The following is a 72,089-nucleotide window of genomic DNA, read 5'->3' on the forward strand; positions in this document are numbered from 1 at the left end:
CTGAGCCCAGAGGAAGATGTAACTCTCTGATTGCTTACTTGGCTGAAGACTCTCATCGGCTGTGCCAAAACTTTATGAGACTAGCACAGATTTTTCCTACACATATTTCTTACTTCCTTCTTTCCTCCACAGGGACAGAAATGCATTGTGGTCTGATGATTCTACCATACTCTCCCAACCTCTCCCAGCTCCCTCTCCATTTTCCTTTATAGGTATGTTCTCCAGGAAATCTCTTGATGCCTATTTCTCAGAGGCCTAGAACTTATATACTCATGTGATTCTCTATCTCTGCTCAATGGAGTATGAGCCATATGAGAAAAGGGCCCAGTCCGTCTTACAGAAGTCACTACTGCAACTCCCATACCTAGCACAGTGCCTAGCACATAGTAGCCACCTACTAAAAATTTGTCAAGTGAAGGTCATTAAATGAGGGTTTGGATCCAGTATTCTTTTCAGTCTGATTCCAGAGCCCATTTTCTTTTCCCCTCTCCATGTTTCCTCCCTACCAGCTCTACTTTACACACACACACACACACACACACACTCTATGCTAGGCATGTTGTGATATTCAGATGTGTCAAGAACCATGGTCCTTACTCTCAAAAAAAAAGTAAATTGTATAGAAGCACTAAATGTGATTTGCAATGAGCCTTTGTGAGGAATGGGTGAGGAAGCAGGAGTAAGAGAAAAATATCCAGATATTTGATAATCATATACCCAACCATCAAGACTTTGTTCTATTTACTGCTGTACCCCTACTGCCTATAACAGTGATGATACATAGGAGCCAGTCAATAAATTTTTGCAAGATGCCTGGATGAATGAATTGAACCATTTATTTCTATGGCTCTTTCCCATTCTCTCCATGTATTTTTTAAATATATTTTTTTTATTTTTTGTTTATTTATTTAAGAGAGAGAGAATGAGAGAGAGCACATGAGAGGGGTTAGGGTCAGAGGGAGAAGCAGACTCCCCGCCGAGCAGGGAGCCCGATGTGGGACTCAGTCCCGGGACTCCAGGATCATGACCTGAGCCGAAGGCAGTCGCTCAACCAACTGAGCCACCCAGGCGCCCTGTATTTGATGCCTTTGATACAACTGGAACTAACACAACATGAATACAATGTGAGAGTCTAAATTTGACCTCTGTTTTCAATTTTGTTGGTAACATTTCATTCTGGAGTAAACACAGCACTTGACAAAATGTCTCTTAAGTCTTTGTAGTGTTGGAGAATTGGAATTTGATTCTTGAGATTCTAGGAGAAGTACTCAAGGAGTTTCTAGGTAAGAAATTAAGAAGTACAGCATTGCCAATTTGTCCTCAAGAAAATAAGAAATCTTGCCAAGCATTCCTAATCAAAATAATACAGCTAGAACACCATCATCTCACACAATATCCAAGGCCTGTGCTATGTACAGCAAGCACTGAAAAAAGGAATGAGATGTGGCTTGTCATTGATAACTTCAGTGTCACTGGAGAAGAGGAAATGCACGCAAACACCTGATGCCCACTTGTCCTCACAAATGCTCAAAGTCTCACCCATCTTTGAAGATGTGCTTCAGTTGTTATCACCTCCAGAAACTCTCCCCAGATCCCCAACTTTGGAACTAAACTCTCCTTCTTCTTTCTCTCTTTGCTTTGTTTCATTGTAGTCTATACTGATTTAGAGCTGGTTGGGCACATGCATATCTGTTGATTCCCACTCTTCATTTGAAAGGCATTTTTTAGTATATTCTATGTGACAGGTATGGGAATAACACCTTATAATCCTCAGCATGTTATGGTTTAAAAAAAAAAGTAATTCCAACACCTAATTTTATTCTTTTCTCAGCTCTGACAAAACTCCCTGAGGCAGGAAGACTGATATAGCAATATTCACTCTACAGATGAGAACCCAGAGACTTGAAAAGCTTGGAGTTAGCCCTAGATCTGAATTCCATCTCTGCTGTGAACTGTGTGGCCTTGAATGCTCCTTTTATTGCTCTGAGCCTCAGTTTCCTATAAAATGGGGAACAATGTTAACTTTTGCTTCTTATAGTTGTGAAGATCAAGTGTATTTTGTGACAGATATATGTAAATAATTTCTTAATAAACAGTAGCAATAAATGAATAAATAAGGTGTGTTGCATGGCTGATTAAAAGGACTATTTTGAACCCATATCTCAACTCCAAATCCAGAGCTCTTTTGAAGATACCCTGCATTAAACTCTCTTATGTCATAAGCTTCTTTATGCCAGAAGCTACTTTTAAGTCATCTTTTTTCTAAAGAAGGGCTTAGCAGAGTACTTTTCAATTAATAAAGACTCAAAGTTATAATTAAATAGAAATAATTATTTTGCTGAATTTCCAGTCATCTTTATTCACTCCTCTGATGTCCTAGAGTACCTCATATACACTATTGCAGTTTGTATTAGTTAGGATTGTGTTTGACCATGAGCAACAGAAAACATGGTAACAGTAGCTTACATATAAGAGATTATTCATCTCATGCAAGAAAAGAATGGGAATAAGTTGCAGTTGCCCAGGGCTTGTATAACTGCACAACAATGGCATAAGAGAACTAGTTTCCTTCCATCTTCTTTCTCCATCTTTTGTTTTCATTGTCTTAAAATGGCTGTTGAAACTTAAGCCAGTGTCCACAATAGCATGTCCATATTCCAGGCAGAAAGAAAAGTGCAGAGAGATGTATAAATAACCAAAGGGTAAGAGCTTATTACTGGCCACCAGTAGCTACAAATCCATCTATCCATGGATTATGAATAGATAGATGGATATAGATATAGATATAGATATAGATATAGATATAGATATAGATAGATAGATATAGATAGATATAGATATAAATAAGGTACCTAACCTCTGTTGTTATAAAGAAAACAAAGAAAAGAAATTCAGATAAGGAATGATCAGATAGGTATAGAGTGAGCCAATATATAGTAACTGCCTCAGAAACATGTGATGAACTTGTTCTATGTTAAGTTGCATAAAATATTAAATTATTATATTATATAATCTTTTATCAAGTTTATTTTAGATATGTCTTAAAACTTTCACTTGTGAGAGTCAGGAAAACTTAAAAATCAGCCACATTTTGAAGTCCCTCCTTAGAATCATTATATTTGTTGAAGTGTTGGGTAGGGATAGAAGTAGAGGTATATAATACCAAAAAAGAGAGGAAAGATCCATCCATATGGCTGCCATTAAATTGCTCAATGATTTATTCAACAGCATGATGAATCTTGAAGGCATTTGCTAAGTGAAAAAAAAAAAGCCAGACCCCAAAAGCTGCATATTGTGTAATTCCAATTCATATGACATTTCAGAAAAGTCAAGACTACATGGATGGAAAACAGATCAGAGGCAGTTAGGGAATGGTCTAGGTAGGAGTGGTTAAGTACAAAGAGGAATTGGGGATATGGAGGGATTGGATAGGTATAAAGTAAGCCAACATACAGTATCTGTCTCAGGAAGACTTAATTTTTTTCTATATTAAGTTACATACAGTATTAAATTACTGTATTCTATAGAGGAAATTTTAGGGAATCATTCTATTATTATACTGGAGTGATGAATGTATGACTCCATGCATTTGCCAAAACTCATAAAACTTTACAATCACAAAGAGTAAACATTAATGTATGCGAACAATAAAATGAAAAATAATCAACCAGAATGTTGAGGGATCCCAAGAAGAAATGCAGACTGTGACAACATGAATCTAACTATATTACAAATGTCTGATGTAACTGCAGTTAGGAGCTAGGGGGAAAAGGAGATGGCCTAAGTAACTTTGGAAAATTGTGTTCAGATTAGAGACTGTAAGGGCAAAGAAAACAGAAACTGTAGATAAACACAATAGTTGTTAAACTTGTTTGTCATGGGGACACAGATTAAGAATTCTGAAACTGTTTTATGTGTATACTGGGGTTGAACAAAGAAGTTAATGGATGGGAGATGGTAAGTGCCAGAAAGCTACATGTAAACAAGACTAGAAGGCTAAAATAACCTTGTGGTATTGGATTAGAGACATCAGCATGAATTCATGTTTCGTTTAATATGCATTTACAGATGGACAGATACAGAAACCACTGTAGGTAAGTGTGAATGTCTGGGTTAGTGTTTGTACATATACTAGCTGGCTCTGCTGGCTGAGAGGCCCTGGAAGCAATGTCACCCTGGTGGCAACCATCATTCCGAGTACCCAGACCTTGGTTTCAAAATCCCATCCTCCAATGAAATAAACCAAGCCTCCTTGGAAAAATGGCTGATTCTAGGACTGTGGCAGGGAAAATAAAAGTTAAGTGTGGCATATTTGGTAGTACCAGCAAGTTAGGAAGTGTTCGTAAAACAATGGGGGCATCTCAAAGGGACATGAGAGCTAAACCCATGGAAGTCCCAATGACCAAAGCCGGAACAATTTACACAATAAAATCAATAACAGGGTATCGGTTCCTAACATAAATTATAAACTAAATATACATGATGCCTTAGCCTGCTTGGGATGCTACAACAAAATGCCATTGACTGGGTAGCTTATAAACAACAGGAACTTATTTCTTGAACTTGGGGAGCCTGGAGGACTAAGATCAAGACAACAGCATAATCATGTTCTTATGAGGACTCCCTTTCTAGTTTATAGCCGGCACCTTCTTGCTGTATCTTCACATGGTAGAAGGGGCTGGGAATCTCCCTTGAGTCTCTTTTTTAGGTCATTCTCATGACCTAAGCACCTCCTGCCCCACTTCCTAATACTATCATTTTGGGGGGTTACAATCTCAACATATGAATTAGGGGAAATACAAACATTTAGATCATAGCACATAAATTCATACTGACATAAATAAATGATTGCTCAAATAAATAAATGGGAAAGAAGGGACAAATCTTCCTTATAGAATAATTCCAAATAAATGTAGAAATAATTCCTCCAGAAGGCAGTGCTTCATCTACCCCACCTTTTGAGCATGGACTGAACTTAGTGATGTCAGGGTTAATATCAATGATGTCATGCACATCTGATATGATGTAATAAGAAGAGCACTTCACCCCTGTAGTATCCTTCCCAAAAACCTAGAGCCCCTGTCTAATCATGAGAGAAAGATCAGGTAAACTCCATTTGAGGGATATTCTACAAAATAACAGGACTCATCCAATCTGCCAAGGTCATGAGGAATAAAGAAAGACTGTTAAACTATCACAGACTAGAGGAAACTAAGGACACATAACTAAATGTGGTATCCTGGATTGATTCCTGAAACAGAAGAAGGACATTACCGGAAAAGTTGGTGAAATCTAAATAAAGTTTACAGGTTAGTTAATAGTGTGCTACTGTTGGTTTCTTAGTTTTGACAAATGTACCAAGATAATATAAGATGATAACGTTAAGGAAAATTTAAACAGGTGATACATACTTAGGTGAGGGACTATGGGAACTCTCTGTACTCTTTTCGCAACTTTTCAGTATATCTAAAATCATTTCAAAATAAAGTTAATTTTTTTAAATGTCACACTCAAATGTCAAGGGGGGGACAAAAAATTCAAAATTGTCACATTTTAGAGTACCTCCCTGGCATCCTATATTTATAAAGGTGGTGATAGGAGGGGGGTACTTACATGTTCCCAGAAAAGTAGAGGAGAGATCTTGGGTCTTTAGTCCATTACAACTGCCATTACATTGCTCATTGTCCATGACTATCTGCTCTATGTGAAGATGGACCAGTGTTAAATGTGGGTGCATCGTGCAGTGTTTTTTTAGATAGCACCCACCCCACCCAGTCCACACCCTCTGCAGAGATCCGTCATTTCACCAGGTGCTATGAGAAAAGACACAATAGCACAATTTAGACACACATGGTTCCATTGCCCTATCAATTCATCCTAGGAAAGGCCAAACCTCCTTTCTTTGGGACAAGCCAGTCCCACTCTATGTCTGACAACTTTTACTTAGAGTCCTGAAAAACAAGTTTTTATCAAATCCTTGACAAGAAGAAGGGCAGACTCCAAGGCTTCTACGCATGTGGGAAGGGGACACATTATCCCTCCACCCCCTTACACACACATACACACACAAACACATATACACACACCCTCATTTTTTGTTTCTTGTAGCTGGAAGATCATAATAAGAGAATATTTCAATACATTGATTTGACATTCTTTTTTAAACCCATTATATTACTTGTTTATTTCTCCTCATAAACGCAGAACCCAGTACAGTGCCCAACAAATAATAAGTCATCAGTAAAAAATTGTCAAATATGTAAGTATGACCTTAGCAGCCCCAAGACCTCAGTCTTTCCAATTTGGCTTTATCAGCAGAGCCATATGTTAGAAACACTTGGCAAATTCTGGGGTTCACTGATCACCATTGAACTAAAAGCCAGCTGAATTTCTGCAGCTAACAGGGTACCAAAGTACTGGAGTGTCTCTTGTGTCTTCCTGATCAGCACTATCTTTATAACACCAGCAATGCTGACTAGGATCAGGATCCCAGAGGCAAATGTTCTTTGGTAGAGATGGTCATCATCCTCATGACTAGCACGATGCAAATATTCTTTCTAGGATATATTTATTGATGACTGCATGAGATTCACTCTGCTAACTCATGCCAAGAGTTCTCTCTGGAACCCTCAGAGAGCCAACTTGGAGTTGCCTGCAGAAAGTTATGCTGCATCTGATAAAACATCGGTGCTGTGGCTGAGGTTTTTCATTAGGCTGAGGGTGGAGTATGAGCAAAACTTTGCTAGGGCCTGCTAATCTCTCTGCAGCCAGCAGCTAAGATTTTCAAATTGAACACTAAGTTTAATGTAATTTAGTATATTTGCTCAGTGTGCCATTTTACCCCTGGGTTAACATGGGAAAATGAAGAAAGAGCTAATTGCACTATTATCACTTCAATATAATGGGCCAGTGCCCCAGAGCAGCTGCTGTTCTTATTACATGGTGTCACCAGGGGGAAATACTATTTTCTCTCTCCCAAGGTTTGACGTCTTTTGTTCAGTAACTGTGTTTACAGGACACACTTGTCTGGCTTGCCACTCTGCATCTGGTGACATAGTTAAACCCTCTCTTTAGCTTTCTTTCTCTCAAACTCTTGACATCAAGTTTGTATCTCTAAATTAACAACTTTGATTTTGAAGGTGATGCTTCTCTGGAAATCATTTAGAAGGGAGTGGAAAAAGAATACTTCCACAGGTTCTGAGCCCTACTCCTGCCAATTACTAACTGCAGGTCCCCAGGCAAGTTACAGAATCCTCCCTGAACCTGTTTCTTCACCTGTAAAATGGATAGTAGATGCTACCTCTGAAGGCTGTGAAGAACAAATGCAACAAGTGAGTTGCTTAGCCCTGTATATATGGTGAACACGCCATTGCTACATATAAGTATGATTATTAATTTTAAATACATTTTATATATCATGCAAAATGATTGAAAACAATGGCAAAAGGTGTTAAAGGAAAATTACAAAACATAAAGAAGGGGTGCCTTAGCAGCATTCTCTAAGTAAAGCAATAAAATGAGAAGTAGCAAAGAATATGGGTGATCTCTTTATTTCCCTTTTCATTTATATTATAGCAGATTACGTTTTTATTGTCTTTATGTGTGGGGTTGAGTGTAGCAACAAAGACAATCAAGAAAAACAAGAAGTTCTGGTGTAATAAAATAACTAATATTTACATAGTATAAGAGAGTTTTCAATTATTTCCTCAAGTAATTCACTGAGAGACAATGCATGAAGTATGAATAAAGGAACACAAGCTTTGGGGTTGGAAGACACGTCTTCAAGGCTCAGTTCCGCTCTTTATGAATTGTATAAACTGAGGCAAGAAACTCACCTTTTCTGAGTCTTTCCCAACATGAACACAGATATGATATGACTTTATTTACCCTCAAATGTTTTGAAAATGAAAATGAAAAAATTAATGTAGAAATGCTTCCAATCCTTAAGTGCCACACAAACACCTGCATGTGAGGGTTTACAGTGGCTTCGTTCATAATCTCAAAAAACTGGAATCAACCAACATGTCCTTTAATAAGTGAATGGGCAAAAAAAAAAAACAACAGTACAGATCTTGTTTTCTAATACCATTCTCCAATCAAAAGAAGGAGGGCTCACTGAAAAAATGCCAAAGTCTAGGACTGAGGCAGGAAATATACAAGAAAAGTGTGGAATATGATGTACTGCTACAAAGTAAGAAAATGCTAAAAGGAAGACACAAACAGACAAGTCCACCATGACTGGGTTATGCCAAAGGAACATAACAGCCAACCAATGACCAAAGCTGAAACAATTTGAGTATCAAAATAAAACAGTATTTGATTATAACTCAAAATATAAAATAAATATCCATGAGACCATACAAACATAAATAAATGATTGAATAAATAAATAAATGGGGAGAAGAGACAAACCTCCCATGCAGAAAAATTTCAAATGCTTTCTGTAAATATTCATAGACTCAAGTCTTCAAGGAGGTGGAACATAATTCCCTGCACCTTGAGTATGACCTGCGTATAATGACTTCCTTCCCATGAATACGGTAGGAAAAAAGAGGGTTTGTGTGCTTGGGGCGGGGGGTGGAGGGGAGCAGGTATCTCTATAGTGGAGAAACCTGACAAACACACCTCAGCCAGGTGATCAGGAGCAAAACCAACCATCATAAATCATGTTGCTGGTATGTAACCTGAACATGATGTGATAAAAATGCCATTTTATGTCTGTGACCTTCCTCCAAAAATCCCATAGCCGTTGCCTAATCATGAGAAAAGCAACAGGCAAATTCCAGTAGATGGGCATCCTATCATACATTTGACCAAGTACTCTTCAAAACTCTCAAGATTATAAAAAAACGTGGAAAGTCTGAGAAATGTTCACAGCCAAGAGGAGCCTGTGAACACATGACAACTAAATGTCATGTGACATCCTATATGGAATTTTGGAGCAGAAAAAAGACATTAGGTAAAACCTAAGAAAATGTGAATAAAGTACGAACTTTAGTTAACAATAGTCCACTAATATTGACTCATTAATTGTAACAAATCTACCATACTAAAAAACAAATGAATAAACAAACTAAAAACAGACCTTAGAGGTGCCTGGGTGGCACAGTCGGTTAAGTACCCAACTCTTGGTTTCAGCTCAGGTCATGATCTCAGGGTCATGAGATGGAGCCCCGAGTTGGCTCCATGGTCAGCGGGGAGTCTGCTTGAGATTCTCTCTCCCTCTCCCTCTGCCCTACCCCTGATCACGCTCGCTCACTTGCTCTCTCTCTCAAATAAATATATAAATATTTTTTAAAAATAAAGAAATAAAAACAGACCCTTCAATACAGAGAACAAACTGGCGGTTGCCAGAGAGGAGGTGGGTGGGGGATGGGTGAAATAGGTGAAGGGGATTAAGAGGACACATATCATGGTGAGCATTGATTGTTGAGTCATTGTATTGTATACCTGAAACTAATAGAACACTGTATGTTCATTATACTTCAAAAAATATATATGTAGTGTCTGAGTAAAGTCATTGTGGTATCTTTTCTCAACTCTTCCAGTCATCAAGATGAAAACTTACTTTCTTCTCTCCCCTTCCCAGACAGAAGAGGGAGAAGAGGTTGTGGTGGCTAAGGCACCAGCAGATATAGGATCTGCCTGACAAAATGTCACTGTATTTACCCATTGCTTTCTGCATCAAAAGGACTATATGTTTTCAGAGAATACAGCTGTAGAAAGTACCTTCTCTCTCAGACCATCTCACTTGCCAGCTTAAAATGCTCCTGTAGCTTCCTCATACTAACAAAACCCAACTTCATCAGCACCGCCTCTATGACCCTATAGGATTTGGTCCCTGTGTTCTTCTCTGAACTTCCTTTCTAACACTCCTTGGCTCACTCACCAGCTAAGTGTCCTCCTCCCTGTTTCTTGAATATGCTAAGCATATTCCTGCCTTATAGCCTTTGCACTTGACATTCTCTTCCTGAAATGCTCTTCCTCTGGATCTCAGCTCGGTTCTCTCCTCCTTTAACCGGCATTGTCTGACACAAACAAATTACCAAGTCCTCTCCTGAGTTAGCTCCTTGGTCTTCTAAGAAACAAGCCCCAGGAGATATAAGCCATGCATGGAATGTACCGGGAGGCATGCCTGTGGGGTGCTGGGGGAGCTGTCACTCTGTGATAGTAAGTCTGACCCCTGTAAAAGGAAAGGAAAGAAAAGAGGGTTGGCTAAGAATCATCTCCAACTGTGGTACAGTTCTGATAAAGTTTTGGCAAGGCTGATGCCAAGTACTCAAGCCAGAGTCACCACTGGAGGAATCCTGCACCCCACAGCAGTGAGCTGGCTCTAGTAGCCCCACAAGGCTGAGTCACTGGCTGGGAGCTGCCCTTGCTGAAGGTGATCTCAGCATGGGCATGGCATACAGTCCGGGGGCAAGAGGCCATCAGCCAACGATTTCCACAGTAGGAGATGTTCATGGCTGCCACCCCCCCCCCCCACTACAGTCATACTCCATCTCATCCCTTTGTTTGTTTCTTCATAGCACTATCAATATTTGATAGCATCCTATTAATGTGTTTATTGTCTCCTCCCCTCCTACATCACGACTGACAAGAGTACAGTTTTAGCTGTCTCATTCATCACTGGAACCTATTACCCAGAACACTTCCTGGCACATAGTAGGTGCTCAAAAAAGGTATGAAATGAATCTCTAGGTCTTTGGCAAGGGAAAAAGGAAAGGAGGGCTGTTCCATATTTCTTTTCTTTACTGGTACATTCTAATAGATGCGACTCTGCTGTAAAAACCAATCAACTTCATATACATTAAAAAAGAAACCTGCTGAACTATGGGTTTTTTCTTCCCTGATTCGTACTTAACTAGGCTATCCTTTATAACCATACCTTTTCCTGACCTTGTCTACATCTTCCTAGGAGGAGATATTCTATTTAATCCACATTCAAATGAGAAAAGTTATAATAATACACCTATTTCACAACTATAGTTGTATAGTATTTTATATTCTTAGTTTACAAAGCACATCCACATTCATCATCTCATTAAATTCTCTCAATGGTCCCACATGGTACTTGTTATTATCCTCATATTCGAGAGGGGAAAACTGAACATAAACACAAAGGAAACCAAAAGAAGCAAAGTGGACAGATTAGGATGCCCACATGAATTCTCTCAGTAGAAGGAAGTGGGACTACATCCAGTCCAGGCGGAATTGTTTGATTACTCCTCCAGAGGTCCAGTCTGAGTCAATGTAGCAATTCTCTGTAAGATCAGAAAATGAGTTTGAAAACAAAATCTGTTGTTTGACCCATTTCCCTTTGAAGTATTTTTGCTTTCCTGACTCTAGTTGTTGTTGTTGTTGTTTTTAATTGATGCACAATTTTAATTTCCTGGGCATCCATACTTCTGGGCTAAGAGATTCTTGCCCTGATCTGTAAATGGTATGTTGGCGAACAAGCAAACTCTTGATATCAGCATTTCCTGATGAGGCTTAGCAAAGTCCTCATTCATGTCTCTCTGTAAGGTTATTTTTCTCTTTTACAGACTACAGTATATGTTTTATATGTATGTATATGTGTATGTTTATATATGTATATGTATATATACACACATACATTATTTATTTCCTAAGATATAGCTAGTGATTCATCTACTGGTTGATCCAATTATTATTTATTGATGACCTACCATGGGTATATTTCCATGCGAGATGCCATGGGACCTATAAAGGAAAGCTAACTATGGTCTCTAAGAGATTCATGGAAAGGCTAAGACATGAACTAGATCATGAAAGAAAGAGATCAAGGAAAAGATTTCAAATATAAGAAAGAGGATGGGGTGCCTGGGTGATTCAGTCATTAAATGTCTGCCTTTGGCTTAGGTCATGATCCCAGGGTCCTGGGATCGAGTCCCACATCGGGCTCCCTGCTCAGCAGGAAGCCTGCTTCTCCCTCTGCCTGCCACTCCCCTGGTCCTGCTCTCTCTCTCTCTGTCAAATAAATAAATAAAATCTTAATATATATAAGAAAGAGGAGACAAGAAATCTTAGAATTAGAAAAGGAAGAAGACTCAAGCCAGGTGTTTAATTCTATCATGGTATACATGTTTCTCACAGATACAAATTTCAGCTAGGCTCTTTTTCACAGTTTTGGCCTGAGGACCTTCCAAATGCTCCAAAGACACACACAACAAACAAAATATCATAAGCTCTGTATCCAGCCCCACCAGTATACATTTATGCTCTCAAACAGGTGGGTGTCATGTTCAGGTCAGGCTGCTTGTGGGCCACATGCTGCCATCGGCCCACTCCCAGCTGCAAGCCAGGCATAGCTAACAGATCCCAGCTCTTACAGTTAGCTTTCTTCACATTGAACAGCCTCTATAATGGACTGGAATTGGTCCTACAGATGAAACCAAACTTCCAGTCCAGACCGGGCCCTGCTCAGGACAAGAAGACGCTTAAGTGAATTTTGTCACTCTCCTCTTTTTACATTGATTCAACCCCAACTGACCATCCCAATAATATTTCACAGTAAAAGTTAAAGTGACTTAAAGTCACATTCATTTGCAATCTCCTTGTACATAACTATCAAAATAATGTCACTAAGATAGCTCACAAGTGTACAAACCTCATTTGACTTTTATGAGAGCCATAAGATGTTCCTGGAGTAGATGACACATGAAAAAACTGAGGCCAGAAATGAGTTACAATGACACCTAAAAGGTTACACAGTGATTTTCTGCACATCTAGATCTCCTCGTTCCTACTTTAGTCCCTTGATTAGCTACCATATAACAAGCTTTTGAATACATGTGTTCTATGATTTGGGAAATAACAGATTTTCTAAATACTAATCCTGGAATGATTCATGCATGCAATTAGTTTTAGGTATTTTAGTTGTGTTCTGGGAAACACTGCTTTGGAAACACTGATCTCGTTCAGCTGCCTCCCATTTTATTGATGAGAAAGCTGAGACCCAAGAGGTTATGACTTCATTATGATGAAACATACAGAAAAGCAGAATCAGAATTAAAAGTCAGGTCTCTTCATAACTACCCTTCTTTTATACTTCACTTTTAGGCCTCCTAATAGTGTCTTAAAAAGCTGCATGGGGTCTATTAAGACAGCTGATGTAGGATACACTAAATGAAGGGTTAATAATATAGCCCTTGGGTAAAGTGATTATAAAATTGGATTCTCAATATAAGTAATGCTTTATCACAAATATGTATGAATTTGTTTATAAGCATGGCAGACTCTAGGCTAACAGAGCCTTCTTCAGAAACTGCAGTATCATTCTGCATCCCATTTTTACAGGTATGCAGCATAAATTGAAAATAAATTCCAAAGAAGCTCCAAGGGGAAGGCTGCAGTAATTTCAGCCTAGATGAGTTGGAAAAAAACCCACCTCTGAGCTAGACCATAAATCCCAACTATTTTATAGCTTCCCCTGTCCTATTCTTGTGCTTGTTCAAAAAAAAAAAAATTCAATTTCTTTAGTGAAACTGTATTTTAAAAAGTACAGACTGCAAAGTAGATCTTAAAGTCAGAACTTCTTTCAAGAGAATGCTATCTATATGGATAAAAACCCATATGGATATCTCTTGAGCTTTTAGATAACCTGCCTGGGAGTATCCCAGGTTGTCATGCGGCATAAAACTTGACCAAACCTTGAGGTCAGTACTTTCCTAAAGAAAGGCAGTGCTGGGTCAGGGGATGGTGGCCTCAGCCCAGGTATTTTGCTTACTGCCATCACATAAGGCATACCTCACATCAACCAAGCCAACAGCCTCTTGGGGGGGCAAGGAAATGATTTAACTAGGGTTCTGCTCCACCCCCTTAAGGTACAAAGAGATACAAGAGATCATCCCACTAGACAGTAACTGAGGGATTATAGAAATCTAGGCACGAGATGATACAAGTATAGATTTAATATTCACTTTAATATCCACATTATAGATTTAATATTCATGAGCAAACTAGATGTTTTAAATCTTATAGTACAGGTCTTGCATTTATATGAAACACTGGGCTCAGCTTCATTTTGCTTTTTTCCAGCTGCAGAGATTTTTCCTTTGTTCAGCCATGCGTCTAAATCTTCCTGCCTGAATCCCCATCCGGTTATTACACACACTCAACGTTACAGAATTTTCTTAAAAGGCCGCTGAGTCAAGCCTAAAGCAGACTACAAAATTTCCAGTCAGGTGGCCATTTGCCTTCATCCATTTGTCCTTAGACTATTTAGATGCTGCCAAGGACTATTGTAGAGGTGGTTTTCTAAAAAGATTTTTGAGCAAATAGAGGCAAAAACCAGGATAGTTTGGGTGCAAAAATACATTTTCTTAAAATTGTATTTATACAATGTCTTATGATGTATAAAGCACTTTTCCAAATTATTTAGTGGTTCTTACACCTAAATGCACATTAGAAGCACTTGGAAACATGCCAACTCTGATAACCCACTGCCAGAGATTCTGAATAGAAAGATCTGGAACAGTGCCCAGGAACCTGCATTTCTATCAAACACCTGCAGGGGAGCCTGATGCAGGTGGTCTACAGACCAAGCTTAGAAAAACTCTGGCTTATATAAGCTTGACCATAACTGGGTCAGCTAATTATTACATTTTGATCATTTTAGAGATACTAAAGATAAACTAATCCTCACAAAGATGTAGATATTTGCCTAAGATCTTACATATTATGTGAGAGCTAGATTTCAAAGACCACACGTTTGATCCCAAATCCAAAGACATTTACATTAAAAGCTCATTGTGCATGAATTATAACATGAGTATAAAAGAAAACATTGCTGTATTAGAGAAAGCAACTGTGTGTATGGGTGAAACCAAAAGGATAAAGAACCCATTTGTGAGAAAGAAGGATGAAAAGGAGGTTTTTTCCTTATCATCACAATTTCCAGTGGTCCCTCCCCAGACTTTTCCCAAGGGATCACAGTCTCTGTCCCTGCCCCTCTGGCTGTGACCTGGCCAGTCTAGAAATACTGGATCCTCACTGCCATCAGAATATAAACTGATCCTGGGTGAAGAGCAAATGCAGATTTTTACTTCATTTTAACTCTATACCTTCTCTTTCCATTGTTTTCTTCTCAACTTCCTGGCTCCTCTCTTTATTTCACTATAGGATTCCAACTGTAAACAAGAGAGAAAAAATCTTTATTCACCAATCTTTTGAATCATTCATAAACTGGAGTCAGGCAGAATGCTAACATTAAATCTAACCTCTATCACTAACTTAATGCGTAATCTTAGGCAAGTTACTTAACCTGCCTGGGCTTTGCAAAATAAAGTGGTCAGCCTAGATTTCCTCTAAGGGCACTTTCAACTCTGAAATGCTAAGATGCAAACTCTTTATAGTGAGCATTGAATATGTGTAAGGCTCTGTGCTGGACTCAGAGGATAATAATCGGTCATGGACCCTCAGCATAGAGCTCACCACTTAACCGGGCAGGATGTAATAGTTAGGGAATTTAATGAATTATAGGAATATTAATATGACAGGGGATTCATGAGAGAAAGTAAATATAAAGCTGAGGGACAGAGTATTTCTATCATCTCTTGCCTGTTAGCATAAAACCACGTACTCTTGTCCCTTCCAATTTACCTGTACATTGCAGTCTGAGTGATCTCAAAATGCAAATCTGATCACCATCCCAACATCAAACCTTTTAAAGTCTTTCGTTTGAACCTACAATCCAAATTCCTCCATGTGACCTAAAAGGCAGGGCCCATGCTCGTTTTGTTCAGTCTTGTATCTGCTCCCAGGGCCTAATACAGAGTAGGTAATACTTGTTGAAGAAATAAATGAGAGTGAATGAAAGGAGCGAAAACTATGACTTGGAACTTGGCTCTGGCCCTTAAAGGAAAACACAGCAGGCTGGAACAGGACTGAAAAGGGAGAGGGACGACACTGTTCCATGGATGACTCAGAGAAGCAGGATGAGGATTCATCCTCCCTGCAAGAGAGGGAACAGCAGACCAGGTTTGAATGCACAGAAAATCCTCCCTATTCCACTCTGAAAAGACAACTGAGATGCAGAGTGGGAGCCTGTAAACATGGGGTACATTTGTCCTCTCTTCAAGGGGATTCACATGCTCAGAGCTCTTAGTGTGGTTGACACCAAGAAGGCGCTGAATAGTTTAGTCGCTGACACTGATGGATAATCCTGCTGCTTTCAGAGTCAAGGGACTCGTGTGGAAGACCTAGAAATCAACTCTATTATCCTGCAGACAATTTTCACATCAGAAGCTCATCTCCCCTCATTAGATTCCACGCCTTGCTCCTTTTATGTATTTATTCCCTTTACTTTGTCAGTCTGACCACTTAGAGCTGGTATAAGCCTGGGTTTAGGGCTCATTTGAGCAAGAAAATGGATAAGCAGTGCTTCATGTTCACAATGCTTCTGTTATCTGATGAGCTCTCCTAGGAAAAGTGGGGCATGCAAATTCAGAGTTGTCACAAACCTGCATTAGCCAACTAGAGACACCTTGCATTGAGCGCCATGCTGAGGCTCCGTATATATCATCCACAGGCAATCACAGCCAGGTTGTCGAGAGTGTAGGCTGAAGTCAGACACGGAGCTTTCTCCCCTGCGTCTACCTACCAGCTAGGTGACACTGGGCGTGTTCATTAATCTCTATGTGCCTCTTTTACCTTGTTTGCAAAATAGAAATAATACCAGCACCTACCTCGTAGGTTGGATTAAATGAGTTTATATATGTAAAGTCCTTAGAAGAGCTCTTGGCTTATAATAAGTATATCACATAATTCTTAGATGCTGCTCTATTTCTCATTTGGTCCTCTTTAAAAAAAAAAAAAAAATGAAGCATGAGTCGGTATTTCTCAGAAAACCGAGAACTGGAAAGTTTAACTGACCAGCCCAAGGTTGCACAGCTAGTAAGTGGCAAAGTGTTATCGAACCTAAGCCAGGCCTAGAACCCCATGCCAATGCCATGGCCATAGTTTTCGTGATCCCAAACGCTGAGATGAGTGGAATCAGAATTGCAAAGGAAAACAGGAGCTACATGGATGGGTGGATGAATGAATGAATGAATGAATGAATGAAGTCACGGATGTCATCCAACTGGGCAGGTATCAGTTGAACCGCCTAGCCACAATTTTTTAATCTGCAAAATGAGGACAAGTGCAGTTCATAAACTAAATCAAGACAGTGAACACACATCTGAACCACCACTCTGAACCAACTGATAGTTAGAAAAAACATTGCCTAGAGGAATCACACAGCAAAATTCTTTCATTGCCAATTGCTAGAGGAGATAAAAGTTGAGAAAAAAAAGAATGAAAAATTCTACTAGACTAAGTTCCGTGAGGTGAGGGGTTGAATCCCTTGTTCACAAGTACAATGGTTGGTACCCAGGAGGTGATCCACAAAAGCTATGAATGGAAAGAATAGGCACAGTGCCCGAGATACAGATATGAACAGTACCAACAAGTTCTAGATTCTCTATCTTGTGGGAAATACGAACATTCAATATATTAGATAACTGTAAGCATATGCCATGTTAAAAAGAGAATTTAGGGTGCTGTGGATGCATAAAATAGGGGGGATCTGACCTTGCCTGGGCATCAGGGAAGGTCTTTTCAGGAAAGTGATGCTAAAACCCCAAGAATAGGTGGGAGTAGCCAGGTTAACGGACAGCAGCAAGACTGAAAAGCAGAGTCTGTGATTTGTAATGGTTGCTTCCAAAAGGTTACACGATAATAGTATGGAAAAAATGAGAACATTTGTTCTTTGCTGATCAAGAGAAAAGAACAAAACAAGGAAAAGTTGAGATTGAGATAAGGAAAAGACTTTGAAACAGAGGTGACCTGAAGCATGTCGGTTGTGATTTCATGTTCAACAAGGCGTTACAACAAAGGGGGAAGAAGGCCCAATGGCTCCTGTTGTTATAGAGAGGGCTCCTGCATCAAACAAGGGTTGAAGGCTACACTCCAAATTCTTTCCCGCCCTGAGCCTCTGTAATTCTAATTAAAATTAGGGTTGCCTTGTTTCCCAGCAGCAATCCCAGCATGAGCTCAAAACCAAAGCAGAAAAGGCAAATTAATCTCCATAACCAGCCCTCCTCAGCCCAGGGAAGTTGGTTTTTCAAGACTTTTCTCTCTTTTTTAATTGGCCACCCCTCCCACATGGCTGTGCTCTTCACGCTGTTCTAATTGCTCCTCTTGTGGGGGGAATGTTAGGAGAAACAAATGAATTCATATTTATGTAATAATGACTCTGTTCCAATTCTTCCAGGCATATCGGATGGTGACAGAATGGTAGAATGGTTAAGAGCATCATTCTAGAATGAGAGAGCTGGATTGAATCCCAGTCCCACCAGTTATAAGTTATGTGATTTTGGCCATCGCTCTGAGCTTCATTTTCCCATGTGTAACGTGGGAATAATTGTTGCACATATGCTGTGTGGACATACCTCATATGCTTGTCATGAGGGATAAGGGAGACGATGAGCGGAAAATGCTGTATATTTTGCCTGGCAGAGTATAATCCCTCGATCCTAGTACTTTGTATTGCAGTGATTTCTGGTCCAAAATGTGTTATTAATGCACTGATAGCCTGAAATCAAGGCACAGAGGGATTAAGTAATTTGCCCAAAGGCATTCAGTTAGAAAGTAATGGAGTTTTAATTTGAACATAGGCAATTCTGACATCAGAGTCCAGGCACTTAGGCAATTTCTATTAGTTCCAGCCACACCACCTGTAAAACAAAACCACTGGCTTCACAAAAGGCCATATCGTACAGCAGCTATGCGTGGAGTCGGACCTCCTGGTTCAAATTCTGTCTTCCACCCATGAGCTCTCAGAGCCATCTTCTGCAGTTTATTTAACCTTATTTCGCCCCGGTGTCCTCATCTGTAAAATGGGAGATGTCATAACTGTTCTTGCCTGCTTCATTTTCATGAGAATGAAATCACATTTTTAGCTGAAGGTCTAGCCCGTAATAACTGAAAATATTTAAAAGCTAGTAAGCTTTGAGAGCTAGGGAAACCTAAAAAAAACCATCTCTAGTTTCTCATTTTTTTTTTTTTTTTGATAAGATAAAGCTAGAGACCAAGAAGTAAAGAGACTTGCTCAAAGTCACTAAATCATTAGGAGTTGCTGCGCTAACTCCTACCGTGCTCCTTAGTGGCAGGAACTGACTCTAACACATCTTGCAATCTCTCAAGTGCCTAGTGCTCTAGGGGCGCAGGAGGGAATGAAGGAAAGGATGAATGGAGGGAGTAAAGGACGGAGAACCCAAGGCAAGAAGAGAGGCTACCCCAGAGGATTCCATAGTCTCCTCTGAGCAACCGCGATCACGTGGAAGGTCCAGATCTTGTTCTAACCTCCGCATTAATGATTTTCTCTGATAGCACTCTCCTCCAGGCCTAAGCCGATTTCTTTCCTACTCTTTTCTACTGTCTGCTGCTATCCAGCCTCCCGGCAAGAGTTTGGAGATGGGGAGAATCTGATGCAGGAAGCTTTAGTTGGGATTTAGCAAACAAGGGAAGTCTACAATTGCAGTTAAAACCTGCTGCATCGAACAGTCTACCTCCTTCACTTCACTGCCCTTCTTCAGCCTTTTGTCACTAAAAGAGCTTTGCACACAGATGCCCTATGTGCCATTAAGTGTGCCGGGAAAACACTGCCAATCGGTCCACGTGCCAAGAGGATGATTTGCATGGTGACATAAGGTCTGCTCTGGCTCTGTGCTCATTAAGAGGAACACTGATTTTCCATTATCCTTCAATTCCTTAAGCATTGAATGTTCTACGTGATGGCTTGAAAAGCATCACCATTGCACTATGGGTAATGTCTCTGACTACAAGCCCTTTACATATTTCATTTTCTTTAAATGATCAACCAAGTTAATACGTTTCCAAAGAATGAGTAATACTGTTTCAGTCACTTCTTTCTGTATCCAAATTTCTATCAGATCCTAAGTTTTGAGATAAGAATGAGCTAACAAAGAGAGAGTGAAAAAGACGATTATACGGTTGTACTTCTGTATGTTTCGATCTGTCACACACCACATCTCTCATGGCCTTCTCCCCCATGGCGGTCATTCTCACTACCCACCAGGGTCTCACAATATTCACTGCTACCTGGTCAGGAGCAAAATATGGCAGGGGTCAACACATCTCAATTAAATTGACATTTTAGCATTCAGACTGATGTTGCTTGTGGTCCAGCTTTTCTGTCTGCGTAATTATGACCCCAATTAAGCACAGTTAGTTGTCCTAAAGCAGAATCTTTTTCAGTTTGCTTTACTCGCCTGTGGTCTGGATGAGTTTTGACCATCTGAATTCCTGATTTGCCTCTTATCCTGGGGTTCCAAACTGTGTGTATTTTTGTCTCATCTGCTTGATCCTCTGAACTTCTGTCTCTTTTGGTGTGTGATAATGTAATCTATGCAAGAACATTTTTCCTCGGTGATCTAAGGATTGTCCAAGGCTCTGGATCAGTGCAGCTTTCCAGTGAGGATGAGTTAGTTGACCACGTTTGGCTAAAGTGGTTTTTATATCTGTATCAAACCACTTTAGTAAGCCAGAGTAATGGCAATGGCTAACATGTATTGAGCATCTTTATATGCCAAGCACTGTGCAGAGCATTTAACTTGGATTATCCCAATGAAACTTACAACAAACATATGGGGTAGATACTATTATTTGGCCCAGAAAGCTAAAACTAAGAAAGGTTGAGCAGACAGCAAGTGATAGAGGGGGATGTTTAAGCCTCATGACCGGGACTAGTGCTCTTATAAGAGAAACCCCACAGAGCTGCCTAGCCAGCAGTATGAAACTTGGAAGAGAGCCTTCACCAGAAACTAACCATACTATGATTTTGGACTTCCAGTCTTCAGAAATGTGAGAAATAAATTTCTGTTGTTTATAAGTCACCCAGTCTGTGGTATTTTATTGTAACAGCCTGAACAGACTTAGACAGTAGCTATCTAGAGAAAGCCTAGAGAACAAGGATCTAAAAATGGGCAAGAACCAAAATGCTCCCCCCCACCAAGGCATGGTCTTTTGGGGACACTGACACTGTCAAAAACCCCCACTGGGCACTTGCCAAATTATACTTATGTCTCTGCTTTACTCTTTCAAACTTTCTAAGTAGCAATCAGGAGCATTAAGCTAGCAATCCTAAATCATATGCCTATACTTAGGGAGTAGGGAGCATTCCCAATACCTTTAGGAAGAAATGGGTCCTACTTCTCACCAACAACCCCCAGTGGGGAATTCCCCCATAACATGAAGAGTAGTCAAAGGCTGAGTAGCATAAATGTATGCATAACTACATCAGTTGAGTGTCTGTGTCTCTGAGTGGATTATGAGACTCATGAGAACATGAGCTGGGGCTGTCTTGGTTCCTGAAGGGACCTAACTCCTAGCCTAAGGTTTGTCACACAAGTACCCTGTAAATGCATGTTTAATGAACAAATGAAAGAAATGTTTTGGGGGTAGTTCCTAGATAGGGGTATAATTATCTGGATAGGATAGGGGAAGGCCTTCTACATAGGGGGAATACCATGAACAGAGAGACAGGGAGGCATGTGACCTTACAGGGGAGAGGATGAAGAAAATGGTCTCAGTGGAGAAGGTTCAGTAATAGATGAGACTAGTCAATAAGATGGGGACAAATTATGAAAAGCCTTCTAGGCTTAGAGGCATAGGGAAGGCAATGAAGGTGGAAGCCACCATGTTCTTTTTTTGTTAACAGCTTATTTGTGGTATAATTGACATACACTAAATTCCACAGTTTAAAGTATAAATTGATAAGATTGACAAATGTATACACCTATGAAACCATTACTATGATCAACACAATCAAGATAATGAACATATACATTCCCCTGAAAATTTTCCCATGTCCCTTTGTAATTCCTCTTTTCTGCCTTTCCCCACTGTCTTTCCACCTGTCCCCAAGCAACCACTGATCTGCTTCTGGTCACTACAGTTCAGATTTTCTCAATTTTTATATAAATGAAATATACAGTAAGTGCTTTTTTGGTCTGGTTTGTTCATTCAGCATGATTATGTTGAGATGCATCTATATCGTTGTGTATAACAGTAATTAAATTGTTTTTGCTGCCGAGTAATGTTTCATGGTAGGAATACACCACAATTTGTCCATTTAACTGTTGATGGAAATTTGGGTTGTTTCCAGTGTTTGGTTGTTATAAATGAACATATGAACATCTTTATATAGAGCGCTATATGGACATATGCTTTATTTCTCTTGGGTAAACACCTAGGAGAAGCATGGTTGGGTCATGTGGTGGTACAGTATGTTTAGCTTTCTAAGAAACTTATGAGGTCGTGGTATATTTAACTTTTTAAGAAATTGTCAAATTCTTTTCTAAAATGGTTTTACAATTTTCCAATGACACCAGCAGTGCACAGGGAACTCCAGTTCTTCTACATGCTCACCAACATTGCCACGGTCATTAGTATTGGTGTGGATACTACAATTTTAGCCATTCTGATAGATGTAAAGTGATATCTCACTGTGGCTTTGACGTGCATTTCCCTAATGAATAATAATATTGAACATCTTTTCACATGCTTGTTTTCCATCAGCATACCTTACTTTATAAAGTGTGTGGTCTAATCTTTTGCCCGTTTTAATTGGGTTGTTTTGGTTTGTTTTTTTTAAAGATTTTATTTATTTATTTGACAGAGAGAGACACAGCGAGAGAGGGAACACAAGCAGGGGGAGTGGGAGAGGGAGAAGCAGGCTTCCTGAGGAGCAGGGAGCCCGATGCGAGGCTCGATCCCAGGACCCTGGGACCGTGACCTGAGCTGAAGGCAGACGCTCAACGACTGAGCCACCCAGGCGCCACTGTTGTTTGTTTTTTTACAGTCAAATTTAGAGTTCTTGATTCTGGATTCAAGCCCTTTATCCAGATGTTTATACAGTAGTAATAATAATAGCAACAACTAGCACTTACTCTGGGCTAACAGTGTGCTGCTTATTTCACACACCTTGTCTCAATACTTACAGCAATCCTATGAACAAGATACTATAATTATCCCAGTCCTACAGGTAAGAAACCTTACAGGTAAGGCTTACAGAGATTAAGTAGCTTGGTTAAGATCTCACTGCTGGTAAGAGGTGGAGCCAGAACTTTAACTGCAAAATCCATTCTTTTTTATGTCCTCTCCAGAGACCTAGGAAAATCAGTCCTCACTAAATAAAGCAAACCCTCCAAGAAATTTTTTTTACATAGAACTATTTTTACTGTCAGAGAATAAACTGTCTTTGTAAAAATATTTCCCCATATAGGAACTCACCTAAGAAGTCTTTGAAGAAGTTTTGACCTGAGTCCCATAATATATTTTGGAACAGCGAGTTCTGTCCCAGAACAAAATAAACGGGTAAGGTTAATCATAGCCTGGCCATGCGTAACGCTCTTCTCTTGGCTGACTGTACCAGCATGACTCCTCCATCAATCAACAGCAATGGGAAAGGTATAATCTCAAAAGGAAGACGATGTAAGGAACCGTGGTGAGGGCACTTTAAAATCTGTTAAGGGGACAAGAATTGACACCTTAATGTTTCCTTGTAAAAGCGACAGAATCATCATTAGAAAGTATTCATTCCAGGGCGCCTGGGTGGCTCAGTGGGTTGAGCGACTGCCTTCGGCTCAGGTCATGATCCTGGAGTCCCTGGATCGAGTCCCGCATCGGGCTCCCTGCTCGGCAGGGAGTCTGCTTCTCCCTCTGACCCTCCCGACCCTCCCCCATCTCATGCTCTCTCTCTCAAATAAATAAATAAAATCTTTAAAAAAAAAAAAAAGAATTCATTCCAGAGTCTGGAGATTACTTTCACTTTTCACTCACTGTGCCGTGGGGGCAGATGTTCAAATATTCCACCCACCTCGTTATATCAAACCTTTAATTCAGCAACTATTTCGTGTCCAGTTTTCTACTAGCTTGGTATAAAAATATGGAATAAATAATAATAAAACATAGTATTCAGTGTTTATATTAAAAATATTTAACCAGCAGCATGGCAGGGGCACCAATCAGAGGCCAAAATGTTATACTGATATATACCAAAGAAATGCCAGCCCTGTAATAAGTATTATATCATTGTATTGTTTTATAGTTTATAAGACATTTTTATATCAAGTATCTCATTTGAATTTCATAGCATTGGCAGCTAGGCATGATTATCCCCACTTCACATATAAAAATGATCAGAAAGGTAAATGATTTTTTCCACTGCTTCTGATAGCCAGTTAATCGCAGAAATGGGAATTAAAATTAGGTGTTATGACTCATGATCCAATAATGTTCCACCATTCCCCACAGTCTCTGGCTCCAGCGAGCAAATGATCCTGTTGGAATAATGCATGCACATCTATGAAACAAAGACAAGACACTTAGTGGAAATATATATTAAACACAGGTGCTTCAGATTCAGAGAAGGAACGAGGTATAAAAACTGATCTTCAAAATATGGTGGCAATGATTAAACATTCCTGGAACAAAGGAAGCTCCAGAGTTCCAAATATTCTACATCAAATGCATATTTGGCATCCCATCTCCAGGCTCCACTGTGACACTAGTCCAAGCTTTGCCCCTCAAAGTGTGATCCTTAAATCAGCAGTATCAGCATTACCTTGGAGCATTCTAGAAATGCAGAACCTCGGGGTGCCTGGGTGGCTGTTGGTTAAGGATCCAACTCTTGATCTCGGCTCAGGTCAGGATCTCATGGTCCTGGGATCGAGCTCCGCATTGGGCTCCATGCTCAGCGGGGAGTCTGCTTGAGGATTGTCTCTCCTCCTCTCGCTCCCCCCTCTACTCACTCACTCACTCTCTCTCTCTTTAAAATAAATAAATCTTTTAAAAAATTTTTAATTAAAAAAAATGCAGAACCTCCGCCTCAGCCCTATGCCCCTCCTCCCCACAAGACCTATTGAATCTGAATTTTCACAAGATCCCAAGGAGATTTGTGTGTATATTAAAGCTTGAGAAGTACTACTCTAGATCACCTATCATGACTCAGATGAGCTTTGTGCATTCTCTAATATGATTTCATAGCTGTTATTCACTACTACCACCCATCTCAGCTCTTCTGCTGGACACTCTAGAACTTACAGTCTATACCAGAAAAATCCTCTCTATCTTCAAACTTGGTTTTAGCTCCTCCATCACATGATGAGTTGTGTATTGATTATGAAACCTGCTTCCTTTGCAGGCCTCTCAAGTGAAGATCGTTTTTACCTTCCACGCCCGACATTGCAAAGAACGCGGAGGTAAAGCTAAGTGCCCTCCTTGATCCTTGCAATCACTTGTAGTCAACCATTTCTTCCTTCTTCCTTCCAAAATCCTGCTGTTTTTGAAACAGAGGCCATCAAGCTCTACCACCTGTTATCATGCCTTGTTGCAATCACCTGCTATTCTCCCTAGCTTCCGTAATCACTGAAGACTTAGTCTCAAAATCACTGTCGTACTCTTCACCCCTTCTACACTACCATCTTTTTTCCTCCTCTACTCTACACCTCTGTCAGCATTCCTGACCACTTCCACACCAATGCCATGGTCACCATCCAACCCTGTGTTTCTCAGCCCTTTACTGCTGCAATTTTCTCCTTCACCTCACTTCCGCCACCCACTACCATGGCCATACACTAGACCTTGCTATCGCTAATAACTGCATTCCTTGTGAAATATGTTCTCAAACATCTGCTCTTATTTTTGCAACTAAGTTAATTTTATAATCTCCCATACATTCCTGCACAATTTCTCTAACTACCATTAGGACCTCCAACGCACCAGGCCCATCACTTTTCATTGCCCATTACCTGTCTTACGCCCTCTGTTCCTCCCATATGCTTCTTAGATGCCATGGTCAACCTCTATATCCACTCCTTTCATTTACCCCCAAAACCCTGGATCCTCTTCCCTCCTTCAGTCCAGTTTGGCAAAACCCCAACTGTAGCTTAACTCAGTCATCCACCTATTTTGCAACTACACTCAAGCATCTGAGAGGGACTGGAGGAAAACTCACTATAGGTCTAACTTGTGTCTCTTTAAATCTGTTACCACCAAACTCAAGAGGGCTGCTAGTACTACCCAGTAATGTCACTCTATTCCCCAACTAATTCACTCTTCCATTTTCTGAGGTGAATGTTCACACACCTTCATCTCCTCTAAAATCCTCAACACTCTCTCCTTTCTCCTCACTCTCAGCTCTTGACTTACTTTTTATTTCACTGAGAAAATGACTTTGCTCTTATGACCAGCATCTCTTTCTCCTCTTTATCATTTTCTCCCTAAATATTGGACCATTCCCAACAGCTTACAAATACACTACAATTTCATCTATATTTTTAAAAGATCCCTCCAGTGGCCTCATGTCTCTCTCCAGCTATTTCGTTTATCTACTCACTTTCAGAAAAAAAAAAATCTGGGAAATATGAAGATTATTTTACTGTCTCATATTGCATTCTCTCTTTAACCCACTTTGGGCAGGTTTTTCTCTCCCCACCATGCAGAAGCCACTGTTAACCAGAGTTCTCTACTACAATCTGTACTCTGCACTTCTTCCCTCCATTTCTGGGTGGCCCTCTTGTGCCCCAGGCATTTTGCTAGGTCCTGTTCTAACTAAGAACCGCTTCTCAATTAATCCAGGAAGTATTTATTACTTCCAATTTAACATGCTCCTTATCCTAGAGAGATGCAAACTTAGTAAGAGGTTCTTATTGAAAAACAAAAAGAAATAATCAAAAAGCAGCGAGACTCTGAGGAATAAAATCCTGTAATGGGATTTCAGGTATTATGACAGAAAGCTTCGCCATTTATAAGCTGTGAAGTCATAAAGCAAGTCATGTCATCTCTCGGGACCTCAATCTCTCATCTGTAAAATGAGGAGGTTAGAGTTAGAAAAAGTCTAAGGTAGTTTAATTAGGTATGAGAGAGAAACTCTAGGCATCCTTAGAATGCAATATATTGTTGGTCAGTGGCTAAAGCCAGAACCAGTAATGCATGAAGATTAAAGAACTAGTTACATCATTGCTACAAGAGGAGGCACCGTAATTCTCTGATCTGTCAAATATGAGAAAATAGCAACCACCAATCTGACACTATATCAGGGCCCAGGAAAGCATGGTCCAATCACAGAACTTGATTTGAAATATGCCTCCTCCCTGCTTCTCAGAGCACGAAATTATTTAATAGGAGGAAACAAGAGCTTTCATTTTACAGTCAGAGATAAAAAATATAATTCAGGGATTCAGGAAAGGAGAGGGATGGGAAAGGAGAGCATAAGGAAAAGGTTAGGATGTCAGGAGAGACATTTCAGGAAAGATGAAGATTGGGAAGGTCTGGATTTCCTAAAAATGTTACCTACTGCACAGTTTTACTGTGCACCCACATTCTGGCTTGTATGTTCTAACTGACAAACTCATAGCTATTTTTAGAAATGTGGTGATTAATGCAAAAGAGTTCTTAGATGATTTAGAAAAACTAAAATGGCTATCGCTTATCCTCCCATAATGCCAAATTTACCTTATTCCTATTCACTGTAGTATTTCAGAGCAGCAAGTGATCTTAAAGATCATAGTCCAAATATCAACTTTTCAGATGATGACACAAAAGATCGACATATTGGACATAGGGAAAACAAATAGCACCTCCTGATCTAGGTTGGAATTCTCCAGTTTTTACTCAAGTAATAAAAGAAAGTAAAACAGCAAGTGATGCATACTGAGTCATTTCCATGAGCCAGGGATATGCTAAGTATTTATGTTATTATTTCATTTAACTCTGTCAACAGCTTATGAGTTTGCTACTATCACTATGCTTCTCTCATAGACAAGGAGACCCATCTTAGAATGATTAAGTCATTATTGCAAGTCATATTGAATTCAAATCCAGGTTTCTGGTTCCCTGGCTTAATCTCTTAATCAGAAGACTATACTCCTCTTTTGCTGTTGGACACAGGGTAGTGAATACTGAACATTGAATATATGTCAAACATTTCCAAAACTGGCTCTAAGTATGGATCTTCCTTGCCAGGGCCGCGATGTGTGTAATCTGGGATGAAATGGGAAATTTGAAGGAGTCATGCTGAGAAAATTCTGGCAGACCTACAAAATATGGCAGATGGAGAACCACATGAGGATATAACACTGTTCCCTTCTGTTTTGCCAGCACCCTTGGCTCCCAGTATACTGCAGCTAGCATGCATCAAGGGCATAGAACATTTTGTTCATTGGCAAGATGTTTTGAGAGTTGCTTTCTCCTCAGGGATTATAAATTTTATAGCATGAATATAAATTAATTAATGGACTTCTATTTTTAACCAATATACCCAAACATGAATCCAGATGACCATTGCTATTTTAAAAGCAATTACCGTATGAGGCTACCCAGGTTAATTGATGCAAGGGAAACAAACAATCTAAGTTAGATAATAGTCCAAGTGGAAAAGATCTCTTTGGCTCGTCTGTTCCAACCTCCTCATTGTAAACATAGCAGAAATTGAAGTCCAAACGTAGGCATCTAGCCAGCCCGAGATGATACTATGAGCAGAATCATATCTAAGTCTAGAATCAGATCTTCTGACTTCCAATCCAGTGTTCTCACCACTATATCTTTTAGTTTAGTAAATTCTATATATAGCTCCAGCAAGCAGAGAAAAAAATGTAAAAGAAAAAACAAAAGAGAAAAAACATGTCTAATGGAGACCAGGAAATGATTACCCCAAAAGGAAAGAGTCACATATCCTTTCATATTTGTGGTTTAAAGAATACGTAAAATAGGTACAGTTACAGCATATTTTCATTTATGATGAACTGGAGACTCAGAGAGTGACATATCTATTCATACATTTGTTCATGTAGCTAATGTTACTGAGTGTCTGCCAGGTGCTGGAAACACAGCCATAAGTGAAATAGATTTGGTCTTTACTTTCATGAAGCTTACATTCCAGAAGAGCAGACAAACCACATGAGATAAATCAAGTAATCACAATAGAACAAAGTAATTATTCATCAAGAGAATATTACAAGTTGGGATTGCTATGAAGGTAACAAACTAAAGACTGTAATAAAAAATAATGGAGTATACTTGCTTTAGTTAAGGTGTTCAGGAAAAGTCTCTGAGCAAGTGACATTTAAGCTGAGAACTGAAGTATCAGAAAGAAGCAGTTTTGTAAAGTCCCAGGAGAAAAACGTTACAGGCTGAAGTAGCTGCATAGGCAAAGCCTGAGGCAGGACAGGAAGTTAAGTCTAGGAACTGAATGAGGTCTTCTGTTGCTGAAATGCAGTGGGTAAGAGTCAGAATGGAAAAGGTTGAGGTGGAAGTGAGGACTGGCCAAACGGTGTGGGGCCTTGTAGAACAGAGTGAAGATGTTGGAACTTATTTGAACAGAAGAGGGAAGCTAATGGAGGATTTCAAGTTGGGGAATGACATGATCCTTTTTGCATTTTATGAAGATCACTTTCTCAAGATCAGATGGGCTCCATTAAAACCCAACAAGGACTAAAACTCAGGAATCCCAACTCTGTGCACGGTAATCTTGAACAAGTCAATTTTCTTTCCCATGCTCACCTCACATCATCAGTGGGGATGCCAAGGGAGTTGATAGATATAAAATCCCTCTGGGCGCGCCTGGGTGGCTCAGTTGGTTAAGTGTCTGCCTTCAGCTCAAGTCATGATCCCAGGATCATGGGATCAAGCCCCAAGTCAGACTCCCTGCTCGGCGGGGAGCCTGTTTCTCCCCTGCCTCTCCCCCTGCTCATGCTCTCTCTCGCCATCTCTGTCGCTATCTCTCTCTCTCTCTTAAATAAATAAAATCTTAAAATAAATAAAATAAAATCCATCTGAAGAAGCAAGCAGAGCCAAATTAACCCCAAGAGTAAGGAGTGTCCCAGCATATATAGGGTGCTCAGGAAAAGCTGGAGAAGATGACAGCTCTTGCCCAGTTCTCTTGCATTTTCTGCCCACTTCCTCACAACAATGCCAACAGGATATATTTCTCAGCCTGATTTGTATACAAAAGAACTGAAGCTGAGAGGGGTTAAAATAGTCCTTTGAATTTCTCCATCAATACAAGTCAGAATCTGTTTCTAAGACTCTTGGTGTCTAGCCCAAATCCCAATTAACTCTACTTCTTATTAAGTCTCTTCCCCAACAAGAAGACCCTTGTCAAAGACCTTCAGCCTTTGACAGTACCTAAAATAGCATACAAAGTTCCAAACCATCCCTTCTATTAAGAAAATTTATAGACATTTCTGCCAAGATTTGCCAATGTCTCCAGGCAATTTACAGCTAACTCAGTGTCACAATAATCCTCTGATATCATCCTATGATATGAAGTCACCAAGACCCATTGTAAATAGTACTTGAGCTCTAGGAAAGACAGAAATATATCAAATGATGCCTCATACTAATGGGTTTGGAAACTAAGAAAGCAAAGACAGGGTAAGATAAGAGGTCGTGCTAATAGCTAGACTGGACATGTGCTAAGAAGTCAGCTCTGAGCACTGATTCCGTTTATCTCCTCAAGGCTTCAGGTCCATTCATAATACCCCCCCAAAGTGAGCCAGGCTTTATTAGGAGGTTCAGGTCAGTGGTTTTAAATGACTAAGTCAAGTTTAATATTTGGGATGGGGCATCTTCTGGATTTATTTTCATTTCCATCAATTTCCTTCTGCTGAAGAAGATAAAGTTTGTTCTCTGAAAGCCTTTGGAAGCAGAATAGCGGAATAATGTATCAGACAAAGACATAGGAAAAAAGATGCTTCTCATTCCAGCTCCATCTACCTGCCTCTCGCTTACTGGGTCCCCAACAGATGTGAGGTGACGCATCTCTAGGCCCTGTTTCTTTATCTCTAAGTGGAAGAGTCAGCTTAGATTATTTCTAAGGGTTCTTTAGCTCTAATAATCCATAATTTTGTATACAAACACCCAAATTAACTGCTCTCAATAGGTCATGAATCTGAGTTTTTCTAGAGACAATAGAGGGTTTATAGGAAGACATGCATGTAGTTCCCAGTTGTCTGCACTAGCAGTGGTGTGTATCTGTACACGTGTGCACGCTCTACAGCCTATGACCGTGCAGAGAAAAAAGCAAACAAGACTGTCAGTTCTTCACCTGGGCTATGTCTTTGCTAACCTGGGAAGCTTCATGAATATGTTTACGAGAAACAATATAATTATGATCAAATAAAATACAGCTATGTGAGGACCTGCATCCATCCCATTTACTGCTCAGGGCTCATCTCCATGAACTCCAATACCCCTTCTGAAGAAACACATACATAAGGAAGAAAGGAGATGGGTTTATGACTCCTTCCTGCTCCAGTGCCTCTAACTTGGGGTAAGTTCATGTTGGTCTGTGTTCAGGCCTATATTCCAGCATCACCATGGCAACATTTTCCCATCAGTAAAAAATGCCATGGTAATGAAGACAGCTGCTGTATAATGAGCTGGGCCTAAACAAGGGCAGAGCCTCGGAAGGGTAGAGGGGAAGGAACAAGGGCTTGCATACTGGGCCTTATCAGAAGGGTTTCCCTGGGAGAGGTAAATGGATTATACACAGTTCTTATGTCAAGACTTGGAGTTGAACATTATAGACATTTTTGCTGATAATTTGTGACATTCTCATCAGGCTCAGCCCCTGTGATCTATAAATTGCATCTTGATTGTCCAAACGTGTGTTTCGCACTCACATGTTAAATGTTCCAGTGTGGGGGAGCTCATTTGATGGTTGCAGACCTCTGACTGTGGAGCTTCATTTTTCTGCAAGGTCCAAAGCTGTCTTTTCTTCATTCACAGCAACTAAGAAGGAATCAAAGAGCTGGAAGTCTTCAGTGTTGTGCGGAGATGGTATCATTTGGGGAAACCTAATGGTCTTACTTCATCTTTCTATTCCCACCATGAAGCACAAAGTCTTGCACTTGGTAGGAACTGGTGCCTGGATAGGAGCTTACATCACCCACCACCCTGTCACTAATAAGTAGGCTCCTCTTATTCACTACTGTATCTTGAGTGCCAGAACAAGGCCTGGCTCAATAAATGTATGTTGACTGACTTACTGGCCAGCCTAACGTGGGCCCTTATCACCTCCAGTAATCTTACAATTTTTTCTTATTAACTCAGTTTCCCACTTGCTGATAAGCCTAATTGAGTCATCGCCACTCTCTTCAAATTCCCAGCCCTACCTCTGACATTTGCTCCATCCCAACTCCCTCTCCCTGTCACCTCTTTGATGGCTCTCAGCAGAAACAATGGCCGTGTACTTTACAAAGAAACTGGAAGTCATCAGACAAAGGCCAGAGTCCCTCCATTTCCTGCTACAAAATCTAGAAACCATCTTCCCATCTCTCACAATAAAGGAGATTTCTCTTCCTCTTATCCAAGTCCAACTCTACCAGCTGAGATTTGTAGGCTCCCTTTCCCCCTTCTCAGGAATCTTACACACACAGTGTTCCCTCACTCTGTCATACGCACTCACATTCATCCCCATGACCTTCCTCTCTTCCCCCTTTCTCTCCCTCTCTCCCATATTTCTTCCCTCTTCCTCTCTCTTTCAGAGGGATCTTTTCTGCTCTTAAATGAGTCTCATAAAAAATCACAATTTTCCCCTCAATTCAAAATTACCTTCCAGTCACAATGTCTCTTCTTCCCCTTCTCAGCCAAACTTCTCAAAATAATCTCTACAATCCTATTAATAAATCCTCTATTTCCTCACTTCTTTCTAACTCCCCAGATCAGTGCAATCTGCACACCCCCATCATTTAATTATATACCTTTCATAAAATCATGAGTGATTTTGTCTTGACTTCTTAAAGAATGGGATCTTTTTGACCTTGTCTTGGTTTTAGTCTTCTTTTCTCATGCTCTTTGGGGAGGTTCTGTCTTGCTACTAAATGTTGGAATTTCTCAAGGTTCCAATCTGAATTTCTCATCTGTACTCTTTCCCCAGTCAACCTCACCCATGCCAACAGCTTTAATTATCTTCCATGAGCAAAGTCTCACACATTTCTATCACTAGTCAAGGTCTCCCTATGAGTTCTAGACACCTATATCCAACCTCCTCTGGAGTTTTACACATAGCCACCATAAAGGCATATCAAAGTCAGCACATGTCTAAAATTAAATTCACGATCTTTCCCCCTCAACTCAGGCCTATATTGATGCTTAAGTTAGTGTGAATAGACCTAGGTTTTGACTGGTACAATTGAATGTATGAACATCTATTCAATAAATGATTCAATGGGTGGGTAATCCATTTCATTATACCAGTTAAACCTAGGAATCATGGTCGTCACTTTCCTTTCCTACACTTTCTATATCCAACCCAACATCAAGTTTGTTTTACTTCTTTAAATAGATCTCAAATCCAGTTCTCTTCATCTCTACTCCATAACACCAATGTAAGCCACCCTCATTGTCTTATAGACTCCTACAGTTATTTCCTGATATACTTTACTTCTACCCTTAGCCCCTCAAATCTGTTCATACAGCAGCTGGAATACTGTTTCAAAATGTAAACCTGGTCATATCATCCCCATGCTTATGATTCAATAGCTTCATATCCCTGTTAGTGCATGCCAGAATACTTAAAATGACCCCTAAAGTCCGTAAGGGTGGCTGTACTGCCCTTTCCAGGTTCTTTTCATTAATGTCCATTTGCTCTCTGCACCCCGCCACATGGCCCTTCATTTGGTTTCTCAGATAAACCATGCTCCTGCTAGGCATGGACTCTTTTCATATTCATCTCATTGCCTAAATTCTATCCCTGAGCTCCCATCACCTGGTTAACTCCTATAGACCCTCCGTTATCACTACCAACTCAGACTTCTTTGCCCTTCCAGACAAGACCAAGTCTCCACACACACTCTCTAAGCACACACACTGTATTTCTCTTTCATCCCAATTACTCTAGTTGTACTCGTGTTCATTTGATCAACTTAAGTGTTTATTTGATTAAATGACTGTCTTGCTATTAGATTCTAAGTTCTATGGGGACAGAATTGAACCTAGTAGAGTATCTGATAGCTTAAATATTAATTAATGAATAAATAAATGAATAAAGTACCTGATAAATGGTGGTAGTGGTAATAATAGTAAGAGCAGAGCCATAACTCTTTCTCTGTAGACAAGCAAATCTAGGGAAAGAGAGTACTTTGAACCCAAGCCCAGCCATGTTCTTTTATGTAGCTAATCATGCTTCCATTTTTCTGAGTCCTAAATACACCTATGGCCTACTCTGGCAAACCCAGGAGAACCACTGATAAGGATATAAAGATGTTACCTTCACAGTTCAGGTAGTGAACCTCTGTTATTAACTGTCTGGTTTCCTCCTCCCTTATCCTAGTTGGAAATGGACCTCCTCTGTAATTCATAGCATTAGGCAAGAAATCTAAGCTAAGCCAATCTCATTCTTTCTTTGAGGAATTTGACTCTTTTTTTTTTTTTTTTTTTTTTTTTTTAGAGAGAGAGGGTAGCGGCAGAGGGAGAGGGAGAGAGAGAACCTTAAGCAGGCACCACGCCCAGCACAGAGCCCAACATGGGGCTTGATCTCACAACCCTGAGATCATGACCTGAGTGGAAATCAAGAGTTGCACGCTTAACTGACTGAGCCAGGCAGGTGCCCCGAGGAATTTGACTCTTAAATAGAGATCCAAAAGTACGGAATGTAGTTGGAATAAATCATCAGATGACAGTGACCTGAAGACACTGCTCATGAGCATCCTCTGTTTGGCTCTCCAGAGCTAATACAGTTCCTGTCCTGCTTGAAGCCAGGCTTTTATCTCATCCTTTAATTTTTTGAATTACCCAGTTTGTTACAACTAAGCAAGTTGTGTTTATTTATTTGTGTGCTTCTGTAGCATTATTAATGTTCTTCATCATAGAAACTTAACTGATATAGTCTGTAAGATGAAATTAACAAATACAGGTAAGACTGAATCTGATATCAAATATATATCTTCTTTTCCAGTTTTCATATAACATTTATAAAAATGAACCATAGATCAGAATAAAGAAAAAAATCTCAATAATTTCAAAGGCAAAAGTTGTACAGTCAACACTTTAAAACAAATGATAAAAAACCTAACATTTAATGATGTAAAAGATTAATCCCAAATTTAAAAATCACCTTCAACTAAAATGTGATTGAAGACAAAAATCAATATCGCATTTATGGATTCTACTTTACATCATTTATTGAATGCCCACCATGTGCCAGCATACCAGCCATTGATCAAAGCTTTTTATTAGATCAACCTCCTTAAACCCTTAGTGCAAGAAAATAGCATTTATTGAATGTTTACTGTATGCCAAACACTGTGCTAATCTGTTTACACCCATTTTGCCATGTAATCCTCACAACAATCCTATTGAATTAGAACGTATTAGTCCCACTTTGCTGAGAAAACTGGTGCTTAGACAGGCATGTCACTTGCCCAACTCCATACAGTTTCAAGTGGCAAAATTAAACTCAGGTCTGCCTGACCATGACCACAGAACTTTAGTTTTTCTCACTACACCATTAACCAGTTTAGTGCCATCACTAAAAAGCAAAACCTGTGAAAGAAACATCAATCCAGGTGACCAGAAAGAGACTGGGAAACCTGATGATCACAAATAAGACCAATGTCACACAAGCAGCAAACATGCTGCCTTTCCATTTTTCACCCCTCCTCCTTCTTTATTTCATGTATATATACCCACCCATTCAGCACAACTTGATTGAGTACTCTTCATGCTTCGTATGCAGCAGCACCGTGCTAGCCACACAAATGGAAGGGGGAATAAGTAAAACAGCACCCTGCCTGCCATAATTAATCTTAACATCTTTATTGGGAAGAGTGATGATTTAAACAAGAAACCACAAACATCTCCTGGAAACTACAAAGTATTATCAGAACTCAAAATACCCGGTAATTGATATCGGAATAATCCATATTTTTATGCATAAGCCTACTAAAGTATGGACATATAAAATAACTTGCTCAAGGACCCATCAGACCAAACATAGTTCTCTTAGATGGTAGAACTGGGACTTACATATACGTCTTCCGACCGCTGATGTTGGGTCTTCCATCCACTGCTCCTCTGTTCTCCCCCATTTTCTTCTCTGGCCTAAATCATGATGCTAGCCTTTTTATTGAAATAACCAATGGCAAACCTCAGCTGGAGAATCTGAGGAAGAAGTAATGAAGAGCATATATCACGCTGAAGAGTGTTGGCATTCTTCGTTTATACTCTTTTCAACTTCAACTGCTGTTTATGTTGCTCTTCATAGCCTGCTTTCCTACTCCTGGAAGAGTCCTTCGGAGATATTTCTCCCTCTCCTTGATTTTGGTATTTGGCCCCAAGGAAAGCTACCAGACTAATTTAAAAGCAGGCTGTTTAAATTAAGAAGTGCATACATGTGCACATGTGTGTGTATGTGCGTGTGTGTGTCCGAGGTGGCAAGGGGAGGAGGGGAGTGAGGAAGATAGCAAGCTAGGGAAAGAATAAACCTGGTTAGAAATTAAGGTATAAAGAAGTTATCGATTTTTATTGGGATAAGTCACTGCAATCAGTCCCTGCAATCAGGATCCCTGGGTTTCTTCTAGCTCAGAGAGTCAACAGCTCAAAATTCACTCTGTATGAAGCAATGCCTACTTCCAGTATCACCCCAGGTATTGCTGTGAACTTCTTGCAGGAATGGCTGGAGTGTTTGGAAAAACCCTAAAAGCCTTGCCAACCCATCCAGCATCTCCCCCCAGGGCCCTCATACCATGCCCAGTCCCCTCCACTTGCGATCACTTCTAGACTCGCAGGATCATACTGATTAAGAGAGAACTAGAGAGGACAGCTAGTCCAGTGATTTTCATACTTTAATGTACAAACAAATCTCCTGGGAGTCCTCTTAAAATGCACACTCTGATACAGGAGGCCTGGGCTCCAAATTCTGCATTTCTAATAAGTCCCACATGATACGGACACTGCTGGTCTATGGGGAACACTGAGTAGCGAGAAGTTCATTCATCTTTGTCTGACTTATAATCCTTTCCAGCAGCTCTGAAAGGTCTCCAGTCTCCCTAAATATCTTCCCTGCGAAGGGGTCCCTACCTCTCACAGAGCTTCCTTTATTTTTATTTGGAGAACTCAAGAACCATTAGGAATCCCATCCTTATTTTAACTCAATATTAACCTGTTTGTAGCATCTTTACTTGGCTCAAAGAAGCAACATGGGAAACATTTAATTCATCTTTCACATGACAGTCTCTTAGAAATGTGTAAACTGCTCTAATCCTTGCACCCTACTGAAGTGCTAGCTCCCCAAGGTCAATCTTTCTTGGGCCTTTGTGCTATCACTTTTATGATTTCTAATCTCCTTACTACTTGGTTGCCTTCATCTGACTCTTTGTAAAATTCCAACAATTTACTGGGGTGTCATCTTTTAGTGTCTGTTTCCGTGGTATTTGCAAAAACTAGTTTGCTGTTTATTACTTAATTAGGCAAATGGTGTGAAAAGGCATTTCAAAGAAAAAAAATAGAAAATGACCATTAAACATTAAAAAAAAAAAGTCGAACTTAAATCCAATTAAAATAATACTGTACCCTGAAAAGGAAACTTTGCTAATGTCTAGTGTTGGCAAGGTTTTGGAGGCATGTGCATGCTCAGTCACCACAGAGGAACTGTAAATTTAAGTAGCCTTTTTGGAAAACTAGAAAGTGAAAGATGAATTTAACTTTTTTTATGTCTCTAACACAGGCTTAAAAAGGGGAGTTACCAAAAAAAAAAAAAAAAAAGCATATTTAGGGTTCTTTTTAATCATACCTCTTTGACCCAGGACCTCTACTGATATGTATCTAGTTACTGGAAATATTTTCATCTTAGTCAATTCTCCCTTATCCTAAATTTGATAGCGCTGCCGTAACTACTATGAGGACTTCTTCCATGAGGAATACTAATAATAGCTACCACTTAGTGAGCACTTACCATATGCCGGGTACACAGGTGAACTCATAGATCCTTGAAGTAACTACTGCTATTGTTTCAATTTTTACAGAGGTGGAAGTGTTGACTCAGAAAGGTCCAGCATCTCCTCAAGGTCACATAGTCAGAAAGTGACAGACCTGGGCGCTCAGTAGTCCTGTTGACCATATCTCCTACCTCTATCTCCTCCAACCACCACCCTCTGCCACCATCTAAGCCCAAGTGACCATCACCTCTTACTTGGATTAATGAAATAGCCTGTATCCCCTCATCTTCTCCACCTCCAACCATTTCTTCACTGTAGCCAAAAAGGATCTTTCTGAGGATTTTGTCCTGCTTAGAATGTTTGTTTCATTGGCTTTTTTTAATTGCAGAAGGAACACACAAAGCCCTCAGTGTGGCCTATGGGTCCCTGCATGGGCCCCATCTCACAATATGTCCCCCACACCTCCTCCTGATGGGTACTAGACTCCCTCCACCCCACCACCGCAGGACATTTGCACATGTTCTTTGCTTTGCCTGGAATGCTCCTCTCCCAATCTCCATCCCTAAGACTTCATATTAGTTTCTTCTTATCTCTCAGATCTCAGAACTAAATCACATCTTGTAGCTTTATTTATAAAGTACCTCTTTCGTGCAACCCTGCTATGATTTTATATTATTTATGTTATTAGTTAATTGTCTCTCCAACTGGACCACAAAAAAACCTCTGATTATTTTTATTCAAATTACCTTCTATAGTGGCTAGCATGCTGAATGGTGTCATCTACAAGTAACCCTTTATATAAATAGCACTAATATGGCAAATTGCCGCTTACTTTATACCGTGAACTAATTTATACCAGAACAATATGTAAAAGCTATGTAAAAGCATTTTGACAGGTTCTATTAACTTGGGTGCATAAAATTTTTATTTTTTAACTTAAATAAGGAGTCCCTTAAAACATGATTCTCAGAATTGAGTGCATGCATGTCAGCTATGAACTGACCTTTGGGTGGATATACTGTGTCCACAGGAACACTCTATTTAAAAGTAGATATCCCTGAAATACAAGGCTCAGTAATTCATATGAGAATAAAATAGAATTGGTTACATGGTAATTCTGAGTCATGACTCAGGGCAAAGTCCTTGCACTCAGATAGCAAAGGGTCAAGTCTGCTTGGATCCAAACAGGATCGTTTGGATCTTGGAACTGATAATAATTAACTATGTGAGTTTGTGAGGCATCTAACCTTTCTAAATCCTGGATTTTCTTATCTGTAAAAGAGGAATAACAAAAATACATCCTCGGGGTGCCTGGGTGGCTCAGTTGGTTAAGCGACTGCCTTAGGCTCAGGTCATGATCCTGGAGTCCCTGGATCGAGTCCCACATTGGGCTCCCTGCTCAGCGGGGAGTCTGCTTCTCCCTCTCCCACTCCCCGTTTGTGTTCCCTCTCTCGCTGTGTCTTTCTCTGTCAAATAAATAAAATCTTTAAAAAAAAAAATACATCCTCAATGTGTTTTTTCAAGGATTGGATTAAAGAATTCAAATAAAGTGCTATTGGAAGAGGTTGTCAAGAGGATGTGACCACCAGTTGACCCATGAGCTGGACCCAGGCAATAAGAGGCTCCTTACCCCCTCTCTTGTCCTTGGAATATATGTTCTGCCCACCATCTCCACACTGACAGCTGTCCCAAGAACACAGCACAGAGCAAGGAAGGCATTGCTGAGACCACCTAGACAATATATGTGACTGAAGCCAGTGAAAGCCATCTATAAACTTTTAAGATTCTGGCTGCAGGTGCAGAAATCTACTTGTCTTATGGCCACCCACGACAAGTCTTGTACATACATGTTACCTACCAATCTGGAGTGATCTCCCTCATTCTTCAGTCTCTCCTCACTCTCCATATACGGAAACCAGTGTGCAAACCAACAAGCACTTGCACAGCTCCGGGCACAGAGTTAACACTCAATCATGGAAGTTGGCATGGCTGTCACCGCTAATGATGATGATGGTGATGATGATGATGATGATGATGATGATATTTTGCCCTCAGAAAGGAGAGGAGCTTAAAGGGGTAAGGTTTTAAACATTATTGGGGCAGGACTTTTTGACTTTTATCTCCCTTGAAAACATGCCATCTGTCAGGTGCTGACTTTCACTGAGTCACATTCTGATCTGCAAAGAAAATTGTCTATTCTGGATGCTGCTCAGGTACCTACTTTCATAAAGATGTAATTACTAAAAGTCTCCGTCTGTTGGTGGTTTAAGCACCCTTAGTCATTCTCTGTTTCCAGTCAATATAAGTCATCGAGACTGGAGTGGAAACTGATTTTATTTCCATCAAAGAGCTTTGAAAGAAATCAACAGCCGCCATGATTCTCTTCCTGGATACGTGACATCTCCTGCCACAGAAGTCCCCACTGACTTTCTGGGAAACTGTGAGTCCAGAGAGGTGTCTGTGAAAATTAGTCTAATCAAGGATCTCTTCTCTCTCTTTTATAAATCTGCCAAAGTGCACACCGCTGGGCTTTGTTCCCTCGCCTGTAACACAAAGATAAAAAGCGAACCTACCTCACAGGATTACTGTAAAGATTACATATGCTAATATGCGTAAGATGCATAAAGGAGTGCCTGGGAAGAATAACAGCTCAACAAATACCAGCTATTGTTTTTTTTTTTATTTTATAGATTTTAGTAGATGCTACTGGTACCCTCACACCACATCCCCTTAGCCCACCTGATTGACGCCACTGCTACAAAGAGTAGCCCTGTGCATGCTCAGACTTACCTCTGCTGATAGAGTTGCGCCATGAGTTCGTGCTACATTTCTATTTCTCTATCCCATAACCTTCTCTGACAACATGGAAGCTTGTTCAACCCACGAGCAAGAACAGTCTAGAGATGTAGGGGAGTTACTGCCCCCAGGAGCAACCTTTAAACAACGGGGGACAGGAACTGGTGGATAAAAACTTAAGCTTCTTTTCATTCAGGTAAACAATTCTAAGAGGTTTTCTGTTTGATTATGAGGAAATTCCAGGGGAACTGACTCCCTATTGTGGCTTCCTTGGGTTTTCTCCACATGAGCTTCCCCCTCTTGCCTTAGGTGTCATCCAGACATATTGTCAAACATTTGAAGGTGACCCTCATATTGCACTTCACTCTTCTGAGTCTTCTTTAGGCCAAACATTCCCAACCTGCATCAAATGTTGCCTTTGGGATACTGAACCCCTCCTCAGTCTCACTGCCCTCACATAGCTAGACAGTGCAGATCCAGACCCAGGTAACCTGGGGAATAGATGTGCATATAATTTCTTATCAGCGACCTTGACTTGCTCTCCTGTACTGATAGTTCATTAAAACTGAGAAGTCCTTTTCACATGAACACTCCCAAACACATCTCCCCGTTTTAAATCTTTCAAGTATTTTTGACCCCAATAAAAATACACTTCTATTAAATCGTTATTTTATTACATACCTTACTATTAAATCCTTATTTAAAATACTGTGCCATTTTATTTATTTTTTTATTATTATGTTATGTTAATCCCCATACATGACATCATTAGTTTTTGATGTAGCGTTCCATGATTCATTGTTTGCCTATAACACCCAGTGCTCCATGCAGGACATGCCCTCCTTAATTCCCATCACCGGGCTGTCTCAAACATTTCATCAGAAGCTATTTCACTCTACTAACAATCCTATCAGGCAGTACTATTTTACTCATTTTGCTGATGGGATAACTGAGACTCAAGGAGGTTAAATAAGATTCTTGTGGTTACACAGCGAGTAAGAGGCATGCCCAGGATGTGAACCCCAAGCCTGCACTAGAGTCCACACCTTTATCACTTCTACATCGTCTCCCTGCACCAAGCCTGTTCTCGCATCCCTTACTAGACACCGTTCTATTTGATTAAACCTCCCCTGTCACAAAAGAGATGCCTTTGAATCTTTAATTCGTTGTCCCAGTCTCGAGTTCACATCTGTTACTGTCCACCCTTATGATTTTAATGGCCCTGCATCTCGATGAGAGACTGCATCCCAATACTTACACTTGATCAGAAATATATATATTCAAGTTTGCTAATAGTGATTGCAACGTCAGAGCTCATCATGAATGAGAGGGCTCCAATTCTGCTTCTGCCATGACTTTCTATGTATGTCATTGTTAAGGCTGTTCAGCAAATTTTCCTGCTTCTCCATCTTCTGTGAATATGGTAAGAGAGCACTGCCTGCCCGTGTTGTGTTTGAATGGATACGCATGATTAGCCCTGGACAGAGAGCTGGGAGCTATGAGCAAAGGTGCCATGTATTACTCACTTCTGGGCTGGGGCTTATGATTACCTACTTGAGACCTTCCAGAGCTCACTTTTTATCGCAATGATCAGCAAAGTCCCAGAGAGTGACCACTCCACCAGCCTGGATCCTAGAGTGAGTACAGCACAGGACAGACCCTCCAGCTGACCAATGATAAATCCGTAGTGTGAGAAATAAATCTTTACTGTTTTAAACCACTGAGATATCATTTCTTACAGCAGCATAAACTGCCCCAACCCGACCAACAGATTATTCTTGGACTTGACCTCTTGACCTCTTTAGTCTCAGTTTTACCATTCAATTTAACAAATAAAAGGGAAAAATAATTAACATTTGGTGAGCATCTCTTAAGTATAAGGTGCTTTAACACAACTACTCTCATTTAAACTTCTCAACAATCATATAAGGTACCATCCCTTGCAAAAATATTCCCAAACTCAGATATCTCCCAAATCTACTGCTACCATAGTACTCCAAGCCATAATCCGAGGCATTACTATTTCTTAGAATACTGTATCAGCCTCCTGCCTACATCCTATTAAAACTTTACCCTTCTTAATTCTGCTCAAAACTTTCCAAAGATTTCTCTCTGCAGTCTGCTATATCATCCTAAAAAAATTTACATGATCTGGTCCCCACCAGTCGCTTCAAGCTAATCACTCATACTCTCCTGTCTACTCATTAAGTCCCATCTACATTTGTCTTCTTGATGTTTCTGAAATGCATCAGGCTTGTGACTGCCTCAGGACTTTTGCACTTGCTATTACTTTTGCTGGGAATGCACTTCCCTTAGCTCTTTTATGACTGACTTTTCATCATTCAGAACTCAGCCCAAATAACATCTCCTGAGATAAGTTTTCTTTGACTACCCTTGATAAGAGAACACCTCCAGCCTTTTGTTTGTATAATCCCATTTCCTTTTTCCTCAAAACACAAATTATTATCTTCAATCATATTATTAATTTGCTTGTATATTTTCAGAATTTCCTACTGTAAGAAAAGCTCCAGGGCGCCTGGGTGGCTCAGTTGGTTAAGCGACTGCCTTCGGCTCAGGTCATGATCCCGGAGTCCTGGGATCGAGTCCCGCATCGGGCTCCCTGCTCAGCAGGGAGCCTGCTTCTCCCTCTGACCCTTCCCCCATCTCATGTGCTCTCTGTCTCTCTCATTCTCTCTGTCTCAAATAAATAAATAAAATTAAAAAAAAAAAAAAACAACAATGTTTAAAAAAAAAAAAAAAAAAAAAAGAAAAGCTCCATATGACAGAAATTTTGTCTTGCTTGTTCACTGATGCTTCTACAAAGCCCAGAACATTGCCCAGTACATGGTGAATCCTCAAGAAGCATTTGTTGAATGAAATAGAGTGAATGAATCTACAATTTACAGATAAGGAAATGAGGCTGGCAGAATTTGAGTAACGTTCCCAATGTCTTACAGGATTTCTATGGATGTACCTGATTCTAAACCCCACTGCCTTTTGAGACAGGAAGGGCACTGCCAAAAGACACTGAAGTGACTGACAACAGGCAGGGCTAGGTGATGTGCAAGTGTTCTTACAGGCTTTGGATTCTATTGTGGATGCAATCAAACCAAAAAAGGCACATTGATCATGCTTTCCCCAGAAAGCCCTGAATTTCCAACAGAACAAGATAACTTGAGAAATCTATTGATCTCCCATTCTTGTCATGCTGAGCAGGTGACAAGGATCAATGGAAATTTGTACTCTCCTGACCAAGACCCTGCAACTTTAATTTGTATTTCCACCCGGATTCCCACAACTCTGCAAAATGCACTGCTCAAACAGTGTATTTAAGGTAGGGCATCACCGTTTGTGTCAGCTGTTTTCCCAGCTCCTTCCAATTCAGAGAAATGTCTCCCCCTCCTCTCCAGCTCCCTGCCTCAAAGCCAGCTCTCCGACCCAGCGGTCTTCTTGCTGAGCGTCTCACACACACTCATTGGGCCACAGACTGTGGAGGGGCGGGGCCTCTAGCTCTTCAAAAGGGATCTGGGTTTGAACAGCCAGCCCAACCTTGCTGAAATACTCACACTCTCCCACCCTCTTTCCCCTGAGTCTGTGCTTTCCTGCCTGCTTTCTCTTTCTTTTCTGGCTCAGCCTGGGACAAAGGCTCATATCAGAGGAGTCTCAGGTCTTGCATTTTAATGTCAGTGATGGAAAAACACAAGAATGATTCCTGGATCCACCAGCAGGAACTGCAAGATCCATCCGAGAAATACCTGAACAGCACTGAGGACTATCTGGCCTTCCTGTATGGACCTCCCCGCAGCCACTTCTTCTTCCCAGTGACTGCAGTGTATGCACTGATTTTTGTAGTGGGGGTCGTTGGTAACTTCCTGGTGTGCCTGGTGATTCTTCGGCACCAGACTATGAAGACACCCACCAACTACTACCTCTTCAGCTTGGCTGTCTCCGACCTCTTGGTCCTGCTCCTTGGGATGCCCCTGGAAGTCTACGAGATGTGGCGCAACTACCCCTTCCTGTTTGGGCTCGTGGGCTGCTACTTCAAGACGGCCCTCTTTGAGACGGTGTGCTTTGCCTCCATCCTCAGCGTCACCACGGTGAGCGTGGAGCGCTACGTGGCCATCCTCCACCCGTTCCGCGCCAAGCTGAAGTGTACCCGGCGGCGGGCTCTCAGGATCCTCGGCATCGTCTGGGGCTTCTCCGTTCTCTTCTCTCTGCCCAACACCAGCATTCACGGCATCAAGGTCCACTACTTCCCTAATGGGTCCCTGGTCCCAGGCTCTGCCACCTGTGCGGTCATCAAGCCCATATGGATCTACAATTTCATCATCCAGGTCACTTCCTTCCTCTTCTACATCCTCCCCATGATTGTCATCAGTGTCCTCTACTACGTTATGGGCCTTAAAGTGAGTATCCAAGCTCGCTGGCTTAGGGCAGCATCCCTTCTTCTCTCACTGACTCGAAGTTCAGAGGAAAAACTTAGAATTGGAGAAATTCAGAATTGGAAGGAAGTATAGAGAAAAACAGAATGAGCCTAAAGGGGAAACAGAAGTTAAAGGAGTAGCCTCAAAATTAGGCAAATACTAACCACAACTATAAACCATTTCCTTTAACTCACTTTCCATTATTCTTCCTCTGTGCCTGTGGCTTTCAAACCTAGGAGTTCTACAGATCACCTAGAAATCTTACTATGTGTATCAATGTGCAGGCCCCTGCCCCAGGGAAATTCTGATTGAGTAGGTCTGAGGTGGAGCCTTGTTTTAAACAGCGCAAGGTGGCCACCCCTGGAGGGACTGTTCCACATCCTGTTGTCTCCTGCCCCCATCTACTGCCTGCATCGAAATTTTCCTCTGGACCAACTTGGCCAGAGTATAACATAAGCTATCTCTGCCTATCTTCTACTCCAAGACAGACATACAATTTTAAAGTCAGACTGTCCCTTACGGTTGCTTTGACCCTTTGGTTGAAATACCAGGCTAAAATGCAAAAATATGGCTTGAGAGGGACCAACTTGGATTTCTCTTGATCAGGTGGAAATTGAGGGACAAGGACGTGAACAGAGCACATTAGATAGAGTAGAAGAAAGTGGGAATAAATGATAGCTGAGATGAATAAAAAACTGTCACTTAGTTTGCAACATACCTAATAATTAGAGGTTCCTATACTCATGGTGGTAAACTGATTTTTTCCCCTTTTTTAGGATCTAAATTAGCTGAAAGAAACTACTTTTGGTGAAGGTAGTAGTGAGTCTATATAATTCCTCTCCTGGTATATTCTGCATCCAAATTCATAGAGATGAAATCTAACTGTGACAGCTTTATGCCCATTTAAGGAGGCAGCTTGTGTAGGAAGCAGTCTTGGGACGATTTAGACTCCCAGGTCTAAAGCCCACATAAAACACACTTTTAGGCAAGCCACACAATTCTCTCCTGGAGTTAGTTTTCACATTTATAAAATGAAAAGGTCACATTAGATTATATCTAAGGCTCCTGATAGCTCTAACAGTTTGTGATAACTTTAAAAAAGGAGGAAAAAAAAAATCTGTGAGCAGGAGCAACGTGAATTATAAATGAAGGGAAAACAAATCATACATCACATTCACATCATCTGCTTCCAGACGGCTCTGCCACCACGTATTCTGTGACAATTAATATACTCCCATCTCAGTGCATCTCTGGGAAGGGGAATGTTAGAAACGAGTGCCCCGCAATGGTCCGTTTCCATATCTGCTGTGCCCAAGGTGAGCAGCAGAGTCCAAGTAGGAAGAACAAGTTCCAAGAACCACAGATGTCTGAACACAGGAGTGAATTTAATCAGGCAGAGAGTTTTGCCAATCTCCTCTTAGAGGGCTGGGCCCTCTACACCGAGAGACGCATGTCATCCCAGACTAGCTTGCAGTGTCTTAGGATGCCCTGTGTATATCACTGGAGGGAAAGGACTTCTGCATGATTCCAAATATCATAAGCCCTATGAGAAATCTCACCCCGAACTGACCAATACCATTTTGTCCAACACCAACCAATCATTTATCTTGGGTTAATTTGGAAGAAGTATTTAACTTTGAGTAGGAAGCACATACCCTCTACCCCCAACCAATTACCTTGTGTTTCACTTTGTTTTATTGTCATGAACCTATAGGCACCTTGTATCAGGAGCTAAGTGAGAGCTCAGACAACAGCTTAGCAACTACTAGTTTGGTTTGTGTGTATAGTGCAACTTATAACATTCCTATTCTCAGGAAGGATGAACTGTTACCCAGGGGACACCAGGGAAGGAAATATCTGCTTAGTAAGTCACTGCTAGAGGAATTTAAAGATCTGTAGACTAACAGTCAGAAGAAATAGGCCCTAGTCTATGGCATTGGCTTCACGGCCTTTGCAAATGCTGTACCTTTTGCTATATCATTGCCTGAAATATTCCTACTGTTGACCATCACAATCCCTTTTGCTTTTTAACTCTAACTTATCCTTTAAATCATACTTCACCCACACTTTCTCAGGGAAGTTCTCCCTGACTCTCTAGCTGCACCTGGTCCCTGTGTATGTGGTATGATTCCTGGTGATTTTCCTTCATTGCATTTATTACAATTTATAATCTATACTTGTGGGTTCCTTAATTTATTTCTCTCCAACTAGACTGTAATCTGAATGAATGAATGAATGAATGAATGAATGAATGAATGAATGAAGTTAAATTATTTTACTCATTGCTGGACTTTAGCTTTTCTACCTTCGAAAGCAAGAGAGTTGGAAACATTATTTTGAAGAGCTTTTTGACCTAAGAGATTTAAAAGAGACTAAGCAAATCTGATGATTATTAAGTTATTGACTCCCTTGGCAAATCTAAAGTTATGATTGACTTTGGCACTCACTGCCTTCAGAAGGCAAAAAAACCCTAAGACTGATGAAATCCCAGGACCAAGGAAGGAGGGGAGCCCATATGTGTGTTCAAAGCTGAGCATTCAGGGCTGCTGCATCATTCCAGCACATGAGTATCCACTAAGCTGCTCTCCAAGGTTAGAACATGTTAGAGAGGGAAAACAGACAATCCCAGGGCAAGTTTCTTTCTCTCTGAGAGGAAGTTCTTTTGGAGCTCTCACCTAGTACTTGTAATTCTGCATGCAGCATTAACACTTGAATCGAAGAAGATGGATTATGAATTGTAGCAGAATCCAGCCATGCCAAACAAAGTTGCACTAATTTTTTCAAATAAACAGATTTTGTTCAGATTGTAGAAATATTTACACAAAAGCTAGGATTATATTTTGGTATTCTGAAGCTTAGTCTCCACACACTAAACATCTGCTGGAATGATTATAATCATATAAACAACTGATCAGCATAATATATCAACCTAAGTCAGCCCCATTGACCTCCCCCCTCACCTTTTATCTTACACAGCTAAGGAGAGTGGGGTAGGAAGATCTCTGAGCTTCCAATACAGTAACCACAATTTTTCACTCTTTTTGTATCTTCACTTTTAAAATAAAAGTTCAGAAGTGGAGAGAATACTTAACAGTTGAATATCTACTTTGCTAAACATCTGAAGGGAAATAAAAGTATCCAAACATAAAGCAGTATTTAATATTGGCTAGACAAATTGTTTGGATTCTATTCTACTAGAATAGTAGAGGGCTTCAGATTCTGTTGAAATAATGTATACAATGCATAAATCAGTTTTTCACTCTCCCTCTCTTTGGCTAGTTGTATCACTAAAACCTACAGAAGCTGAAAAGTAAGCAATGATTAATACATTTATAATTTTCTTTTCATTGCAAACTACACTGTACAGAAAGCCTGTTCATGAAAGAACTGTATGGACTGTTTGCTTTATGTTTAAGGAAATTGTTCCTTGAAGTAGAGAAATTACCAAGGAAAACTGTTAAACCCACCCACAGAAGGGACTAAGAGATCCCAATAGTTTTTCATTGTTCTTAATTATGGACTGAAATCAAATACTGGGATAACTATCTTGTAACAATGACAAATTTTTAAAAATGGTATGAAACAATTAGAACCTTTAGTAGATTTAATTAATGATGAGCTAATAAGATTTGCAGTTTGATTTATTACTCTTACCTTAAATATAAAGGTTTTTTGTTTTGTTTTGTTTTGTTTTTGTCTCTGCATCTGGCTGCTTCTTTGTCTCAACAAAAGTGCTGCTTATGGGTGAGCAGTACCATGAGAAAGAGAATTTCTGAAAGGGACTCAGTAATCCACATGAGTGGGACCACAGATATAAATAAATAACAGTTTCCTCAAAATTCAGTTTTTATAATGTCTTTCGAGTAAAAGGAAGACAATAATCAGAATGACCATAGTTATATATAACTTACTGAGTATCACGTGCCGAGCACTGAGATGAATGCTCCACCTGAATTATTTTGTTTTACATTATGTTTATAACCTCTTATCTTCAGTTTCATCCCATCTATTCCTAATAACTGCACAGTATTTTCCCTTCTTTCTTTCCAAGTTCTAGGTGACCTCTGAAGAGTCAAATCTCACAGGAACTTTAATCCCTCACTTTGTGAAGACACAGGTGTATATAGAGAGCACCAGTATATTCAGAGACAGATGGTCAGGTTTGTTAATCATCCAAGTGGATGCTTCAGGACTGGTGTGGTCCCGAGAGCTACCTGACTTCTAGGAGCTAACATGTTTGTTAGACAGACAAGATATTCCTTTGTTGAACTTTGGAGGCAAGTTTTAATGACCTTCCCGTCCAAGTCTTATTTAATTTTAAATACCTTCTCTAAAGTATTCTGTAAAAATGCCATCCAGCCCAGGAAGCTGATTCTTAAAGCGGTTTGCTCTACTGTTGCACATAACCACATCAATCTCTTTTTTATCTTGAATTGGAATACATCTTCCATATATCTACCCAAAACTATATAGAGTAAGTTGAGCTTTCTTTCCACCTGATGCCTTTGATCAGTGTGTCAGAACTTTCTACGGTGCTAATGAAGGAACCCCAACTCAATCTGGCAAAATATGATGGGAAGTAGAGACCTGAGAAGTCAAGAGGTAGAGCTGGCTCTTGATGACGATTAATCCCATAAAACACACAGTGTTCTCAAAGACCTAGCTTTATTTCTGTTTCTTTGCTCTTCTTTTTATACTGTTGATTTTAACCTCAAGATCCTCACAGAAGGCCATTGGTGGTTCCAAGCACTTTCCTCATGGTGGGGAAAAAAAGTAGCTCTTGTATTCCAGAACTCACATGCAGAGAACAAGAAGGCTCCCAGTGAAAGAGAAATAAAACTTCCATTCCTAGAAGTACAAGCAAGTATCTGAAATCGCTTTGATTCCAATTATGCAGTCACTGTGATTGATGGATCGTAGCTACATTGTTCATGTTCTGAACCTGGAGCTGGAGATGGGATCATTCCCATCCAAATTAATGACTAGCAATGCAGAAGGACTAAAGTCCCTAAAGCAAAATCAGGGTACCACTGGTAGGAGAAGAAGAGAATCAATACTAGAGAATCAATCACAAATACATAATGTACTATCTTCTAGATGCTTGATGGTAGTTTATCATGAGTCCTTAAAGCTTTCTTCATCTGGTTGTATATCCTCCAAAACTAAAAATATGTGAATTAAAGAGAAGAAAATTCTACAGCTAGGTGAATGATGCAGATCTTCAGTGCTATGGGAGTTCAGAGGAAGGAGAAGAAAATGGGCTACAGTGGCCACCAGAGTCTTCAAGAGTAGATGGGACTTGAACAGGGTAGGGAAAATTGCATGCACATGTAGTGTTAATATTTGATATTTTTAGATACTTCTTCATGGATCACCACATCTTGCAACAGGATGAGTATATTTTAACATCTAAACTCAGAAACATAGGCACTCTTATCAGTAATACTAGTAACACAGATTTTTCCAAATTGTGCTCCTCAAGATATACTAGAGATTCCACTGAAAAGGGTTGGGTCAGAGGGGATATTGTTGAGTCAAAGAAGCACTATCTCCCTTGAGGTTGAGATGGGAGATGTGGGGTGTGGAAAGTGGGGATGGGGGAAGGATGATACACAAACCCCTAAGAAGATGTTCATAATGTCCATCAAGCACATTAAAGGCTCTGAGAAGACCCACAATAAAGACTATAAACTTTATGAAGCAGGAACAATATCCATTTTGTTTTCTAGTGCCTACCCACCCTATAGCAGAGGGATTCCATTCTAATAATTATTGAATGAATGAATGAATGAATGAATGAATGAATGAATGAATGAAAAAGCCTAACATTTTTTACTTTAGATTTCATACTTTTCATGGAATACCTATTAATATACTGCACAACTAGGGTTCTCTAGAATAGCATATGATACATAGAAGCTTTGCAAGGTAGCCACAACCATCAGTCCAGTTGAGTTAGGTGACTCAGATCCAACTTCACCTCCAATTTACTGTTAAACATTTGACAAAGTCTTACGTTTCTTTAACTCCCAGATTTTTGTCTGCAAAATGAGTGTTAGAGTTACACTTCTGGGATCTTGACAGAAGGAAACAATGTTTCCCTCCCTTAGTATCTTTTTCCACTTCCCTTGCAGCTAAAGAAAGACCAACTCCTTGGGGCGGATGAAGTGACTGCAAATATTCAAAGATCAGCCAGAAAATCAGTCACCAAAATGCTGTGTAAGTCCTCCACTTTGTTCAGGTTTGTTTGTTTGTTTGTTTGTGAAAGCAAAGGAGTTGCATCTAGTACTAAGAAAGTGCTGCTGGGATCAGAATAAAAATTCTCCTGAAACGTAACATCAAAACCTCGGTTTTTCCCAAGCTCCTAGGACCTGTTTTGTTTCTATTTTATAGTTTTCAACCCTCAAACAATGCACTAAATTGCATCCTTGCAATACACTCTGTGTGGTATTCCATAAATCTCACTCTGTAAATCTCACTCTCTGAGATTTTGAGCATTTCTTTTCCTCTCTAAAATGAGCAGGTGAGGGCGCCTGGGTGGCTCAGTTGGTTTAGTGTCTGATTCTTGGTTTCAGCTCAGGTCATGAGATGGAGCTCTGAGTCAGCTCCGTGTTCAGCAAGGAGTCTGCTTAAGAATCTCTCTTCCTCTCCCTCTGCTCCTCCCCCACCTCTCTCTCTAAAATAAATAAGTAAATCTTAAAAAATAAAATAAAATAAAATGAGTGGGTGACTTTTAACCTATTTTGAGTTATAAGTTTTTTAAAAAATATATGATGAAAGCTGTGGACTCTACACTCAGAAAATGTACAAATATACATACACAAAACATTTTATAATCCATTTCAGGGGATCATGCACCTCCTGACAACCATCCTTGGACTCCCTTTTAATTCCAGATTAAGAACATCTGGCCAAGAGTAAACAGTCATCCCGCCTATAATATTGTATCATTTTATATAAAAAAAGTACACTCTTTTGCATAGATAAAATATTTTAAAAATCCAGGCACTGATCTACACTCTCCCAAAAGAATGTTATAAAAATATATGATCCTACACTAGGGTATGAGAGATATTGATGAGAAAGGAGATTTATAATAAACTTCCCAAGTCAAAACCTAAGGTTTGGAAGAAACAAATCCTTCAGGCTAATATGCATATAAAGCACTCACTATAACTGTGTGGTATTTATGAACAAAAAAACTGTGAAGTCACTAAAGTTTGTCTAATAGTCATCTTCTTGGAAATTGTTTAGCTTCTGTTGGCATCTGACTTTCCCTATTAAGAAATCCCATGTCTTCATTATCTCCCTCTTCCCTTTCTCCTTGATCATAATCTGCTCGCAAAAGAGTACACTCACATTAAAGTCACGGTGATAAAATATACAATATTTATTTGTCTTTGGGGGGTAGAGTTCGATTTTAACAGTAACTACATTTTTTTAAAGATTTATTTATTTATGAGAGAGAGAGAGAGAAAGAGAGCACTGGGGGGAGGGGGAGGGGCAGAGAGAGAGAAAGAATCCAGAGCAGACTCCCTGCTGAGCAATGAGGGGCTCGACCTCCTGACCCTGAGATCATGACCTGACTTGAAATCAAGAGTTGGACACTTGACCTACTGAGCCCACCCAGGCAGCCCAACACTAATTAAATTTTTAACTAAAGGGAATAGTAGGCAATAGTGAGCAGATTAGGGACCTTTCTTTGGGGGGTAAACTCAGAAGAATCTTTCAGGTATTCTTGCAACCATAACAGACAGGCAGACCGCTTACTCCGAATATGTTTACTGCTAACAGCAACTATATGTACCATTTACTCTGGAAACTTCCAATGTGCTCACAAGTTCAGAGAATTGTAAAATAAACACCCATCACCCAGCTTCAAACATTATCAACTCATAGCTAATCTTGTTTCATCTATATTCCTATCTCTTCCTTAGCCCCTACAAGATTGTTCTGAGGCAAATCTCCAGCATCATGTCTTGGGAAATAAAAGTATTATATAACTTCAGAAGAGAAAAAATATATTTACATATTTATATTGGTGAAGATTGAATGCCCCGAAGAGAAACTATGGTAGCACTAATCTCTGTCTTGGGAGCTGAAAAAAAAAACAAAAAAAACCCAAAAAAACAAAAACTGGGCAATAGTATATTTCTGTGAATCTATAATTATTTCAAAATAAAAATTAAAAGTATTGGAAGGAAATCTGTAATCTAGAAAGTTATAATATAATAGACACATCCCCATCCCAATCAAAAGATGCTTGTAAAGCAATATTATGCTCCTGATTCTTCTCTTTCTTTATGTCCCTCCCACCGCTTACAGAATGACTGAATTCACAGAAGTTTCTAATTATTTCTAGAGTAACAAGATAAATTCATGCATTTATACTACATCCTATATTAATAGTTGTTATTAATCTATGACTTTAAAAAACACCAATTGCTTGAACCCAATCACTTTATTTCTATAACCAGTTTATGTGGTTCCAACAATCTTCTTGCAACATATTTTCCACAATAGAATGTTTTCAGAACTTTGAATAAAGTCAATACTATTTTAAGTGTTCCGAAGTAAACTTAAATTATACAAGAAATCTTGTACAATCGTATGGAAAGCTGATTCTAAATCCTATACAATTCATTCTCATGTGTAAATATTCGATGTAAAGGCTCATTACGATCTAGATGGTCCATTAAAATGATAGCTTAGGAAAGATGGGGGGGAGGAATGTTAGAAGGAATGGACGGACTCAGAGTGGGCATTGCATACCTATCCTTGCTTTGACTGTCTTTTGCTCTCTCATTCATCATCCTTTTCCAGTTGTCTTGGTCTTAGTGTTTGCTCTCTGTTGGGCCCCATTCCACATTGATCGGCTCTTCTTCAGCTTTGTGGAGGAGTGGACTGAATCCCTGGCTGCTGCGTTCAATCTCATCCATGTGGTGTCAGGTAAAATCTTGGCTGGTTTGGTTGCATCACACGTGTTCAGGTAATTGCAGCTGCATCATCTTGCTTAGAGCAATAGGTTCTATTGGATATACTATGATTATGGAGACCCACCATACAATAAAGAACACATTTGATTTTTATTTTATTCATATATCGATTAGGTATATTATGGGTCCAAAAGAAATATACCAGATCAGTGTTTTAGATGCTACTTTATTGAAGACCTCAACTCTAAGCATGATGATTACAGCAGGAAAATGGTCTAAGAGGTGATTCCTTTGTTTTACTTCCAATGACCACATGATTGAATTGGTTCTTATTAATTAAACATCCATGTTTAATCCCTGAAATCTCATATTATCTTCAGCAAGTGTTAGATCCTCATGAAAGCCAACCAAAGGTATCAAGGTCTTCTTTTAGGCTACTTTAATGCTGCTTGTGAAGGATACCATGGAATTCGGTGAAAAGAGTGGTGGAAAGGTCATTAAATCAGAGGACCTGGATTTGCATCTCACTCCCATCGTTAATATTCGGAGTGATCTGAAGAACGGGGCCTCTTTCATGTCAAAGTTTCCTCAACTGTAAAATGGCGATAATGCCTACTCTATACAACCCATAGGCTGATGGTAAGAAGTAAATGAAATAATAGCTTTTTAAGCTGCACAATACTACATACCTTTCTATAATCATCACAACAAGTAGATGTTATCATCACCATTTCACAGCTGAAAGAACAGTTCCACAAAAAAGAACTCACCTGCCCAAAGTCATTTGGCTGGCCAATGGTAAAAACAGCATTCCAACTCAAGTCACCCAACTTCAAGTTCAGGGCTTTTTACTCCAAAGTGGAACAAAGAATGGTCACCCAAGTCCTTCTTTCTTAGCTAGTGTGACTGTTAGACTTAGGTGCAGACCACCTTGTCCCCCTACTTCGGTGAGTCACTGGCTGGTTCTACAAGCTCTTTAGATGATCAGAGACATCACCAGAGAAGAAAGAGAAGAGCAACCTGTGTGCGGGAAGCTCGACGTGTGCATAAAGCAAAGACCACAATGTTCATAGGAGTATTGAACGCCATGTATATTATCTGTTTTCAATCACCCTCTCTTTTGTACTCAGCAGGGCTTGTGAACAGTTTATACCTGGACATTAGTACTTTCCTCCATGTTAAATTAATTATGAATTCTGGGTGAAATCTCAAAAATATTTATAGCTCTTAGCTTATCTTTGTGATTAAGCTGAGAAAAACGAAAGTGATAAAATAAATTGGAGAACAGCACAAGATCACATGAGACTTGACTAGTTGACTCTACATCTCCAGATGCATCAAGACAACCATTTTAAGATTTCCAAATTACAGCATTTATATTAACATTTTCCTGTTAAAATATCATCTCTCTCTTCCCCACATTGTCAACCAGCTGAAGTCTACACCTCTTAAATGCTACCAAAAAAAGGCCTCCAACTTGCCTTTTGATCAAGTTATGTATTTCCGTTCATAAGCCATGCATTTGTCAGACTGGTTAATTAGAGAGTTCTGCAGATTCTGCATTATTCCTGTCCAATGTAACTATTCCTGTCTCTGAACATTTGCACAGGCTATGCCTTCTACCAGCAGTGCTCTCTCCTCTCTTCCCCAGCTATCTCCTGCCTGCTTCAGGGGCTGGTTAATGTTCAATCACTCGCTACCATTAAATCCTTCATGATCATTATAGTCCTTGTGTTTATGCTATCTCCCATCCAAGTACTAACCAGGCCCGACCCTGCTTAGCTTCCGAGATCAGACGAGATCGGGCTCGTTCGTGTTTATGCTATCATGTGAATTTCCATAGGATGACTATTAGTATCACATATTTTGCTCTTAACAGATACAGTTTGGTATTGTTCCTCTGTCAACTGCTTAAGTTAGGCATAGATTATTTCTCTGTAATACTGTTCCCTATCCTTAGAGAACAAAGTCTAAATCTACTACCTACCAATGTGCCTCAAAGTTTCTGGCACAAAATAAGAATTTATTGAATGAATTAACAGTCCACAGAAATATTCTTCTTCTGTATTCCTCCCTGCCCAGTTCTGTGCGGAGGGCATATGCCACTCTGTATGCCCTGAACTATGTAAATGAGGACAATCATGAATATGTTATTGACAGTACCTATCACTTATTTTATATTCTTAGCCATTCTCAGTCCCTCTGTGGATAGCATCTCAACTTTATCCTCACAGTAATCCAGGGAGGTGGGTTAGGATGGTTTGCCCACTCCCATTTGGCAGAGAAAAGAATTGTAATGCCAGATCCATCTAAGGTCACAGAACAAGCAAGGGCCAAGATCATAAACGAAGTCCTCCAATTCTCAACCTTAGGCCCATCTTGGGCGTTGGGGAAATAAAATAGGATGTAGTAATAAGAGAAGTGTGTATACCAAAGAGGAAAATGGCAGTGTGCAAGGCATTTGGTGAAGAAAACAAATGGCAAAATACAATTATTTAATAAAGTTGGAAGGTGGGAAGAGCCATCAAGGGGAAAGGCTAGGTAGGAAAGGGACATTGGGGAATATTTTTTTGAAGAGATAGTTAGCATCATAAGAAATATCAGCAGGGACTATGCCTTAACTGATTTACCATTCCTCTATTACTTGCAGTTTCAAATTATAAGTTTAAGCAAAGCTCCAATGAGATAAAAACATCTCTCTTTCCTCTGATACTTAAGCATCTCTTGTTAATGCTATGAGAGCATGTTCTTTAATTAAAGAAGTGGGGATCAAAGGAAATTGCCAAGCATCTCAGAGAGATCCCATGCCAGCCTAAACTTTTTGCAAGACTCTTTAATCTTTCTGTGTTTGATTCCTAAATACACAGGCGGTAGATCCATTCAGAGCATTTTGTATTCTCAATTAGAGTCTTTTTTATATTATTACTTCCAAAAGAGGCAGTCGCAGGGATTCGAGGCCTTTGTTAAATATTTATGCTTCTCTCTATCATGCCTCTCACTCAATTTCTCCTCAGTGTGTCTGTTTTTTTAATCTCCTGTGTTCCAGGTGTCTTCTTCTACCTGAGCTCAGCCGTCAACCCCATTATCTATAACCTACTCTCTCACCGCTTCCGGGCAGCATTCTGGAATGTGATCTCTCCTTGCAAACAGGGGCACTCCCAGCACCACCCACAGGGGCCACCTGCCCAGCGGAACATCTTCCTGACAGAATGTCACCTTGTGGACCTGACTGAAGATGCAGGTCCCCAGTTTCCTTGTCAGTTGTCTATCCGCAGCTCTCACCTGCCCACAACCCTCTGTACTGGACAGGCACCATAAAAGGAATGCTCAGAGTTGACATTCCTTTATGCTGCCTTACTGTAGGGAAGGACACCCATAATTTATGGCTTCTGATATGAGAGTAGGGAGATAAAATGAGTCTTAGAACTTATATACCCATTTCTAATGTGTGTGGATTTCCTTTGTTAAACAAATTGCTACTAAAACTGGACCTAAAACCCAGAACTTACAATTTTTAGTTAGCTTTCCATTATCTTAACCGACTCATGCCCCTTCACTAGCTCATGGAATAAAAGAAAAATCATGACCAGTAAAGTATGATACCTATACCTTGAGTAATTTTCACTTTGAGAAATAATTTGTCCTGAGTCATCCACACTCTGAGATAGGCTATAACTCTCACAACAGATGGCCCCTGTGCGACATAAAAGGGAGACATGTAGATGATATGCTACTTTACCTGATTTGAGGGATCCATGTCAATGTCCTTCCACAGCAACGTATTTATCCTACTGCCTCATATTTTGTCATTATAATGTGATTCATTAGGGTTTTGAAGCCTGTTACTCAAAGAGTCCTCCTGATAATATGGGGATGCTTCTTAGAACTATTATTCCCACCTTCCTGATCCCCAACTCATTCTCAGTCATTCTTCACCAGAATGGGATCAGATCCAAGTTCTACTTAGAGAAGAATGGAAAGTGGGAGAAGGCTATGGTAGAGGGTCAAAAGAGGCATAAAATATTCCAAACACAAACTTAGCTGTTTTCATAGTTTGCTCTAGACATAGATTTCTAAATTCTTACTCCATAAACAAATAGACCATAAACATGGTCTACTATCTTGGGAAAAAAACCAAGTCAAATAGTAACTACTGGTCTCAAACCCATGACTTTTACTTACTAAATCTTTCATTACCTATATAACAGTCTTCACACATATGAGAAAAATCAACTTTCCAGACTCATCTTCTGTTATGTCATCACATGTAATGTATATTCTATTCAAAATGGATTACTTGCTCTTCTAATGAAAACATGCTCCAGTTGTCCCAGCAGCACATATTTACTTAGAAAATGCCCTCTTTGTCTCCAGGCTCCATCTGTTGTTCTCCTACCCATCCTTCAGTGTCCATCTGAGTGTGGTACCTCCATAAAACCCTGCTTGATTTATTCAAATAGATGTGGTATCTGACCTCTCTGTCAGTCTCTCTCTTAAGTTTCTTCCTCACTCTGCTTTGCAGTTCAGGGATTTATAGTCTTGTTTTGTCAGAATGTAAATTTGTCAAAGGCATGAAGTATCTTGTGTTCATTTTTGCTGTTGCTGGAACCCTGGCAATATATCTGTCACAATGGTAGATGTTCAATAAATATGTGGTGAGTGAGTTGACTTCACATTCCAATGTGCTGAGTCAAAGAACAGCTCCAAATGGAACATTAAGAGCCAAAAGACTAAGATTCTGTTTCTGATGGGGATATCTGACCTTCAGGTGGCCATTAACCAGTTGTGATCATAACAGCATGTCTGCAGTGCCTGCAGTACAAGAAGGCTCTTCCCAATCCCAGATTCTTACTGATGCTGAAACATACATTTTCCAGCTTTTAGTCTCTGAATTTTTCCTAAATTGAATGAACCATCCTATTGATAAATGGGGGTACTGGTCCCTGACATCATTATTTCCTAACTACATATATATTCCTAATATATATATTGAATCATCTTCAAAGTGATTCAATATATGTATTTTTAAATCTCTTTGCTAATTATAAGCCAACTTGAATGAATCAGAATCCTCCAGTGATGGTTTATGTTGATGAGCAGAATCCTAGGGTCATTTGAGGATTAGGTTGAAAAGACTCAGCAGGGGCTCCTGGGTGGCTCAGTCGTTAAGCGTCTGCCTTTGGCTCAGGTCATGATCCCAGAGTCCTGGGATCAAGCCCCGCCATCGGGCTCCCTGCTTGGTGGGAGGCCCGCTTCTCCCTCTCCCACTCCCCCTGCTTGTGTTCCCTCTCTCGCTGTGTCTCTCTCTGTCAAATAAATAAATAAAATCTTTAAAAAAAAAAAAAAGTAAAGACTCAGCAAAACAAAACCTCAGAAATGGAGGAGAAATGAATTTCCTTCTCACTTTTCAGAGGCATTCTCGAATGAAGATCTACTAAAGTCATCAGCCTTAACATCAACTCCTAGTGACCAGAACTAAATATGCTGCTGTTGTAGGAGGATGGAGAGGAAAAGAAACAACACTAAAATTGAAGCTAGTAATTTTGCTGCTTGATTATAACTTTGATCTCTTTTTTTGTTTTCTCCTTATTTACCTTTTTTCTCTTCAAAATGTATATAAAAGTTATCATTTACTCATTAATTATTTCTTTCAACAAATCACTTAGTACCCATTAGGTGATGTGCATTATGCCAGGTTATGAATTTTCTGGCCTTGAGAGTTTACATCTAATAGAAGAAATGTGTTTTTTTTGTTTTTTTGTTTTTTGTGAAGTGTGCTACAAAATAAAAATACAAGTGCTATAGGACTATATAAAAAAGGTGTTTGGTCAAGTCAGGGGCAATAGACTTAAAGCCTAGCATTTAAGAAGGGGGAAAAAAGAGTGTTGAGATCGGGTCTATATACATATCCATACACACAGGCATATATATATATATATGACTTATATTTCAAAATGAAGATTGAAATGTCCCAAGTCTTAGAGTTAGCTGATGTAATGGCTCACACACAATTAGTAGAATAAAGGGAAAAACTAAAACTAAATTGCTCAATGCTACTCAATAGTTGACCTCATCCTGTCCTTGTGATCTCTGCATTTTGGAATGACAGAAGAGGCCAGGTAGTAAACACAATTACTAAAATACTGGTAATTTAACTATTTTGCAATTAAACAATGACTTTTGAGCTCTCTGGTAATTCATAAATTTAGTAAACTGAAGGAATGATGTTCAGAATGTTGCTTGCCCAATTAATTGTCTAGCCCATAAAGAGAGCAGAGATTCTTTTTTTTTTTTAAGATTTTATTTATTTATTTGACAGAGAGACAGCGAGAGAGAGAACACAAGCAGGGGGAGTGGGAGGGGGAGAAGCAGGCTTCCCGCGGAGCAGGGAGCCCGATGCGGGGCTCGATCCCAAAACCCTGGGATCATGACCTGAGCCGAAGGCAGACGCTTAACGACTGAGCCACCCAGGCGCCCCTGTGTTCATAATTCTTAGTGTGTACTTTTTTGTAGAGAAGGTTTATAGCTTTGATTAGCTCCTCAAAGTAGTCTATGACTTAAATTATTATAATGACTATTGTAAAGTACCCTTAACAGTCTTACATAAAGACACTCTCTTAATGAATGAGTTATAGTTGAATGAAGGCATTGTAGGAGAATGTAAAAGTCTCATTATTCCAGCATAAAAATCTAGTGTTTGTAAGTATCAGCAGTCAGTGGTGTGCTTCTGCGAGCTCAGACTGGCTTACAAAAGTTTATTATTACCTATTTAGAAATTCTGAGAGCCTGGTGTTACATGATTGGTAACCTGAAATCAGCCACAGTGGGAATATTTATACCATAGAAATCGGCAAACATTTTACCTCGGGGCTCTTCCCCCCCGCCCCGAGAGAGCTATCTTATCAGCACACCACTAACCATCAATCTGCCATCTTTCTGTAATATACATGATTTGTTTATAGAATAGAAGCCCAATAACACCATTGTAATTACAGACCACTTAAAGTTGTGGTTAACTCGTTGAAAAAAAAATTGTCACTGGACCAGATTTTGACCCAGAGGTATGAGATAAAATAAGCTAAAGCATGCTAATTATGACATGAAAGCCTCATCAGCATTTTATAATTAACTTTAGAATGCAGGAATTATCCTTGGATGCTGTCCATTAATATCAGTGTAGAAAATAGGAACAGCTCTACATGTTATCTTCCCTATACATCTGTTTTTAAATATCCCACAGGATTCATTGTAAAAAGATGCAAGATTTCCACATTCTCTCTACTTGGCTGGAGACCTCTTTTTTTTTTTTTTTTAGAGAGAGAGCGTGCGAGTGAGTGAGACCGCATGATCTGGGGGGGTGGGGCAGAGGGAGAGGGAGAGAGAGAATCTTAAGCAGGCTCCACACTCAGCGCAAACCCCCATGTGGGGCTCAATCTCACAACCCTGAGATCACGACCTGAGCTGAAATCAAGAGTTGGATACTTAACCGACTGGGCCACCCAGGGGCCCTGACTTCATTTTTTTTAAATACGTAAAAGTGTACCATATAAACATTATAAGGAAGCTTGAGGTCATACTAACTTATGTAAGCCAAGCAAATCCTAACAATCTATTCCTTCCCCTTTTCTACCCCCTTTAAATCATTAAAGCACATTTGAGCTCTACATTAGACATATGTATATGTTACACTTTGGAAACATTTTCTAGGTAATGTCAATGTTTGGAAGTTTTAACTAATCTCTACATGGCCTAGAAATTGTTGCATATACCTAAATGATACCATTGCCAGTGAAATATATACATTGTGAAAAATATATACTGTGAATTTAGTAAGCTAGAATGGTTAGACTGAGCTGATAAACAAAATATTATTTAAAAAGAAAAGCAATTCATTATTTTCAAAGGCAAAAAATAGTGTATGTTAAGAACTATGTTAATGCATAGGTAAGAATGATTTGTAAGTATATAGATATTTTGAAATTAGGTCTTAACTAGGCTTGGGTAAAGCTTGTTTATTTGAATATTATACCAACAGAAGGAATATCTTTATCAAAATTCCATGTTTCTCTTTGTACATGTTAAAAATTTTAATATTGATCCTAACTATATTACCAATTCTTTAACAATGGAAACTCTAAGTTTTACCTCCTGTGCATTATTGTCTAAGTTCTCACAGCCTCACTAAGATGGAGTTATCATCCCCCCGCTTTACAGTTGACAAAATAAGTTTCGTCCTCTTTTACATTTGGGAAAATAGACAAGCAAGCACAAAGGCTGAGTGAGACCCCCAACAGTATTTACATCTTACTGGTGTATCTGCAGGTTAGCTGGGCAACTCCACTCCACGCAGGCTGGGGCACTCACAGGAAACACAGGGGTCACCTGCAGTGTGTGCTTCCCGTGCTAAGCAAGTCACATGGCCAATCCCAAAGCTGGGGGGCCTAGAAGTACACTCCACTCACCATGAGACCACGGTCTGACCAGGGGTGAGATGTATATTACGACCAGAGGTAATGAAGTATTGATACTAAAGACACACATCTAGTGAATGGTATAGCGAGTCTGAAGCTGGAACTATCTGAGTCCAAAGTCTGAGCTCCCGCATTTTACTACATGGATTCTACAATGGGACTCTATCTCATTGACATCACTAAAAAAGCCTTCCAGTTGAATGCCATCCCCCAATATTATCTCTTCACTTATTTCCCACTAAATCATTAATACAGATTGGAGAGCAAACACAGTAGTCAAAGTCAAGGACACTAGAGCCAGATGCCCAGGTTCAAATCTTGGCTAAACCACAATTAACTGTGTGACCTTGGAAAAGCTACCTAATCTCTCTGTAGTTCAGTTTTGCCATCCGTACAATGGACATAATGGTAATATGTATCTATATCACAGTGGTTATATGAGGATTAAATAAGTTATTATACCATTTGTAACACTCTAGGGAGTGAATAAGTGTTTGTGGGAAAATGATAAATACGAATGGAGGCATTTACTACTTCACGAAGAAAGATTTTTTGATACCATTTCACTTTGTTTACAGTTTTTAGAGAATGTTACTCTCTCTGGCAGCATTCAAATGTAAGATGATTTCAATGAGTTCTGTACGAGGAAGTGTGTCAGGAGTTTTTTGTAGTCATTTCCACCAGATAAACAAGCTGCCCAAGATTCCATTGCCAACTGGTAGGATTTCATTAATAATGAAGGCACGAATATGTATTAAAGATTGTTTTTCTGTTACGTGAAAGATTAATCAATATTATGATGGGGCAGTCAGCAAAGCCACAGGCTCCCAGGCTGCTAGGGACGACGACCAAGCATATTAATTGTTTTAAAAGGCCTTTGGCATCTCTTCATCTGGGGAATTAAATGTCTGATTTTTTGGCTCTCAGAATCAGAAGACAGAGGCTAAGGATCCAAGTAATGGGATCAGTCTAGCACAGACACCAAGCTTAAAGAGGAACAAGGAGACAAGCCTCAGGGGTACTGATGGTTACACTGTTTCCAGCACATGTAGAAATGATTGTTTAGCTATATCCTGTGCCTGAACCTCAATATCAAACTTAGATTATATATGGTTATTTATTAAACGCTTATATGAGGCAGACAGTGGGCCATGTGCTTGACATTTTCATCAAGTAAAGCTTGTAACAATTCCCATTTGACAAGATCATTGAAGCTTGAGGAGATAACTTGAGTTGCCATTTATACAAATAAATGAGAGGACTAGGGGTCAAGGCATGAAGTCTGGCCTGGAACCTGTTCTTAATTGCTCCACATGCTGCTATATTCTATCCATTCTCCCTTCCCAGTAACTACTATATATATATATACACACCAAGTGGCAGACATTGATCTAGATCTAAAAACACAGACAATAACAAGTATGTCCTTATTCTCCGTCTGTTGAATCCATGGGTATTCAGATTTACCAACTAAAAGGAAATTCATATTCATTCTTTCATTATCTATTCTTAACTCTGGCCCTGACTGAATGGAGATGTGCAGCCTATTTTGAACATCTATGTAACTTACAAAATTTATAGAAATTGAGAAAATGAAGAAGCCTTCAAGATCATCTAGCCCAATGTGCCTTTCAGCTAGCAATAATTATTGAGACTTTTCCAGCTACTGTACTAAGAGTTTTACATTTATCATCTGATTTAATCTTCCCAAGAACTTCCCAAGAGATGGGCCCTATTATAATCCCCATTCCATAGAAGAAAAATACATTGAAATAGAGAAGTTAAGTAACTTGCCCAAGGTCACACAGCTAAGAAATGTTGAAGATGAGGTTTAACTTAGTTCTAAGTTTAGACCTCCAGCTCTTAGCTACAAATCTATACCACCAGCCTAAAGCACAAAAAGGAAATGTGGCTTGTCCAAGATAAAACCATGAGTGGCAGGGTTGATATTTGGACTGATTTCTCCTGACTCTCATATTGCTTCCTATATCTCACTACACTTGAATGAATGAAGAGAACTGAAAATCTGGGTAATTCAGAAGATGAAGCATAATCTAAAAACAGCATAATTCTAAACATAATATTGGTCTTTGGGCCTCACTAAAGAGGATTTCATCAATAGGTTTATATCTACTTGATTAACTATAAAATTAATTTATATCCCCTACATACAGACCAATTCTTGACAGGAAGGTATAGCTTTAAAACAAAACCAAGGTTGGGGCACCTGGGTGGCTCAGTTGGTTAAGTGTCCAACTCTTGATTTTTGGCTCAGGTCATGATCTCAGGATCATGAGATCAAACCCCACATGATGCTCCATGCTCAGTGCACAGTCTGCTTGAGATCCTCTCCCTCTGCCCCTCCCCCCACTTGTGCTCTCTCTCGAAAATAAATAAAACCTTTAAAAAAAAAAAAAGTACCTAGGTAAGTGTTACATGGTTCGGCTGAGTAGAAAAAGAATTTTAAATCACACTTTACCTCAAATTGAGGAATGTCTAAGAATCTAGTCTTAATCTGTCCCCTATGATTTTTTTTTTAAAGATTTTATTTATTTATTTGAGAGAGAGAATGAGATAGAGAGCATGAGAGTGGGGAGGGTCAGAGAGAGAGGCAGACTCCCTGCTGAGCAGGGAGCCCGACGTGGAACTCGATCCCAGGACTCCAGGATCATGACCTGAGCCAAAGGCTGAGGTGCCCAGGTGCCCTCCCCTATGATTTTTATTCACTGAAGCTGTCATTGCATTGTGGTATAAAATAAAACACCACAGACACTAGTTAAAAATGGTGAGGAAGGCTATACTCAAGACCCTTGTAATGAGGGATAGAGTACTGCAATAGGGGAGGGAGATTGAACTCAACTCTAATATAACAGGACCCAGAGGGGATTTATGGCCAGTGGTCAGGGTGAGAGCGTGGATGCAAAATTACTGAGAGGAATCTGGTTGGGTATCAAGGGCCAGGGAGGGGAAGCAGAACTTGATTAGATAAAGGATAGAGGAAAATAACTTAATTGGTTATCAATAGGAAGAAGGATGCTCTATAAACTGGCTTGGCAGGATGCTCTGCTAAAACTGGACTCGAACAGGCCAAAAATGGGGGCCAAGGAGAGGTCTTATCACAAAAAAGGCTCAAAGGAGCCTGACTAAAGTTTGGTCAAGGAGAGACCCCTTGTCAACGGTGCTTAGGAGTCAAGGTTGGCATAGGAGGAACCTGTGGCAAAAAGAGAACTTCCCAAGTGTTACATAGTACTGGGGCCTGGCATATGATGCTTAGAAAAGTTGTGACTTGTCTGAAATTCTCCCTTCCATCGTCTTTTCAACTCTTTTCCCCAGAAGTCTTCCCCTGACCATCTTTTCTCTTATTATAAACTCCCCAGGACTTGTATGAGTCAAGATTCTCCAGAGAAATAGAACCAGTAAGATGGACACACACACAGAGAGAATGAGAGAGAGAGAGAGATTTAACATAAGGAATTGCTCATGTTATTATGAGGACTGAGAAGCTAAGGATCTGTGGTAAGCAAGCTAGAAACCCCAAGAGAGCTGGTATTGTAGTTCCAGTCTGAGTCCGAAGGCCTGAGAACAAGGAGAGGCAAGCCAATGGCATAATTTCCAGTCCAAAGGCTGAAGACCAGTGGCCCAGCTCAATCAGTCAAATAGGCAAAATTCCCTCTTACTCAGCCTTTTTGATCTATTCACGTCTTCAATCGATTGGATGAGGCCAACCCACATTAGAGAGGGCAACTTGCTTTCCTCACTCTGCTCATTCAAATGGATCCAAATGTTAATCTCATCCAGAAATACCCTCAGAGACATGCCCGGAATAATGTTTGGCCAAACGTTTGGGCACTGCATGGCGGGTCAAGTTGACACATAAAATTAGCCATCACAGGACTCATAAGTACTTTCACACAATCACCTCTGTGGTTCCTGGAAATTATTCTCTAGCAGTTTCATTTTTTCTGTAGAATAAGTATCATTCATGCTTTAGCATGAATAATGTCCTCCCCCTGTCCCCCACCCACCCTTTTACACAGTCACCAGAAACACCTTATCTCTAGGTCTTAAATTTCTACCTCAAAAGATCACTTTTCTTTTAAATTACAAATTCTTGTATGTTATTAACACCTGTATATTTGTTAATTTATATTTTTTTTTCCTTGAGGGAAAAAAATCAAGATATTACAGAAAAGGAAATAATTTTTGCATGTTAGATAAACTATAGCTCTGCTTAGATTTGTGGTTCTTAAAGTCAGAGACATTTTTTATTGTCACAAACAGGGGGCTGTTCCTGCCATCCAGGGAGTAGAGGCCAGGGGTCATGTTGAACATCCTAGAATGTCCAAGACTGCTTCCCCCCCAACAACAAAGAATTCTCAGACATAAGATGTCAAGACCGCTGAAGTTGAGAAGCTCTTGTCTAAAGAAAAGAGAGTTGGACCCCCTTAGAACAGAATTTGATCATTTGCTGGCCAAGAATGTCCAAACGAGAAGGGGTCTTAAAGGGTATACTCCAACTGCCTCTTTTTGTTGACAAGGAAACCACAGTTCAGGATTTAAATGCCTGAGATGCCACAGCTGGTCTGCACACAGGAAGGACTAGAACCACGTCTACTGACACCAGTGAAAGATAGATGCTGGCTACTCCACCCGAAAAATAGAAATCTGATTAACTACTGAATGCTGTTGAGTCACTTTCCAAAAGAGAAATAATTTAAAATGTGACATCTACCTCTGTGTTAGGCAGCCTATAAAATGGACCCCTACCATGATCCCTATCTTTTGGTACTCATGTCCCATGTATCCCACTCTCTTGGAGTGTGGGCTGGACTTTACTGACTTGTTTCTACCAAATAGAATATGACAGAAATGACCAGATGTCACTTCAAGAGGAGGTTACAAAAAGATTCTGGCTCCTCGGCTGAGCATGCTCTTCCTCTTTCTTTAGATAGCTTTCTCTGGAGGGGCGCCTGGGTGGCTCAGTCGTTAAGCGTCTGCCTTCGGCTCAGGTCATGATCCCAGGGTCCTGGAATCGAGCCCCGCATCGGGCTCCCTGCTTGGCGGGAAGCCTGCTTCTCCCTCTCCCACTCCCCCTGCTTGTGTTCTCTCTCTCGCTGTCTCTCTCTGTCAAAATAAATAAATCTTAAAAAAAAAAAAAATTTATAGATAGCTTTCTCTGGAGAAGCCAGCTGCCAGTGAGTTTGGAAGCACATTCTATCCCAGTCAAGCCTTGAAGGGACTGTAGGCCTGTGGACACCCTGACCACAGACAGCCTCATGAGAAATCCTGAGCCAGAGGTATCCAGCTGAGCTGTACCCCAGCTTCCTGACCCACAGAAACTAGGAGGTGATAAAGATGCATCATTTTAATCCACTAAGTTTTACAGAAAATTGTTATGTTACTGTTATTATAGTAAAAATCTTGAAATTGTTTAAGAAGAGGAGAATAATTCAAGTGTTAGAGTATCTTTATAACCCAGGAATTTTCAAACCTTGTTGGGACTATCTTATTGAAATGAATTGAATTGAATTGAACATAATGAAACCACCATTATAGAATTAATTCAAATGACATTCAGCCTCTGGGCATATTTGTTGCTGATAAAACAGTTTTAATCTGTATGTTTTTAACTCTCTGGGTATTACAGGAAAAAAGGAAACAAAATCTGTGCTTGCTCATAATTCCTATTGTATATGTTTATACAGAAGAAGACACTGTCATTTACAAAATAAAAGACATAAAACAACATCTAGTTGGTACTGTTTTCACTACCTCTAATGTATTTGCAGAGTAAATACTGAAGACTCCATAGAGATACTGAAAAAATACTTTACTACCCCCAAGTGGACACATACGTTATTTTTACAGAAATAAAATATAAAACTGCCATGTTTTCCAACAACAACAAAAAATGGCATTCAATGATATACATAAGACTCAGGATCTCAGAGTTGATGAAGGCTTTAAAATTTAGAAGTTTAAAACCCTAGAACTGCTGAGATATTTGAATTCCCTCCACAACCTATCTTACACTTGTAAATGTAGTTATGTAAGTTTGCTGCCTGCCAAGGCAGCTCATTCTCTTTGCAGATAGCTCCATTTTTGTTGTTCTAGTAATTCTTCATTTCTCTTGTCAACAGTCTGCAAACCAAGAGAGCTCTCTCATGTTGTCTACGCTATTCATAATTTTCTTAATAATTTCCAGAAAAGGAGATGCTATAACTTTCCAGAACGCATATTCAAAGAACCCAGAGAACTGAATTTTAGACTTTCTGAGGTCGTATGCTCAAAACTCCTCCAAATATTGTGGGGGGGGGGGTTGTTGTTGTTGTTTTGTTTTGTTTTATGAAAATGACTCAACTGTTCCTAACATACAGAGAACCACTATAGCCTTTAAGACTTTCAAATTTTCCTAGGTCCAATATGTTTATCATATCTCTGAGAGTTCAGTTTGCCCAATTTTCAAACTATAAGTCTAGACCAACTGCCTACCTGTGTAAGAGGTTTCCCAAGAAGATATTTGATTGTGGAGTAAAATTCAAGCTTACTCCCCAAGCCTGGAGTTTTACTCTCTGCTAAGTTGGGCAGGACTACATGTCAGCTTAAGGACTCTCCTTTTGCACTCATTAAGAAAAGTAAAAAAGAAATATAACTGAGGGGTGCCTGGGTGGCTCAGTCCTAATCCCAGGGTCCTGGGATAGAGCCCCATATCGAGCTCTCTGCTTTGTGGGGAGTCTGCTTCTCCCTCTCCCTCTGTCTGCTGATAACCCCTGCTTGGGTGTGCATGCTCACTCTCTCTCTGTCAGATAAATAAATAAAATCTTTTTAAAAAAGGAAATATAATTGATAAGCTTTAAAAAAAAGACAAAATGGATCATATAAAATGCTCAATTAAAATCACAAAAGGAAAAAAAAAAGAATGGAAGTCAAAACAGGAATAAAGAACAAGAAATAGAAAACAGTAGGAATATGGTAGATATTAACCCAAATGTATCAATAATCACATTAAATGTCAATGGTCTAAATGCAATTAAAAGACAGAGATTGTCAGAGTGGATCAAAAAACATGACCCCACTGTATGTTGTCTACAAGAAACCCATGCTAAATGTAAAGACACATGTAAATTAAAAGTAAATGGATGGAGAAAAATATACCATGCTAACACCAATCAAAAGAAAGCAAAAATAACTATATTAATTTCAGACAGAACAGACTTCAAAGTAAGGAAAGTTATCAGGGATAAAGGAGTGTGAAAGTGTACTTGGGTTAATTGTAAATTATATTGCAAACTCTAGGGAAACCACTTAAAAAACAATAAAGTTAAAAAAAAAAAAAAGGATTCTTTTGCTTCTCCAGCCAATGTCAAGACAGTGGTTCCTCAAAATATGGAAGGAAAAATAAAATAAGATAAAAACAGAGAGGGAGGCAAACCATAAGAGACTTTTTTTTCTTTCTCAAACTTTGATTTTTCTTGTTTTTTTACTTTGTTTTTTTTTTAACTTAAATTCAATTAATTAACATATAATGTATTATTGGTTTCAGAGGTAGAGGCCAGTGATTCATCAGTCTTATATAATACCCAATGCTCATTATATCACGTGATCTCCTTAATGTCCAGCACCCAGTTAACCATGCCCCCAACCCCCTCCTCTCAATCAACCCTCAGTTTGTTCTCTATAGTTAAGAGTTTCTTATGTAAAGACTCTTAATCATAGGAAACAAACTGAGGGTTGCTGGAGGGGAGGGGAGTGGGGGGGGTGGGCTAAATGGGTGATGGGTATTAGGAGCGATTTGTTAGGATGAGCACTGGGGGTTATATGTAAATGATGAATCACTAAATTCTACTCCTGAAAGTAATATTACATTATATGTTAACTAAGTTGAATTTAAATAAAATCCTGGAAAAAAATATATATGACCAGCAGACTACCTTATTTGGAAACACATGGGGAGTTTCTAAGACAATGCAGGTTCCTAAACCTACTAAAATGGAACTTCTGAGGTGGAATACAGGAATATGAATTATTATTAAGAATCTCCAAGAATTCTTATACCTACTAAAGTCTGAGGACCACTGGCTCAGGCCAACTTTCCTAGAACAGTGGTCTCACTATGAATTCTGTAAAATACAAAAAATATGAAAGAAAAAGGGAAAATCAACAAATTACAGAGAGAGGACACACTACGGCATCCTCTCACCATGCCAAGACACTTTTCATTGTCCCCACCAACAGCAAAGAAGGAGGAGTTACATGTAGGAAGCAGTTACATATCAAATGGTTCAGAGTTTTGGAATCTTGACTGGACCATTGTTAAACACTGCGCCTTGAAAGCATAAACGTACAAACAAGATTCCACTCCTTCTCCTACCCTTCCATTTAAAAACTGCAGCTTCTGTGCAGGCATGGCTGTGATCATACTCTCTTCTTTCCACCTCCGCCAAGCACGTAAGTTCGGCTAGGTGCTGATCTGCCATATTGCTCCCCATCAGACCCCTTCAATGCCCTTTATCCATGAGCCTGACATGAGATGGTAATATCCCAAGATTTAAATCAGGGGGAGGAGAGGAAGCACTTTATGTACCTTAAGCTCTAAATTGTGTGTTTCAACATGACCATTACAGGAGTGCCCTGCATTGAAGTTGGACACTTGAGCAGCTATTTTTCTTTGTAGATATTACAAAGAAGTCACTCCATTTTTCCTTGTAGATATTACTTGTCCAGGGACCATATGTAAACTAGACTGTCTTTCAGGCCAGAATTTGGGCATTTTTAGAAATCAAAACCATTATACCGTCTTAATTCTCTAAGATTTTATTCTTAGACCTGCAAAGCACATTTTATCCTTTAGAGACTCACATTCATAGTGAAATATTAAAGGCTCTATAAAGTCCTGCAGTGAAGAAATTAACTTAATGTTGTTCAATTCAGAGTTACCATGCCTGTATGTTCATTGTATCCCACTGAGGTAATGTCACTGAAGGCACATTCTGGGAAATGTTAGTATAGACCTGGGGATGAGCAATCTTCTTCTGAAAGAAAGGGCCACATAGTAAATATTTTAGGCTTTTGAACTAAAAAAAATAGTTTAAACTAACTTTCTCACAACTCCCCAACACTGTCATTGTAGCATTAATGCAATCATTGACAATATGTAAACGGATTAGCATGGCTGTGGGCCAATAAAACTTTATTTACAAAAACAATAAGCCAGATTTGGCCCATGAGTTATTGTTTGCTGACCCCTGGTAAAGTCCAAAAACAGTCAAAGGATTTTTTTTTTTTTTTTGCATCTTCTCCTAGGTCCACAACCTGATACTGTTTTTTTAAAGTCTTATTTCTTCGCTGAGGAAAAATATTGCAGGGGAAAAAAACAAAAAAAACAAAAAGAACTGATTCCTCATTTTAAATTAAATCAATTAGAGTTGGTTTGTTTTTTTAATCTTTTTTTTAGATTTTTTTTTTTTTTTTTTTAAAGAGAGAGAGATAGCAAGA

The 72,089-nt window shown here is 39.7% G+C and overlaps 1 protein-coding gene across 1 annotated transcript; it reads left to right on the forward strand.

Annotated features, from left to right (window-relative positions):
- Positions 1-44,443: 44,443 nt before the first annotated feature.
- Positions 44,444-57,460, forward strand: NMUR2 (neuromedin U receptor 2). Its single transcript, XM_045887756.1, has 4 exons — positions 44,444-45,169; positions 51,322-51,406; positions 54,011-54,136; positions 57,170-57,460. The coding sequence occupies exons 1-4, from the start codon at positions 44,444-44,446 to the stop codon at positions 57,439-57,441; spliced, it is 1,209 nt and encodes a 402-aa protein (XP_045743712.1). The 3' UTR covers positions 57,442-57,460.
- Positions 57,461-72,089: the final 14,629 nt, after the last annotated feature.

The sequence above is a fragment of the Mirounga angustirostris genome, unplaced genomic scaffold (assembly GCF_029215605.1).
Source record: "Mirounga angustirostris isolate CCGP_5_RB_7025 unplaced genomic scaffold, mMirAng1.0.hap1 SCAF_7, whole genome shotgun sequence".
Lineage (NCBI taxonomy): Eukaryota > Metazoa > Chordata > Mammalia > Carnivora > Phocidae > Mirounga > Mirounga angustirostris.

What these genes read in the sequence shown, in the direction of transcription:
- NMUR2 (XM_045887756.1), top strand. Translation starts at nt 44,444, where the DNA reads ATGTCAGTGATGGAAAAACACAAGAATGATTCCTGGATCCACCAGCAG. An exon ending in ACTACGTTATGGGCCTTAAA is followed by an intron (nt 45,170 to 51,321) that starts GTGAGTATCCAA and finishes CTTCCCTTGCAG; the next exon opens with CTAAAGAAAGACCAACTCCT. An exon ending in TCTCATCCATGTGGTGTCAG is followed by an intron (nt 54,137 to 57,169) that starts GTAAAATCTTGG and finishes CCTGTGTTCCAG; the next exon opens with GTGTCTTCTTCTACCTGAGC.